This window comes from Geotrypetes seraphini, chromosome 16 (genome assembly GCF_902459505.1).
Source record: "Geotrypetes seraphini chromosome 16, aGeoSer1.1, whole genome shotgun sequence".
NCBI lineage: Eukaryota > Metazoa > Chordata > Amphibia > Gymnophiona > Dermophiidae > Geotrypetes > Geotrypetes seraphini.
The window spans coordinates 1,831,861-1,903,374 of record NC_047099.1 but is presented as its reverse complement, the minus strand read 5'-3'; the positions used below and the strand labels follow the sequence as shown (position 1 = coordinate 1,903,374).

The 71,514-nt window shown below is 44.0% G+C and overlaps 2 protein-coding genes and 1 long non-coding RNA gene across 3 annotated transcripts; all 3 read left to right on the top strand.

The window, feature by feature from the left end:
• The first annotated feature begins 17,896 nt into the window (after window positions 1–17,896).
• LOC117349846 lies at window positions 17,897–27,230 on the top strand. The gene is made up of 3 exons (XR_004537194.1): window positions 17,897–17,959; window positions 26,025–26,142; window positions 26,542–27,230. It is a non-coding gene; the product is annotated as an uncharacterized LOC117349846 (long non-coding RNA).
• Window positions 27,231–36,983: 9,753 nt separating this feature from the next.
• On the top strand, window positions 36,984–44,200 carry LOC117349845 (pregnancy zone protein-like). The gene is made up of 9 exons (XM_033923452.1): window positions 36,984–37,102; window positions 38,157–38,253; window positions 41,394–41,454; window positions 41,740–41,867; window positions 42,127–42,217; window positions 42,499–42,567; window positions 43,324–43,426; window positions 43,730–43,771; window positions 43,902–44,200. Exons 4-9 carry the CDS (start codon window positions 41,806–41,808, stop codon window positions 43,925–43,927), a joined length of 393 nt encoding a protein of 130 aa, XP_033779343.1. The 5' UTR covers window positions 36,984–37,102; window positions 38,157–38,253; window positions 41,394–41,454; window positions 41,740–41,805; the 3' UTR covers window positions 43,928–44,200.
• Window positions 44,201–57,149: 12,949 nt separating this feature from the next.
• Window positions 57,150–65,805, top strand: LOC117350313 (homeobox protein NANOG-like). Its single transcript, XM_033924564.1, has 4 exons — window positions 57,150–57,270; window positions 62,644–62,903; window positions 64,212–64,301; window positions 65,446–65,805. Exons 1-4 carry the CDS (start codon window positions 57,150–57,152, stop codon window positions 65,803–65,805), a joined length of 831 nt encoding a protein of 276 aa, XP_033780455.1.
• The last annotated feature ends 5,709 nt before the right edge of the window (window positions 65,806–71,514 follow it).

Genomic DNA, 71,514 nt, shown 5'->3' with positions numbered 1-71,514 from the left:
TCACTACACTTGTCTCGGTTAGTATGTTTCATTCAACTCTTAGTTGAGCAAGTTCTCTTTGTTCGAAGTTTGATTTGAGATCGCCCCATCACTTGACAAGTGGGCGGTGACAAGAACGTGAGCTGCACGCTTTTAAATGTAGATAGCCCCCAGACAAGGGATATAAATGGCCAGGAGTTGACCCTGACGGTTTACATCACTTTGGCAGGAGGGCAGTGACGACAAGAACAAGAGCTTTATTCTTTAAAATGCACTGGATAGCCCCAGAAGAGGGATCTAAATGGCCAGGTGTCACCCCTGACTGTTTACATCACTTTGGCAGGAGGGCGGTGACAACAAGAACAAGAGCTTCATTCTTTAAAATGCACTGGATAGCCCCAGAAGAGGGATCTAAATAGCCAGGAATCGCCCCTGACTGTTTACATCCCTTTGGGAAGAGTTTGGTTGACAGTGACGACAAGGTCAAGAGCTTCGTGCTTTAAAATATGCTGGATAGCACCAGAAGAAGGATCTAAACGGCCAGGAGTCACCCTTGACTGCTTACATCCCTTTGGGAAGAGTTCGGTTGACGTTGACGACAAGAACAAGAGCTTCGTGCTTTAAAATGTGCTGGATAGCCCAAGTAGAAAGATCTAAATGGCCAGAAGTCGCCCCTGACTGTTTACATTCCTTTGGGAATAGGATGGTGACAGTGAAAAGAACAAGAGCTGTAGCCACAGATGAGGGATCTAAATGGCCAGGAGTCACCCTTCACTGTTTACATTACTTTGGCAAGAGGGCGATGAAGACGAGATCAAGTGCTGCACGCTGTTAGTCATTTTCAAGGGTTTAAAGTAACTTGTAACTAATGTTATATTATATGTAACTGGTGCAGGCTTTAAAACCATTCATTTGATGTCCATTAGGTATAGTCAAATATTGCCGCTCAAATAGATAAACCAGGCTGGAAAAGTCTTTGAACCCATGAGGAAGCTACAATTGGTGAAACTGCTGAGTTCCCGTTGGATTAAGTTAAGTACTTTTGCTACATTATAGTCTAGGTTGATGTAATTGTCGACATTATTTGTAAATATTAATAGCCTGTTTCAAAGTTCCATAGACTTTGGTGTTTCAATGGGATATGAATATCACCATGTCAATGCTGGGTGTTTGAAGTCTATGGTTCCCTTAATTAATGATATTAGTTTAACTGGATTTTCACCATACTTGACTCAGTTTGTATGTTTGATTCAACTCTGCTTGAGCAAGTTTTCTTTGTTCCAAGTTTGATTTGAGATCGCCCCTGTTTACATCACTTTGGCAGGAGGGCAGTTACGACAAGAACAAGAGCTTCATGCTTTAAAATATGCTGGATAGCCCAAGAAGAGGGATCTAATGGCCAGGAGTCGCCCCTGACTATTTACATCACTTTGGGAAGAGGTCGATTGACAGTGACGACAAGAACAAGAGCTGCATGCTTTTAAGCACGATGGATAGCCCTAGAAGAGGGATCTAAATGGCCAGGAGTCACCCCTGACTGTTTACATCCCATTAGGAAGAGGTCAGTTGACGGTGATGACTAGAACAAGAGCTTCATGCTTTAAAATGTGCTGGATAGCCCCAGAACAGGGATCTAAACAGCCAGGTGTTTACGTCACTTTGGCAGGAGGGTGTTGATAGTGACGACAAGAATAAGAGCTTCATGGTTTAAAATGTGTTGGATGGCCCCAGAAGAGGGATCTAAACAGCCAGGAGTCGCCCTTGACTTTTTATATCACTTTGGGAAGAGGTCGGTTGACAGTGACGACAAGAACAAGAGCTTCATGCTTTAAAATGTGCTGGATAGCCCCAGAACAGGGATCTAAACAGCCAGGTGTCGCCCCTGACAGTTTACATCACTTTGGCAAGAGGGCAGTGACCATGATGACAAGAACAAGAGCTGTAACCTCAGAGGAGGGATCTAAATGGCTAGTAGGGTGACCCTGAGTGTTTACATCACTTTGGCAAGAGGGCGTTGATTAGAACAAGAGCTGCATGCTTCTAAGTGTGCTGGATAGCAATAGAAAATCTAAATGGCCAGCAGGTTGCCCCTGACTGTTTACATCACTTTGGCAGGAGGGTGTTGACAGTGACGACAAGAACAAGAGCCTCATCCCTTAAAATGCGCTGGATAGCCCCAGAAAAGGGATCTAAACGGCCAGGAGTCTCCCCTGACTGTTTTACATCACTTTGGAAATAGGTCGGTTGAGGGTGACAACAAGAACAAGAGCTTCATGCTTTAAAATGTGCTGGGTAGCCCCAGAAGAGGGATTAAATGGCCAGGAGTCGCCCCTGACTGTTTACATCACTTTGGGAAGAGGTCGGTTGACAGTGACAAGAACAAGAGCATCATTCTTTAAAATGCGCTGGATAGCCCCAGAAAAGGGATCTAAATAGCCAGGAGTCACCCCTGACTGTTTACACCACTTTGGGAAGAAGTCGGTTGACAGTGACAAAAACAAGAGCTTCATTCTTTAAAATGCGATGGTAGACCCAGAAGAACGATCTAAATGGCCAGGAGTCACCCCTGACTGTTTAAATCCCTTTGGCAAGAGGCCAGTGACGGTGATGACAATAAGAAGCGCTGTAGCCCCAAACGAGGGATCTAAATGGCCAGGAGTCACCCCTGACTGTTTAAATCCCTTTGGCAAGAGGTCAGTTGACGGTGATGACTAGAATAAGAGCTTCATGCTTTAAAATCTGCTGGATAGCCCCAGAAGAGGGATCTAAATGGCCAGGAGTCGAACCTGAATGTTTACATCACTTTGACAAAGAGTTCGGTTGACAGTGACAAGAACAAGAGCTGCACGCTTTTAAGTGCGCTGGATAGCAATAGAAGATCTAAATGGCCAGGAGTCTCCCCTGACTGTTTACATCACTTTGGGAAGAAGTCGGTTGACGGTGACGACAAGAACAAGAGCTTCATGCTTTATAATGTGCTGGATAACCCCAGAAGAGGAATCTAAATGGCCAGGAGTAGCCCCTGACAGTTTACATCACTTTGGCAAGAGGGCAGTGACCATGATGACAAGAACAAGAGCTGTAACCCCAGAGGAGGGATCTAAATGGCTAGTAGGACGACCCTGAGTGTTTACATCACTTTGGCAAGAGAGCGTTGATTAGAACAAGAGCTGCATGCTTCTAAGTGTGCTGGATAGCAATAGAAGATCTAAATGGCCAGCAGGTTGCCCCTGACTGTTTACATCACTTTGGCAGGAGGGTGTTGACAGTGATGACAAGAACAAGAGCCTCATTCCATAAAATGCGCTTGGTAGCCCCAGAAAAGGGATCTAAACGGCCAGGAGTCTCCCCTGACTGTTTTACATCACTTTGAGAAGAGGTCGGTAGAAGGTGACGACAAGAACAAGAGCTTCATGCTTTAAAATGTGCTGGATAACCCCAGAAGAGGAATCTAAATGGAGAGGAGTAGCCCCTGAATTTTTACGTCACTTTTGCAAGAGGGTGTTGACAAGAACAAGAGCTGCACACTTAAGTGTGCTGGATAGCAATAGAAGATCTAAATGGCCAGCAGGTTGCCCCTGACTGTTTAAATCCCTTTGGCAAGAGGGCAGTGACCGTGACGACAAGAACAAGAGCTGTAACCCTAAAGGAGGGATCTAAATGGCTAGCAGGACGACCCTGAGTGTTTACATCACTTTGGCAAGAGGGCGTTGACAAGAACAAGAGCTGCACGCTTTTAAGTGTGCTGGATAGCAATAGAAGATCTAAATGGCCAGAAGTCTCCCCTGACTGTTTACATCACTTTGGAGAGTGTTGACAGTGACGACAAGAACAAGAGCTTCATTCTTTAAAATGCGCTGGCTAGCCCCAGAAAAGGGATCTAAACGGCCAGGAGTTGCCCCTGACTGTTTACATCACTTTGGGAAGAGGTCGGTTGACAGTGACGACAAGAACAAGAGCTGTAACCCTAGAGGAGGGATCTAAATGGCTAGCAGGACGACCCTGAGTGTTTACATTACATTGGCAAGAGGGCGTTGATTAGTACAAGAGCTGCACGCTTCTAAGTGCGCTGGATAGCAATAGGAGACCTTAATGGCCAGCAGGTTGCTCCTGACTGTTTACATCACTTTGGCAGGAGGGTGTTGACAGTGACGACAAGAACAAGAGCCTCATTCCTTAAAATGCGCAGGATAGCCCCAGAAAAGGGATCTAAATGGCCAGGAGTCACCCCTGACTGTTTACGTCACTTTGGGAAGAGGTCGGTTGACAGTGACGACAAGAACAAGAGCTTCATGCTTTAAAATGTGCTGGATAGTCCCAGAATAGGGATCTAAACAGCCAGGTGTCGCCCCTGACAGTTTACATCACTTTGGCAAGAGGTCAGTAACCATGATGACAAGAACAAGAGCTGTAACCCCAGAGGAGGGATCTAAATGGCTAGTAGGACGATACTGACTGTTTACATCACTTTGGCAAGAGGGTGTTGACAAGAACAAGAGCTGCACGCTTTTAAGTGCGCTGGATAGCAATAGAAGATCTAAATGGCCAGGAGTCTCCCCTGACTGTTTACATCGCTTTGGGAAGAGGTCGGTTGACGGTGACGACAAGAACAAAAGCTTCATGCTTTAATATGTGCTGGATAGCCCCAGAAGAGGGATCTAAATAGCCAGGAGTCGCCCCTGATAGGTTACATCACTTTTGCAAGAGGGCAGCAACCATGATGACAAAAACAAGAGCTGTAACCCTAGAGGAGGGATCTAAATGGCTTGCAGGATGCCCCTTAGTGTTTACATCACTTTGGCAAGAGGGCAGTGACCGTGACGACAAGAACAAGAGCTGTAACCCCAGAGGAGGGATGTAAATGGCTAGTAGGACGACCCCGAGTGTTTACATCACTTTGGCAGGAGGGTGTTGACAGTGACGACAAGAACAAGAGCCTCATTCCTTAAAATAAGCAGGATAGCTCCAGAAAAGGGATCTAAACGGCCAGGAGTCTCCCCTGACTGTTTTACATCACTTTGGGAAGAGGTCGGTTGACGGTGACGACAAGAACAAGAGCTTCATTCTTTAAAATGCGATGGTAGACCCAGAAAATGGATCTAAATGGCCAGGTGTCGCCCCTGACTGTTTACATCACTTTGGCAAGAGGGCGGTGACGGTGATGACAAGAACAAGAGTTGTAGCACTGTTTACATCACTTTGGCAAGAGGGTGTCAGTGACAACAAGAACAAGAGCTTCATGTTTTTTAAATGTGCTGGATAGCCCCAGAAAAGGGATCTAAACAGCCAGGAGTCACCCCTGACTGTTTAAATCACTTTGGGAAGAAGTCGGTTGACGGTGACGACAAGAACAAGAGCTTCATGCTTTATAATATGCTGGATAACCCCAGAAGAGGGATCTAAATGGCCAGGAGTAGCCCCTGAATGTTTACATAACTTTGGCAAGAGTGTGTTGACAAGAACAAGAGCTGCATGCTTTTAAGTGCGCTGGATAGCAATAGAAGATCTAAATGGCCAGGAGTCGCCCCTAACTGTTTACATCACTTTGGCAAGAGGGCATTGACAAGAACCAGAGCTGCACGCTTTTAAGTGCGCTGGATAGCAATAGAAGATCAAAACGGCCAGGAGTCTCCCTTGACTGTTTACATCACTTTGGGAAGAGGTCGGTTGACGGTGACGACAAGAACAAGAGCTTCATGCTTTAAAATGTGCTGGATAGCCCAAGAAGAGAGATCTAAATGGCCAGGAGTCTCCCCTGACTGTTTACATTGCTTTGGGAAGAGGTCGGTTGACGGTGACGACAAGAACAAGAGCTTCATGCTTTAAAATGTGCTGGATAGCCCCAGAAGAGGGATCTAAATGGCCAGGAGTCGCCCCTGACCGTTTACATCATTTTGGGAAGAGGTCAGTTGACAGTGACAAGAACATGAGCTTCATTCTTTAAAATGTGCTGGATTGCCCCAGAAGAGGGATTAAATGGCCAGGAGTCGCCCCTGACTGTTTACATCACTTTGGCAAGAGGCATTGACAAGAACAAGAGCTGCATGCTTTTAAGTGCGCTGGATAGCAATAGAAGATCAAAACGGCCAGGAGTCTCCCCTGACTGTTTACATCACTTTGGGAAGAGGTCGGTTGATGGTGACGACAAGAACAAGAGCTTCATGCTTTAAAATGTGCTGGATAGCCCAAGAAGAGGGATCTAAATGGCCAGGAGTCTCCCCTGACTGTTTACATCGCTTTGGGAAGAGGTCGGTTGACGGTGACGACAAGAACAAGAGCGTCATGCTTTAAAATGTGCTGGATAGCCCCAGAATAGGGATCTAAACAGCCAGGTGTCGCCCCAGACAGTTTACATCACTTTGGCAAGAGGGCAGTGACCATGATGACAAGAACAAGAGCTGTAACCCCAGAGGAGGGATCTAAATGGCTAGTAGGACGATCCTGAGTGTTTACATCACTTTGGGAAGAGGTCGGTTGACAGTGACAAGTACAAGAGCTTCATTCTTTAAAATGCGCTGGATAGCCCCAGAAAAGGGATCTAAATAGCCAGGAGTCGCAACTGAATGTTTACATCCCTTTGGCAAGAGGGCAGTGACGGTGATGACAATAAGAAGCGCTGTAGCCCCAAACGAGGGATCTAAATGGCCAGGAGTCTCCCCTGACTGTTTACATCGCTTTGGGAAGAGGTCGGTTGACGGTGACGACAAGAACAAGAGCTTCATGCTTTAAAATGTGCTGGATAGCCCCAGAAGAGGGATCTAAATGGGCAGGAGTCGCACCTGACTGTTGACATACCTTTGGCAAGAGGGTGGTGACGGTGATGACAAGAACAAGAGTTGTAGCACCAGACGAGGGATCTAAATGGCCAGGAGTCGCCCCTGACTGTTTACATCACTTTGGCAAGAGGGCGTTGACAAGAACAAGAGCGGCACGCTTTTAAGTGCGCTGGATAGCAATAGAAGATCTAAATGGCCAGGAGTCTCCCCTGACTGTTTACATCACTTTGGCAAGAGGGCGTTGACAAGAACAAGAGCTGCACGCTTTTAAGTGCGCTGGATAGCAATAGAAGATCTAAATGGCCAGGAGTCTCCCCTGACTGTTTACATCACTTTGGCAAGAGGGCGTTGACAAGAACAAGAGCTGCACGCTTTTAAGTGCGCTGGATAGCAATAGAAGATCTAAATGGCCAAGAGTCTCCCCTGACTGTTTACATCACTTTGGCAAGAGGGCGTTGACAAGAACAAGAGCTGCACGCTTTTTAAGTGCGCTGGATAGCAATAGAAGATTTAAATGGCCAGGAGTCGCCCCTGACTGTTTACATCACTTTGGCAAGAGGGCGTTGACAAGAACAAGAGCGGCACGCTTTTAAGTGCGCTGGATAGCAATAGAAGATCTAAATGGCCAGGAGTCGCCCCTGACTGTTTACATCACTTTGGCAAGAGGGCGTTGACAAGAACAAGAGTGGCACGCTTTTAAGTGCGCTGGATAGCAATAGAAGATCTAAATGGCCAGGAGTCGCCCCTGACTGTTTACATCACTTTGGCAGGAGGGTGTTCACAGTGACGACAAGAGCTTCATTCTTTAAAATGTGCTGGATAGCCCCAGAAGAGGGATTTTAATGGCCAGGAGTCGCCCCTGACTGTTTACATCACTTTGGCAAGAGGGCGTTGACAAGAACAAGAGCTGCACGCTTTTAAGTGCGCTGGATAGCAATAGAAGATCTAAATGGCCAGGAGTCGCCCCTGACTGTTTACATCACTTTGGCAAGAGGGCGTTGACAAGAACAAGAGCTGCACGCTTTTAAGTGCGCTGGATAGCAATAGAAGATCAAAACGGCCAGGAGTCTCCCCTGACTGTTTACATCACTTTGGGAAGAGGTCGGTTGATGGTGACGACAAGAACAAGAGCTTCATGCGTAAAAATGTGCTGGATAGCCCAAGAAGAGGGATCTAAATGGCCAGGAGTCTCCCCTGACTGTTTACATCGCTTTGGGAAGAGGTCGGTTGACGGTGACGACAAGAACAAGAGCTTCATGCGTAAAAATGTGCTGGATAGCCCCAGAATAGGGATCTAAACAGCCAGGTGTCGCCCCAGACAGTTTACATCACTTTGGCAAGAGGGCAGTGACCATGATGACAAGAACAAGAGCTGTAACCCCAGAGGTGGGATCTAAATGGCTAGTAGGACGATCCTGAGTGTTTACATCACTTTGGGAAGAGGTCGGTTGACAGTGACAAGTACAAGAGCTTCATTCTTTAAAATGCGCTGGATAGCCCCAGAAAAGGGATCTAAATAGCCAGGAGTTGCAACTGAATGTTTACATCCCTTTGGCAAGAGGGCAGTGACGGTGATGACAATAAGAAGCGCTGTAGCCCCAAACGAGGGATCTAAATGGCCAGGAGTCTCCCCTGACTGTTTACATCGCTTTGGGAAGAGGTCGGTTGACGGTGACGACAAGAACAAGAGCTTCATGCTTTAAAATGTGCTGGATAGCCCCAGAAGAGGGATCTAAATGGGCAGGAGTCGCACCTGACTGTTGACATACCTTTGGCAAGAGGGTGGTGACGGTGATGACAAGAACAAGAGTTGTAGCACCAGACGAGGGATCTAAATGGCCAGGAGTCGCCCCTGACTGTTTACATCACTTTGGCAGTAGGGTGTTGACAGTGACTACAAGAATAAAAGCTTCATGGTTTAAAATGTGCTGGATGGCCCCAGAAGAGGGATCTAAATGGGCAGGAGTCGCACCTGACTGTTGACATACCTTTGGCAAGAGGGTGGTGACGGTGATGACAAGAACAAGAGTTGTAGCACCAGACGAGGGATCTAAATGGCCAGGAGTCGCCCCTGACTGTTTACGTCACTTTGGCAGTAGGGTGTTGACAGTGACTACAAGAATAAAAGCTTCATGGTTTAAAATGTGCTGGATGGCCCCAGAAGAGGGATCTAAACAGCCAGGAGTCGCCCTTGACCTTTTATATCACTTTGGGAAGAGGTCAGTTGACAGTGACGAGAAGAACAGGAGCTTCATGTTTTAAAATGTGCTGGATAGCCGCAAAAGAGGGATCTGAATGGCCAGGAGTCGCCCCTGACTGTTTACTTCACTTTGGCAAGAGGGCGTTGACAAGAGCAAGAGCTGCACGCTTTTAAGTGCGCTGGATAGCAATAGAAGATCTAAATGGCCAGGAGTCGCCCCTGACTGTTTACATCACTTTGGCAAGAGGGCGTTGACAAGAACAAGAGCGGCACGCTTTTAAGTGCGCTGGATAGCAATAGAAGATCTAAATGGCCAGGAGTCTCCCCTGACTGTTTACATCACTTTGGCAAGAGGGCGTTGACAAGAACAAGAGCTGCACGCTTTTAAGTGCGCTGGATAGCAATAGAAGATCTAAATGGCCAGGAGTCTCCCCTGACTGTTTACATCACTTTGGCAAGAGGGCGTTGACAAGAACAAGAGCTGCACGCTTTTAAGTGTGCTGGATAGCAATAGAAGATCTAAATGGCCAGGAGTCGCCCCTGACTGTTTACATCACTTTGGCAAGAGGGCGTTGACAAGAACAAGAGCGGCACGCTTTTAAGTGCGCTGGATAGCAATAGAAGATCTAAACGGCCAGGAGTCGCCCCTGACTGTTTACATCACTTTGGCAAGAGGGCGTTGACAAGAACAAGAGCTGCACGCTTTTAAGTGCGCTGGATAGCAATAGAAGATCTAAATGGCCAGGAGTCGCCCCTGACTGTTTACATCACTTTGGCAAGAGGGCGTTGACAAGAACAAGAGCGGCACGCTTTTAAGTGCGCTGGATAGCAATAGAAGATCTAAACGGCCAGGAGTCGCACCTGACTGTTTACATCACTTTGGCAAGAGGGCGTTGACAAGAACAAGAGCGGCACCCTTTTAAGTGCGCTGGATAGCAATAGAAGATCTAAACGGCCAGGAGTCGCCCCTGACTGTTTACATCACTTTGGCAAGAGGGCGTTGACAAGAACAAGAGCGGCACCCTTTTAAGTGCGCTGGATAGCAATAGAAGATCTAAATGGCCAGGAGTCGCCCCTGACTGTTTACATCACTTTGGCAAGAGGGCGTTGACAAGAACAAGAGCTGCACGCTTTTAAGTGCGCTGGATAGCAATAGAAGATCTAAATGGCCAGGAGTCGCCCCTCACTGTTTACATCACTTTGGCAAGAGGGCGTTGACAAGAACAATAGCTGCACGCTTTTAAGTGCGCTGGATAGCAATAGAAGATCTAAATGGCCAGAAGTCGCCCCTGACTGTTTACATCACTTTGGCAAGAGGGCGTTGACAAGAACAAGAGTAGCACGCTTTTAAGTGCGCTGGATAGCAATAGAAGATCTAAATGGCCAGGAGTCGCCCCTGACTGTTTACATCACTTTGGCAAGAGTGCGTTGACAAGAACAAGAGCGGCACGCTTTTAAGTGCGCTGGATAGCAATAGAAGATCTAAATGGCCAGGAGTCCCCCCTGACTGTTTACATCACTTTGGCAGGAGAGTGTTCACAGTGACGACAAGAGCTTCATTCTTTAAAATGTGCTGGATAGCCCCAGAAGAGGGATTTTAATGGCCAGGAGTCGCCCCTGACTGTTTACATCACTTTGGCAAGAGGGCGTTGACAAGAACAAGAGCGGCACGCTTTTAAGTGCGCTGGATAGCAATAGAAGATCTAAATGGCCAGGAGTCGCCCCTGACTGTTTACATCACTTTGGCAAGAGGGCGTTGACAAGAACAAGAGCTGCACGCTTTTAAGTGCGCTGGATAGCAATAGAAGATCTAAATGGCCAGGAGTCGCCCCTGACTGTTTACATCACTTTGGCAAGAGGGCGTTGACAAGAACAAGAGCTGCACGCTTTTAAGTGCGCTGGATAGCAATAGAAGATCTAAATGGCCAGGAGTCGCCCCTGACTGTTTACATCACTTTGGCAAGAGGGCGTTGACAAGAACAAGAGCTGCACGCTTTTAAGTGCGCTGGATAGCAATAGAAGATCTAAATGGCCAGGAGTCGCCCCTGACTGTTTACATCACTTTGGCAAGAGGGCGTTGACAAGAACAAGAGCTGCACGCTTTTAAGTGCGCTGGATAGCAATAGAAGATCTAAATGGCCAGGAGTCGCCCCTGACTGTTTACATCACTTTGGCAAGAGGGCGTTGACAAGAGCAAGAGCTGCACGCTTTTAAGTGCGCTGGATAGCAATAGAAGATCTAAATGGCCAGGAGTCGCCCCTGACTGTTTACATCACTTTGGCAAGAGGGCGTTGACAAGAACAAGAGCTGCACGCTTTTAAGTGCGCTGGATAGCAATAGAAGATCTAAATGGCCAGGAGTCGCCCCTGACTGTTTACATCACTTTGGCAAGAGGGCGTTGACAAGAACAAGAGCTGCACGCTTTTAAGTGCGCTGGATAGCAATAGAAGATCTAAATGGCCAGGAGTCGCCCCTGACTGTTTACATCACTTTGGCAAGAGGGCGTTGACAAGAACAAGAGCTGCACGCTTTTAAGTGCGCTGGATAGCAATAGAAGATCTAAATGGCCAGGAGTCGCCCCTGACTGTTTACATCACTTTGGGAAGAGGTCGGTTGATGGTGACAAGAACAAGAGCTTCATGCTTTAAAATATATCACTTTGGCAAGAGGGCGTTGACAAGAACAAGAGCTGCACGCTTTTAAGTGCACTGGATAGCAATAGAAGATCTAAATGGCCAGGAATCTCCCCTGACTGTTTACATCACTTTGGCGGGTGACAGTGACGACAAGAACAAGAGCTTCATTCTTTAAAATGTGCTGGATAGCCCCAGAAGAGGGATCTTATTGGCCAGGAGTCGCCCCAGATTGTTTACATCATTTTGTTAGGAGGGCAATAATTGTGACAACAAGAACAAGAGCTTCATGCTTTAAAATGTGCTGGATAGCCCCAGAAAAGGGATCTAAATGGCCAGGAGTCGCCCCTGACTGATTACATCACTTTGGCAAGAGGGCATCGACAAGAACAAGAGCTACACGCTTTTAAGTGCGCTGGATAGCAATAGACGATCTAAATGGCCAGGAGTCGCCCCTGACTGTTTACATCACTTTGGGAAGAGGTCGGTTGACAGTGATGACAAGAACAAGAGCTTCATGCTTTATAATGTGCTGGATAACCCCAGAAGAGGGGTCTAAATGGCCAGGAGTCGCCCCTGACTGTTTACATCACTTTGGCAAGAGGGCGTTGACAAGAACAAGAGCTGCACGCTTTTATTAAGTGTGCTGCATAGCAATAGAACATCTAAATGGTCAGGAGTCGCCCCTGACTCTTTACGTCACTTTGGGAAGATGTCGGTTGACTGTGACGAAAAGAATAAGAGCTTCATGGTTTAAAATGTGCTGGATAGCCCCAGAAAAGGGATCTAAATTACCAGGAGTCGCCCCTGACTGATTACATCGCTTTGGGAAGAGGTCGGTTTGACGGTGACGAGAAGAACAAGAGCTTCATGGTTTAAAATGTGCTGGATAGCCCCAGAAAAGGGATCTAAATTACCAGGAGTCGCCCCTGACTGATTACATCGCTTTGGGAAGAGGTCGGTTTGACGGTGACGAGAAGAACAAGAGCTTCATGGTTTAAAATGTGCTGGATAGCCCCAGAAAAGGGATCTAAATGGCCAGGAGTTGCCCCTGACTGTTTACTTCACTTTGGCAAGAGGGCGTTGACAAGAACAAGAGCTGCACGCTTTAAGTGCGCTGGATAGCAATAGAAGATCTAAATGGCCAGGAGTCGCCCCTGACTGTTTACATCACTTTGGCGGGAGGGTGTTGACAGTGACGATAAGAACAAGAGCTTAATGCTTTAAAATGCGCTGGATAGCCCCAGAAGAGGGATCTAAATGGCCAGGAGTCGCCCCTGACTGTTTACATCACTTTGACAAGAGTGCGTTGACAAGAACAAGTGCTGCACAATTTTAAGTGCGCTGGATAGCAATAGAAGATCTAAATGATCAGGAGTCGCCCCTGACTGTTTACATCACTTTGGGAAGAGGTCGGTTGACAGTGACGACAAGAACAAGAGCTTCATGTTTTAAAATGTGCTGGATAACCCCAGAAGAGGGATCTAAATGGCCAGGAGTCGCCCCTGACTGTTTACGTCACTTTGGCAGTAGGGTGTTGACAGTGACTACAAGAATAAAAGCTTCATGGTTTAAAATGTGCTGGATGGCCCCAGAAGAGGGATCTAAACAGCCAGGAGTCGCCCTTGACCTTTTATATCACTTTGGGAAGAGGTCGGTTGACAGTGACGAGAAGAACAGGAGCTTCATGTTTTAAAATGTGCTGGATAGCCGCAAAAGAGGGATCTGAATGGCCAGGAGTCGCCCCTGACTGTTTACTTCACTTTGGCAAGAGGGCGTTGACAAGAGCAAGAGCTGCACGCTTTTAAGTGCGCTGGATAGCAATAGAAGATCTAAATGGCCAGGAGTCGCCCCTGACTGTTTACATCACTTTGGCAAGAGGGCGTTGACAAGAACAAGAGCGGCACGCTTTTAAGTGCGCTGGATAGCAATAGAAGATCTAAATGGCCAGGAGTCTCCCCTGACTGTTTACATCACTTTGGCAAGAGGGCGTTGACAAGAACAAGAGCTGCACGCTTTTAAGTGCGCTGGATAGCAATAGAAGATCTAAATGGCCAGGAGTCTCCCCTGACTGTTTACATCACTTTGGCAAGAGGGCGTTGACAAGAACAAGAGCTGCACGCTTTTAAGTGTGCTGGATAGCAATAGAAGATCTAAATGGCCAGGAGTCGCCCCTGACTGTTTACATCACTTTGGCAAGAGGGCGTTGACAAGAACAAGAGCGGCACGCTTTTAAGTGCGCTGGATAGCAATAGAAGATCTAAACGGCCAGGAGTCGCCCCTGACTGTTTACATCACTTTGGCAAGAGGGCGTTGACAAGAACAAGAGCTGCACGCTTTTAAGTGCGCTGGATAGCAATAGAAGATCTAAATGGCCAGGAGTCGCCCCTGACTGTTTACATCACTTTGGCAAGAGGGCGTTGACAAGAACAAGAGCGGCACGCTTTTAAGTGCGCTGGATAGCAATAGAAGATCTAAACGGCCAGGAGTCGCACCTGACTGTTTACATCACTTTGGCAAGAGGGCGTTGACAAGAACAAGAGCGGCACCCTTTTAAGTGCGCTGGATAGCAATAGAAGATCTAAACGGCCAGGAGTCGCCCCTGACTGTTTACATCACTTTGGCAAGAGGGCGTTGACAAGAACAAGAGCGGCACCCTTTTAAGTGCGCTGGATAGCAATAGAAGATCTAAATGGCCAGGAGTCGCCCCTGACTGTTTACATCACTTTGGCAAGAGGGCGTTGACAAGAACAAGAGCTGCACGCTTTTAAGTGCGCTGGATAGCAATAGAAGATCTAAATGGCCAGGAGTCGCCCCTCACTGTTTACATCACTTTGGCAAGAGGGCGTTGACAAGAACAATAGCTGCACGCTTTTAAGTGCGCTGGATAGCAATAGAAGATCTAAATGGCCAGAAGTCGCCCCTGACTGTTTACATCACTTTGGCAAGAGGGCGTTGACAAGAACAAGAGTAGCACGCTTTTAAGTGCGCTGGATAGCAATAGAAGATCTAAATGGCCAGGAGTCGCCCCTGACTGTTTACATCACTTTGGCAAGAGTGCGTTGACAAGAACAAGAGCGGCACGCTTTTAAGTGCGCTGGATAGCAATAGAAGATCTAAATGGCCAGGAGTCCCCCCTGACTGTTTACATCACTTTGGCAGGAGAGTGTTCACAGTGACGACAAGAGCTTCATTCTTTAAAATGTGCTGGATAGCCCCAGAAGAGGGATTTTAATGGCCAGGAGTCGCCCCTGACTGTTTACATCACTTTGGCAAGAGGGCGTTGACAAGAACAAGAGCGGCACGCTTTTAAGTGCGCTGGATAGCAATAGAAGATCTAAATGGCCAGGAGTCGCCCCTGACTGTTTACATCACTTTGGCAAGAGGGCGTTGACAAGAACAAGAGCTGCACGCTTTTAAGTGCGCTGGATAGCAATAGAAGATCTAAATGGCCAGGAGTCGCCCCTGACTGTTTACATCACTTTGGCAAGAGGGCGTTGACAAGAACAAGAGCTGCACGCTTTTAAGTGCGCTGGATAGCAATAGAAGATCTAAATGGCCAGGAGTCGCCCCTGACTGTTTACATCACTTTGGCAAGAGGGCGTTGACAAGAACAAGAGCTGCACGCTTTTAAGTGCGCTGGATAGCAATAGAAGATCTAAATGGCCAGGAGTCGCCCCTGACTGTTTACATCACTTTGGCAAGAGGGCGTTGACAAGAACAAGAGCTGCACGCTTTTAAGTGCGCTGGATAGCAATAGAAGATCTAAATGGCCAGGAGTCGCCCCTGACTGTTTACATCACTTTGGCAAGAGGGCGTTGACAAGAGCAAGAGCTGCACGCTTTTAAGTGCGCTGGATAGCAATAGAAGATCTAAATGGCCAGGAGTCGCCCCTGACTGTTTACATCACTTTGGCAAGAGGGCGTTGACAAGAACAAGAGCTGCACGCTTTTAAGTGCGCTGGATAGCAATAGAAGATCTAAATGGCCAGGAGTCGCCCCTGACTGTTTACATCACTTTGGCAAGAGGGCGTTGACAAGAACAAGAGCTGCACGCTTTTAAGTGCGCTGGATAGCAATAGAAGATCTAAATGGCCAGGAGTCGCCCCTGACTGTTTACATCACTTTGGCAAGAGGGCGTTGACAAGAACAAGAGCTGCACGCTTTTAAGTGCGCTGGATAGCAATAGAAGATCTAAATGGCCAGGAGTCGCCCCTGACTGTTTACATCACTTTGGGAAGAGGTCGGTTGATGGTGACAAGAACAAGAGCTTCATGCTTTAAAATATATCACTTTGGCAAGAGGGCGTTGACAAGAACAAGAGCTGCACGCTTTTAAGTGCACTGGATAGCAATAGAAGATCTAAATGGCCAGGAATCTCCCCTGACTGTTTACATCACTTTGGCGGGTGACAGTGACGACAAGAACAAGAGCTTCATTCTTTAAAATGTGCTGGATAGCCCCAGAAGAGGGATCTTATTGGCCAGGAGTCGCCCCAGATTGTTTACATCATTTTGTTAGGAGGGCAATAATTGTGACAACAAGAACAAGAGCTTCATGCTTTAAAATGTGCTGGATAGCCCCAGAAAAGGGATCTAAATGGCCAGGAGTCGCCCCTGACTGATTACATCACTTTGGCAAGAGGGCATCGACAAGAACAAGAGCTACACGCTTTTAAGTGCGCTGGATAGCAATAGACGATCTAAATGGCCAGGAGTCGCCCCTGACTGTTTACATCACTTTGGGAAGAGGTCGGTTGACAGTGATGACAAGAACAAGAGCTTCATGCTTTATAATGTGCTGGATAACCCCAGAAGAGGGGTCTAAATGGCCAGGAGTCGCCCCTGACTGTTTACATCACTTTGGCAAGAGGGCGTTGACAAGAACAAGAGCTGCACGCTTTTATTAAGTGTGCTGCATAGCAATAGAACATCTAAATGGTCAGGAGTCGCCCCTGACTCTTTACGTCACTTTGGGAAGATGTCGGTTGACTGTGACGAAAAGAATAAGAGCTTCATGGTTTAAAATGTGCTGGATAGCCCCAGAAAAGGGATCTAAATTACCAGGAGTCGCCCCTGACTGATTACATCGCTTTGGGAAGAGGTCGGTTTGACGGTGACGAGAAGAACAAGAGCTTCATGGTTTAAAATGTGCTGGATAGCCCCAGAAAAGGGATCTAAATTACCAGGAGTCGCCCCTGACTGATTACATCGCTTTGGGAAGAGGTCGGTTTGACGGTGACGAGAAGAACAAGAGCTTCATGGTTTAAAATGTGCTGGATAGCCCCAGAAAAGGGATCTAAATGGCCAGGAGTTGCCCCTGACTGTTTACTTCACTTTGGCAAGAGGGCGTTGACAAGAACAAGAGCTGCACGCTTTAAGTGCGCTGGATAGCAATAGAAGATCTAAATGGCCAGGAGTCGCCCCTGACTGTTTACATCACTTTGGCGGGAGGGTGTTGACAGTGACGATAAGAACAAGAGCTTAATGCTTTAAAATGCGCTGGATAGCCCCAGAAGAGGGATCTAAATGGCCAGGAGTCGCCCCTGACTGTTTACATCACTTTGACAAGAGTGCGTTGACAAGAACAAGTGCTGCACAATTTTAAGTGCGCTGGATAGCAATAGAAGATCTAAATGATCAGGAGTCGCCCCTGACTGTTTACATCACTTTGGGAAGAGGTCGGTTGACAGTGACGACAAGAACAAGAGCTTCATGTTTTAAAATGTGCTGGATAACCCCAGAAGAGGGATCTAAATGGCCAGGAGTCGCTCCTGACTGTTTAAATCCCTTTGGCAAGAGGGCAGTGACTGTGACGACAAGAACAAGAGCTGTAACCCCAGAAGAGGGATCTAAATGGCCAGGAGTCGCCCCTGACTGTTTACATCACTTTGGCAAGAGGGCTGATTAGAACAAGAGCTGCACGCTTCTAAGTGCGCTGGATAGCAATAGAAGATCTAAATGGCCAGCAGGTTGCCCCTGAATGTTTATATCACTTTGGCAAGTGGGCAGTGATGATGAGAACGAGAGCTGCATGCTTAGTTGCACTGGTTAGCCCCAGATGAGTGATCTGAGTGGCCTGGAGCAACTGTTGGCCCATTACATGATTTATAATATCGACTTGTATGTATCTCCCTTTGTCCAGAGTTCTTAATCCCCTGTTGTATTAGTAATTTAGCTTAGGTTCTATTGTCTGCTTGAGCTTCATATCATGTTGATTCAGTGGCTGAAATGGAGCTTTGAGAAAAACTTCCAAAATCAAAGACTAACACCAGATTTCTGGTCACCAGTTTTGGATATGTTCCTTCCCACAGGTAGAAAGACAAGGTTCTGCAGGAGATTGCAAAGCTAGATTGAGATCGAACTTATGCTGGTGAGTCCACATCTGCTTTTTCTGAGCCATTGCTTGAGGTTTTGTTCCACAAGAGCATGGCGAGAATAACTGTGTTGTCTGTCATCTCTTTGGCTCAGCTGTAGTTACTAAGGAGTACGACAACAGCTGCTAGAGGTAATCCTGGTATCTTTCATCTGAATGCGCTAGGGACATCTGATAATAATTTGCAGCTGCCATCCTGGAACCCTCTGTGATAAGTACCGATGGGGGACTGGTGCCTGATTTAGGGTCCCTGGAGGACCATGAATATTCATGAGATCTGCATGCAGTGGTTCGCTAATATACAGTATGCATATTCATTGTATAATCCTAAAACACCTGGCCAGCCAAGTGTGCCTCCAGGAGAAGGGCAGTGCTGTGTCCATAGGATTAGTATGGTTCAGAGGACCTGTTGACCCTAAACATAACACTAGCCTTACTGGGTCAGACCAATGCCAATCGAGACCATTAGCCCGGTCTCAGGTGGCCAATCCAGGTTACTGGTACCTGGCAAAAACCCAAAGAGTAGCAACATTCCAGAGTCTCAGAGTGAGATTCTGGAACCCCAAAGAGTGTCAAGATTCCATGCTACCAATCCAGGGCAAGCAGTGGCTTCCCCCATGTCTTTCTCAATAATAAGAGTAGTGTTAAGGGTTTGGACAATTTACTGGAGGAAAAGTCCATAGTCTCTCTGGTCCAGTGAACTTTTTGCTGACTAAGTTCAACTTTTATGGAGTTTTGAAAATTCTGCTTTTGATCCAAATCTGTTCTCTAATCTAATCTTCCATTTGTCAGTTGCACATACCTATACAGGCTCTGACCCCCCACTACCATAAATCAAAGTTCCAAAGAACATAAGAAGTGTCTGCTGGGTCAGACCAGAGGTTCATCGTGCCCAGCAGTCAGCTCTCGCAGTGGCCCAACAGGTCCAGAACCTGTGTAGTAGTGGTACTATTTGTACCCCTTATCCCTTCAGAAAATTGTCAGATCCCTTCTTGAACCTTAACACCGTACTCTGTCCTATCACGCCCTCTGGAAGCACATTCCAGTTGTCCACCACCCGTTGGATGAAGAAGAACTTCCTAGCATTGGTTCTGAATCTTTCTTCTTTCAACTTTTCTGAATGCCCTCTCGTTCTTGTAATTTTCGAAAGTTTGAAGAATCTGTTCCTCTCCATGATCTTGTAAGTCTTATCATATCCCCTCTAATTCTCCTCTTCTCCAGGGAAAAGAGCCCCAGTTACTCCAGTCTCGTAGAAATGGAGGGTGGTGAGTAACCTTAGTGTAATATATACAGGAAACTAATAAGTGAATGAAAAAAGAGAATGGAAACTAGAACCACTATGCAGGACAAACATACATACCCCGAGGGTCCTATGGGGGGAATACGTGGAAAAACGAATTCAAAAAAATGTATGTATTAAAAGCACAATTTCCATAAATTAATTAAAATTTCAAAGATATCTGTAGCTTAGCATTGCTATCAAATGTTACATCAAGCATATTCGCAGGGAAAGGGAAACAATAAAAAGAAGCAGATGGAAGAAAGTAAAAATCAAAAAACCAGTCAATCCAGACCATATGCCAATAAAATACCAATAAAATAACCACGTACTGCTGATAAATTAGAATAGAAAGAACTTCCGGTAATTGATTTTATATGTGCTTAATTCTTTTTTAGTCAAGGTTCAAAGTAAACTATCATCTTGTGATGCTTGGAAAACATCTGCCCCGGTCTAAAAAAAAGGGGGGAAGAAGAGGCGGAAACCCGGAACAAAAGACAAAATATATAACAATAACGGTAACAATTAAAAAGACCGCACAGGAAAGCCGCAATAAAGAATGGCTGTGCAGATAAAAACTAAAGCGAAAACCTAAGTGGGGGCAGGTGTGGGAGACACAAAGTAACTTACCTAATATGCGGAGAGTCTCAAGCGAAACGCTGCTAACAAACCAACTAGGGATGCGCGTAGAAGGAAGAGCATTTAAATGTGTATGGCAAAGGATTAGACAGAACCTAATTGGTGGAGAATTCCACGTGACTAAAAAAGGGGAGGAGCAGGAAACGGGCAAGCATGCAAAAGAAACTAAGGTGAATGGAGAATCTAAAGTTAGGGGAAAAAAGCGTTAAGCACATATGAAAGCGTATAGAGGATATGGAGAATGGAGTGATACAGCTGCGTGGTACACAAAGTTTTGGCGATTACTAAACCCAACTGCAAAGGAACACAGAATAACGTTAAAAAAATCATCAAGTTTAAACATAATAAACAAAGATATTCTATCAAATGAGAGACATGAATAATAGTAAAAGATATAGAGATATATAATTACAATAAAGATGCCTACAGAAAAAATTAATATCTAAAATTTCTAATAAAAGCCACACAAATAATAAACAAGCAGAAAACCTATATGTAAGTACATCAGTGCAATGTAATTCATATAAAAAAGTATAATTTATGATGCAAAGTTAAAATATAAAAGTCTATTTGTCAAGAAAGAAACATAAAATGATTATATGAAAATAAGTGAAGCAACTAAACATCTTTAAAAATAGGTTTTGTCATATTTAAAATCAATAGTTAAATGTAATGAATTTTGAAGGACAACAATTTATGGGTGGCCATTACTAATTCTCAATGGCCATGGATGAAATAAGGAGCATTTGGAACATATAAAATGCATGAGAAATATAAAAGCACATGATGAAATCCACTATCTTCTGAATATGTAATTAAGAGACCATAACAAACATAAAAATCAAATGCATCATAATTTATATATAGATAAAATAAGGCACATTAGAACATATAAAATACATAATGTGTATAAAACCACAATGAAATTCAAATAAATATGGAACATCAATAAATATCATTGAAGAAGTATACAATATATTTCAAAAATCTTAAATAATTAAGACCATAATCGTTAAAAATCTAAACACAAAAAGATACTACTAGATGCATCATGATAAGTGTGTGTTAAGTAAGATATCCAATTTAGAATATATTAACATAATCTGCTTTTATCAGTTAAAGGTCAATTTGATGTAAACAAAAAATTCAAAGTAAATATATTAGAGTTCTCAAAGAAAAGATGTAATCTACATCGTGATTAAGACCAGCAGGATTTGTGGTGGTCATTTCTCGTCTCTCTCTCGCATGTAAAGATCGATTGGTTCCCTCAGCATTACCTATGATTGAGCAGGATGCATATAGTTGTCCATGATGCATCTCTTGTTGTCTGTCTGTAAACATACTTCGAATATTCAATTTTTTAAACCTCCCAGAACAAAAAAAAGAATACAGACTTAACTGTAATACAGACAGTGTTCTTTACATTATTATGTGCCCGTGCAATCTTCTATACATGGGAAAAACCAAAAGAACATCGTAGTTGTGTTCTGAGATGAGTAGTATCTGCCCCATTGGTTAATCATTGGATCGAAATGGATCACATTGTTGATCTTTCTTTCTATTTAAGACATTTACACCAAGGCAGAAGGGAGGTGACATTAACCAGTTACTTCTACAATCGGAACACTACAAACCCTGCAGGTCTTAATCACAATGTAGATTACATCTCTTTTTCTTTGAGAAATCTAATATTTACTTTGAATTTTTGGTTTACATCAAATTGACCTTTAACTGATAAGCAGATTATGTGCATATATTATCAATTGGATATCCTAACACATGCTCATCATGATGCATCTAGTCATATCTTTTTGAGTTAAGATTTTAACGCTTATTATGGTCTTAATTATTTATGTGGTTTGAAATATATTATATACACCTCTTCAATGATATTTATTGATGTTCCATGTTTATTTGAATTTCATTATGTGGTTTTATACACATATTTTATATGTTTTTATGTGCCTTATATTTTATCTATATATATATTATGATGCATTAGATTTTTATGTTCATTATAGTCTCTTAATTACACATTCTGAAGATATTGTAGATTTCATCGTGCTTTTATATTTGTCATGCATTTTGTTACAAATGTGCTTTATTTCATTCATGGCAATTGAATTAGTAATGGCCCTATAAATTGTTACCCTTCAAAATTAATTATGTTTAACTATTGATTTTTAAATATGACAAATCTATTTTTAAAGATATTTAGTTGCATCACTTATTTTCATATATAATCGTTTTTGTTTCTTGCTTAACTAAATAGACTTTCTTTATATTTTAACTTGGTATCATAAATTATACTTTGTCATATGCATTACATTACACTGATGTACTTATACATATAGGTTTTCTACTCGTTTATTATCTGTGTGGCTTATTAGAATTTTTAGATTTAATTTTTTCTATAGGCATCTTTGTTGTAATTATGTATCTCTTTCTTTTACTGTTATTCATGTCTCTCATTTGATAGAATGTCTTTGTTTATTATGTTTCAACTTGATGATTTTTTAAATGTTGTTCTGTGTTCCTTTGCAGTTGGGTTTAGTAATTGCCAAAATTTTCTGTGTACCACACAGCTGTATCACTCCACTCTCCATATCCTCTATACGCTTTCATATGTGCTTAACGCTTTTTTCCCCTAACTTTAGATTCTCCGTTCACCTTAGTTCTTCTTTTGCATGCTTGCCCGTTTCCTGCTCCTCCCCTTTTTTTAGTCACGTGGAATTCTCCACCAATTAGGTTCTGTCTAATCCTTTGCCATACATATTTAAATGCTCTTCCTTCTACGCGCATCCCTATTTGGTTTGTTAGCAGCGTTTCGCATGAGACTCTCCGCTTATTAGGTAAGTTACTTCGTCTCCCACACCTGCCCCTCACTTGGGTTTTCGCTTTCGTTTTTATCTGCACAGCCCTTCCTTATCGTGGCTTTCCTGTGCGGTCCTTTATTGTTACCGTTTATTTTGGCTTGTTCCGGGTTTTCGCCTCTTCTTCCCTCTTAGACATGTGCAGATGTTTTCCAAGCATGACAAGATATGATGATGATGATAACAGTTTATATACTGCAGGACTGAAGTTCTATGCGATTTACAATGATTAACTCTACTCAATCTGTAGCATCTTTTTAAAGTTAAGGGTTAGTGATAACAGTTCTTGAGGTCAGTTGTCATGGACTAAGATTGTATAGGTCAGTTACTAAATACTTCAAGAACAGATATGTTTTTAGGTGTTTCCTAAATTCCCCATAAGTAGTATGCCTAAGAAAGTTGTTCCAGATCTTTACCCCATAATGCTGCTTGATGTGAGAAAAGATGTTGATGATGACTTCAGAATTTACATCCTCTAACCAGTGGAGAAACAAAATTCAGATGTGAGCTTCTCTTCCATCTGTTGGTTGTGATAGTTTACTTTTATATCTTTAATTCCTTTTTAGTCACGGTTAAATTACCGGAAGTTATTTCTATTCTAATTTATCAGCAGTACACGGTATTTTATTGGCATATGGTTGGATTGACCGTGTTTTTGGGTTTTTACTTTCATCTGCTTCTTGTAGCCCCGAGGGCACCAGAAGTTAGATTTTTCATCTGTATCGGCAATATGCCGTTTTTTCCCTGCATTTTTATATGGCACTGTTAATTTGCTTGATGTAACATGTGGTTCTAGCTTCCATTCTCTTTTTTCATTTTGGTAGGCTCACTTATTAGTTTCCTGTATATATTACACTAACCACCCTCCATATTCTACTTTTAAAGTGTTTTTTTTTTCTATATATTTAAGGTTTAATACCACTATTTTTTGGCTGATATCTATTATGGTCTTTCACTAATTTATCACATTTTGTAATTTATTCAGATGAAACCTTTTCATACCTGCTTGTTTCTTATTCTTTCTTACTGTTTATCAGTCTCTCACCAATTTATCATTACTAGCTTCATCTCCACATCACTGTTATATCCCACAATTTTTGCATGCATGAAATCACTTAATTTTAAGTGTTTTAAACATTACATTATTAATTTTAATGTACCCCTCATGTTATAGGACCACTTGAAGAAGACTTTGTCGAAATGCAGACCATGTTGAGTCCTGTACTCTTAGTGGACTAGGTCCTTTTTATGTGGATTTTAATAAAGTCCGTTTAAGGAACATGGTTACTCCACAGGGCTTTTTTGTTTCTCTTGGATTTTCTTCACTGGATATTTTGGGGTCATTCTTTTGGTTTTGGCTGGTCTCCCGCGTACCAGTAATGGGTCAGGTGTTTTCAGATGCCTAGAAGTAGGCAAATTAACCTGACTCCCAAACCACATACTCGTATGTAAGGATAACTGTGGCCATGCATCTTGGAAATCCAACCTATCGCTGGCTCTTGAGAGAGAAGCTGGGCATCAGCTGGGTTGTCTTGTGGTGCAATTGACTTAAGATTTCTGCTTGTTGCCCCATTGCATGCTGGGTGCTGTAGTTTTTGATTACACACTGGGGTTTGTGGTCTTATTTTTTCTCTGCACATTGACCTCACCTGAGTTGATTTTTAAGGGCTGAAATGAGGACCGGGGTCCCCTCTTTTCTCCTCTGCAGCCAGCCAGCCAGCAGGGAGTTGATATGGGAGCCATGGTAGTAATCGCTGTTTCTGCCTTCATAATTGGGGGTTTCCTGATCAGCAGCCTAGAGTTTATCTATTCCCAAACGGGTACATAGTCTAGCTACACCCTTCTATCCAAAGCATGGCCACTGCTGCCTTTGAGTGCTTGCATGTGTGGGGGGAGCAGGTCTGATTTTTGGGTGCACACAATGTGTTCCATTTTTCTAACAGGGTAGCAGCTGACTCTCCTGTTATTGTATGAGAGGGTGAATGTAGAGGCTGAGCCACTGCAAACTATTTATACTAAAATGGTAGTCAATGAAAAGCTGTACAGCCAAAAATGTGTGGAAACCAATTTGAGTTTGCACAATAAAATTGACCCCATTGTCTACTGACCATTGTGATCTGCAAATTCCATCTGTGCGGGATCTGAGGTTAACATCATCTAGCGATAGTATCTTTCATTGTATTGGTCCCAGGGAATGGAACAACCTCCCCTGAGTACGATCGCCAACAGCAGAATATGCCAAACTAAGAAATTACTCAAAAGGCACTTGTTTTGTCAGATGAAATATAAGGTCTGAGATTGTTTAACAAACAGGAGTGGAGATTGGATTGTAGGGTGCTGGTCACTGATGTATTCTATGGTTTGATCTGTTTAATTATTGTTTAATCGTTGATGCAACTTGTTTGTTAGATGTAATTTTGTATGCAAGTGTGTAACTCACCCAGGCAGGGATAAACATAAAACCCTTCACAGGCCATGTTTTGCCCTCATTAAGGGCTGCATCAGGGGTTAATAAAACTAGGTGGTATATAAAAACTGAATCACCAACAGGTGAACGCCACAAAGTAAAAGGTAACGCCCCCTCAAAAGTGTCTGGAGACGCAGCATTAGATAACACTCAAATGCAGCTCTTAATGTGGGTGAAACGCAGCCTGTGTCGGGTTTTATGCGATCAATTTTATTGTGCAGACATTTAGATAAAATTCAGAGTTATCTAATGCTGCTGTCTCCACAGAGACATACTTTTTGAGGGGCGTTACCTTTTACGTTGTGGCATTTCACCTGTTGGTGATTCAGTTTGTATACACCACCTAGTTTTATTAATCCCTGATGCAGCCCTTAATGTGGTCGAAACATGGCCTGTCGGGTTATGTGTTATCTGGGTTTTTTTATCTTAACATCTGCACAAAAAAATTTGAACTTGGTTTCCACACCTTTTTGGCTGTGCTGTTTTTTGCTGACTTCCATTTTGGATCTTACAGACCACCTACCCTGTTTACTAAGAAACGGTAAACTTTGTAGTCAAAGCTGACACACTGGGATTCCCCCAGCACAGGTTCAGACATCACCGCTTTAAATTTTCTGCACATTTACTTGTCTCTCCTCCTCCCTCGCCCCTTAAATCTAATTGTGGACAGACAAAGAAGATGTATGCAACTATTGAAAACCAATTTCATGCCGATCTCATGCCTAGTCATTTTGGATACCCTGAAAACCCAAGACAGGTTTGGGAATCCCTGACCTAAGCAGTAACTTTCTCTCTCTTCCCTAGACCCAAGAAGGACCTTTCTCCTGGGACCCCTGCTGCCTCTGACTGTTGAGAAACCGCAGAAAGATTCCTCGGATACGGAGTCTCCTCAGACTGAGATTCTGAGAGGAACCCTCAATAGGTAAGGCACCATTAATGTGGCCTTCAGCTGCCCTCCTGTCTTCCCCTCCTCCTGTTTAAGGAAACTTGGTTGGGCTTTTTGTCTCTTGCCTGTTTCACTGGCAGGATGTCTTGGACTTCCTCCGTCTGCAAATTCCTGGGTTCCAATCTCTGCCCTGTTTGGCTCAGCCTGTCCAGTTCCAACACTCATGCCTGAGAAGTCATATCTTCTGTTGTGCTGAATAAAGAATCAGAAAAGTAATTTTATTTATGCTTAAAAGTTCAAGACCAAACTCTTGTGTTTCAATTCTTTCCTGAGTCCATACCTCTCCCTTATTTGGACGAGACCCTCTTATCCCCCCCCCTCCCATTGCTATAAACTTGCAGTTTTTAATCGTGTGCCTTTCTGATCTCTCTGCAGCCTTTAGGAGGTGAATCGTTGGATATCCTGGAAACAGTGGCCAGAGAAGCTCTTTGAAGAGCTGTGAAGACCTTCTCCAACTAAGAGGTCCAGCTGCAAACAAGCCAACAGTTCAGTGCAAAGCTTTACAAATGGTCCAAAATGCGGCTGCAAGGCTAATTTGTGGAGTTAGAAAATTTGACCATATAACACCTTGACAGATTTCTTTAATACATTGAAAACACAAGAACATTTGTATCGTGGGGGTAACGCTGTGGAACAAATTAACTGGAGCTTTAAGAGCGTTATCGGATATTCTGAAATTTAATGCTGTTTTTAAGATGAACTGTACTGTGAAGATCTTTTCAAGATGTGATTATTCATCTGTAAACCAAGACGTTTGTAAAATTCTTCTTTGTTATATTCTGTGCATGTTATTGCAATGCCACCTCGATATAGGCAGTTGATAAATTTTTTTAAATACTCTCCCAACGACCACTAGTTGGTGACCCTCTGGTCTAATCTACTGTATTGTATTGCCAAACGTACTGTCCAATGTAACCTACTGTGAATGTTGGCTTATAACCCGTTCTGAGCTCCCGGGAGGACAAGATAGAAATCGAATTAAATGAATAAATGGAGGGAACTGAACATGTTCTGGAAATGTTGTAGCAAATAGATCCTATATAATAAAGTTTGTTTTTCATGTACTTTGCTCTTGGGTGCCTCCCTTATTCCTCTGGAAGGTGAGAAATTGCAGCATTTACTGTGCTTATAAATTGTTGGTCTGTATCCATGGAACGAGCTTTGGAAGTCAGGCGGCAGAGGATCCCGCTTCCGTCTCATAGACATGGAGAAGAATGCTCGTACAGCCAGCAGATAGCAAGATCAGGCACAGCACCTGTAAGCGGTAATCAGCCCAAAGCTTCCCTCTGTCGTGAACTGCCCAGGCAGAAACAGGAAGCTGCGTCAGAGGGAAGCTTTGGGCTGAGCCCCACTTGCAGGTGCTGTGGCTGATCTTGCTGTCGATGCTATGGTGGGGCCCGATCTTGCTGTCATGGGGGGGGGGGGGCAATCTTGCTGTCATCAGAAGGGGGAGAGGCCCGATCTTGCTGTCATGGCCGTTTCAAAAAAAATGGAAAGGTGACGAGTGGGCCCTAGGCACGTGCCTCCTGGGCCTATCCATTAATCCGGGCCCTATTCCCTGTGCATATTTTACCAGTCACTCTTCTCTCTAATCATTACTTAATTAATTTCTTTCTTGTCAAATTCCCACTCCAAACTGTGCTTAATAGTGATTTTCTTACATATATTTAATTTGTTTTGTTAATCCTTGTAGAAATGTTATTGAATTTATACTTTTTGCTGTTATTCTTTGTTTCAAACGGATTGTCCATCAATGTGTTTAGGTTTATACTTTAGACCAGTGTTCTTCAACCTTTTGACACCTATGGACCAGCCGGCCCACTGTGCGATCAACGCAGCGTCTTTGGGCCAGCTCCCTGAGTGCTGCATTGCACAAAACTGTGGGCAGCAGCTCCTCGCGCCTCATAACATAAGAACATAAGCAATGCCTCCGCTGGGTCAGACCTGGGGTCCATCATGTCCAGCAGCCTGCTCATGCGGTGGCCCAACAGGTCCAGGACCTGTGCAGTAATCCTCTATCTATACCCTTCTATCCCCTTTTTCAGCAGGAAATTGTCCAATCCTTTCTTAAACCCTGGTACCGTACTCTGCCCTATTACATCCTCTGGAAGCGCATTCCAGGTGTCTGCCACACGTTGGGTAAAGAAGAACTTCCTAGCATTCGTTTTGAATCTGTCCCCTTTCAATTTTTCTGAATGCCCTCTTGTTCTTTTTTTTTTTTTCCATGAAAATTTATTGAAAGTTTTACAAAATACAAATGCAAAAGGGAAAGTGGTACACAAGAAAAGTACAATAGTCAATAATGTACAGACAAAGTGTTGGTGTAATATGAAAAGTACATCAATGTAAGTGAGGAAGGGGTATAAAATATAATACTCAATAATCCCAAATCATTTTGAAAGTTTGAAGAATCTGTCCCTCTCTACTCTCTCTATGCCCTTGATGATCTTGTAAGTCTCTATCATATCCCCTCTAAGTCTCCTCTTCTCCAGGGAAAAGAGACCCAGTTTCTCCAATCTCTCAGCGTATGAAAGGTTTTCCATCCCCTTTATCAGACGCGTCGCTCTCCTCTGAACCCTCTCGAGTAACGCCATGTCTTTCTTAAGATACGGCGACCAGTATTGGACGCCCTGACTTCCTCTTCGATGTGTCTCACTCATGAAGTCTTCAGCTGTCCTGATTGGGTCCTCCATGGTGTAAAGTCCTTCTAGCTCCTGTATCTTGTCCTCTAGTCGCTTGACTTCCTTCTTTAAGTTTTCTAGCTCCTGACACCGACCGCATACATATGACTGTCTCCCCGAGGGGAGGTAGTCATACTAATGACAGTCTGTGCAGAACACTGGAAAGCTCATCTTCTGGTTTCCCTCTGCTTCCATTGTCTTTCCTACTTCAAGATAACATCTGGAAGCCTTCCCTCTGACGTTGCGACATTGGAGAGAAGGTTTCCAGTTCAAATGCAGGCCTTGTATAGAAGCCTTTTTCCACGGCTTTGTGCACTGCAGCACTCGGAGAGCTGGCCCGAAGACACTGCGTTGATCACACCATAGACAGGTGGCTGAAGAATGTTGTCTTGGGCCTGATGGACATGCTGGCCCAGTGGACCAGCACCAGTCCATGGACTGGCAGTTGAACACTGCTTTAGACTATTTAACTTGTATCCCGTCTGTACGGCTAATTCTATTCAAAATGTACGAACACAATATATTTCTCAGGTTTCATGAATATTCCCCAAACTGTTCCACTTTCTGTATATTACCTCCCTCACAGAATCCTGTACTGCGGGTTACCCTTTCCTACTCTGTTCCATTAACTATAAATAATTTATGAAGCTTCTTGTTCTACTTAATATGAATCGTTGTCACAGTCCCTTTTCTATGTGATTCATTCCCTTTCTCTTATATAAACACTTATTACACACCTCATTAACTCCTGTTGATTCTATTCTGTCTGGCTCTGAATAATTCGTAATGAATTGATCTGTTATGAACTTTCGTTTGATCCGATCATAAATGTTTTATTATAATGGTTACTTTTTTTTAATACAGCAGTTTAATAATATGCTTTCCTATATTCAGTTTGTCTCGGCATAGTTTGATATGAATTGTTTGCCCACCAATACTTGCAATATTATGAATTTAAATTTGATTTGCCATAAGAACATAAGAATTGCCGCTGCTGGGTCAGACCAATGGTCCATCCGCTCATGTGGCGGCCCCAAGGTCAAGACCAGTGCTCCAAATGAGTCCAGTCTCACCAGTTTAGCAGGAACTTGTCCAACTTTGTCTTGAAACCCTGGAGGGTGTTTTCCCCTACAACAGACTCCAGAAGAGCGTTCCAGTTTTCCACCACTCTCTGGGTGAAGAAGCATTTCCTTACATTTGTACGGAATCTATCCCCTTTCAACTTGAGATTGCCCTCTCGCTCTCCCTTCCTCCGAGAGGGTGAACAGTCTGTCTTTCTCTACTAAGTCTATTCCCTTCAGTATTTTGAATGTTTCAATCATGTCTCCTCTCAGTCTCCTCTTTTCAAGAGAGTTTCTCCAATCTTTTACTGTACGGCAACTCCTCCAGCCTCTTAACTATTTTAGTCGCCCTTCTCTGGACCCTTTCGAGTAGTACTGTGTCCTTCATGTATAGCGACCAGTGCTGGATGCAGTACTCCAGGTGAGGGCGCACCATGGCCCGGTACAGCGACATGATAACCTCGGATCTGTTCGTGATCCCCTTCTTGATCATTCCTAGCATTCTGTTCACCCTTTTTGCCGCCGTAGCACATTATGCAGATGGTTTCATGGACTTGTCAATCAGAACTCCCAATTCCCTTTCCTGGGAGGTCTCTCCAAGTAGCGCCCCGGACATCCTGTATTCGTGCATGAGAGTTTTTTGTTCCCGACATGCATCACTTTGCACTTATCCACATTGAGCCTCATTTGCCATGTCGATGCCCATTTCTTGAGCTTGATTATGTCACGTTGCAGATCTTCACAATCCCCCTGTGTTTTATTATATTGATTACTATTTTTATTACTAATTTTACTCTTGGGTTTTATGAAAGGTAAATTTATCAGGATAACGCCCGTAACTTTCATGATTTAATTGATATAGTGGCTCTAAATAAAACTCTCTCCATAACCCTTTCACTAGATGCAGAAAAGGCTTTCGACATGGTCACATTTATTTAAAATCCTTTCCTGGTTTGGTTTTTTTAGACTCTTTCATAGCCTGGCTCAGAATTCTATATATCTCCCGTCTCTCTCACGAGAGGAACTAGACAGGGTTGCCCCCTATCCTCTCTACTCTTCAGCGCTAGAACCACTTCTTATTGCCGTACGCCATGACGCCTCCATTACGGGCATTAAAATCAAGCACACCTCCTACAAAATCCCAGCTTGTGCTGAAGACCTCCTTTTATTCCCCTCAATCCCTAATTCTTCTCTGCATGCCCTGCTGAATCTCATTTCTCTAAAACCTCTGGTTACCGTATCAATTGGGAAAAGTCGGAAGCCATGCCCTCTCAATAACAACAAAACCTTCCAATCCGATCTAGGTCCTACTAGGTTAAGATGGTCACCCTCGCACTTAAGTTTCTGGGTGTTTTGTTTTACAAAGAAAGAAACCTTATGTCCGAAAATTTACAACTATTACTAACCAAAATCTGTAAACTAACACACACCTGGTCTCCATTTAACCTTATGTGGTGGGGTCGCATAGAAAGAACAAAAATGATTTATCATCTCTATCATTAACTACGAGAGCATGCTTCCATTACTGGCCCCTAGTAAATTCTACAAAGATTCCACCCCATATTGCCTTAACCTCATTGAAAGCCCCAAAACAAGGTGGGATGGGTTTCCCTGATTTTTACTCCTGCTATCTTATGCTATGGTACCATGTAGATGTCTTCAGCACTTTCTACAATCTGAATCGCATCTGATACATCCCTTGAAATGTGGTCCATATATGTCTATGGCTCATATTTCCCAGCAACTTGGCATGATACATGCTACTCGATTTGCAATTATTAAATTGGAAACTATTTTCCACTCACCCCATTTGCAAAATCTTCAAGCTTAATGATAATATTATGATAGGAAAAAAACGCGTTTTCTGGCCCCAATGGATAAACAAATTCTACTATAATCCCCTTTGCAGACCTACAACTCACATTCCAAATTCCCTCCTCTGAATTATATAAATGGATCCAATTAAACCACTGTATAACTAAAACTAAATGGCCTCTAGAACTATCCTCCCCAACATCATCCAAAACTAGCCCCTTGTATCAACTGGGTCAATCTCAGGGTCACACTATCTCACTATATATTAAGGTTTTCAGAGATTTTCATTTCTCCCTGTTACCGAAATCCAAAAAGATCTGGTTGGATGTTTCCTCCTGGAATGGTCTTTTTTATGACAGTATATAGACCCACACTATCTACCTACCTACCTAATGCAATCTCTCTATTTCTTTTTTCACAAAGCCTTTTGGACCCCAAACAAATTACACAGAGCCGGATTACTAGATTCTAAAATCTGCTGACCTTGGGGATTTCAAACATGTTTTTCTCTTGCCCCATCATACAAAACTTCTGGAAGGAGATATGGGAAATCATCTGTAAATACCTCCCATCTTGTCAAACCTATCTTTTGAGATACTCATTTTCAGATCTCTCCTTCTTCCTGACCCATTGACAGTTAACCAGAAAAAAATGTTTACTCAATACAATATTCTGGTGTGCTAATGTACTGATAACCCTTAAATATGAGATCCTGGCCTCCTCTAATTCGTTTCTCAAGTCTACATAAGAACATAAGCAGTGCCTCCGCTGGGTCAGACCATAGGTCCATCCTGCCCAGCAGTCCGCTCCCGCGGCGGCCCAAACAGGTCACGACCTGTCTGAATCACCAGAAGGGGCCCCCTTGCCACCTTGGTTTCCCATTGAGTCCTATCTTCCCATCGAAGTCCTAACCCTCCGGTCTTGCACATGCACGGCCTGGTTGGGTTTCGATACTTATTACCTGGTTAGCTTTCTATACCTGTGTTACATCCCAGCACCTCTCTCAGTATCCCACGATCCCTTTATCCCTCAGGAATCCGTCCAATCCCTGTACCGTACTCTGCCTGATCACTTCCTCCGGTAGCGCATTCCAGGTGTCCACGACCCTTTGTGTGAAAAAAAACTTCCTTGCATTTGTTCTGAACCTATCTCCCTTCAGTTTCTCCGAATGCCCCCTCGTACCTGTTGTCCCCTTCAGCCTGAAGAATCTGTCCCTATCCACCCTCTCTATGCCCCTCATGATCCTGAAGGTCTCTATCATATCTCCCCTGAGCCTCCTTTTTTCCAGAGAGAAGAGCCCCAGCCTATCCAACCTCTCGGCGTATGGGCAGTGTTCCAGCCCTCTTACCAGTTTCGTTGCTCTCCTTTGGACTCTCTCAAGTACCGCCATGTCCTTCTTGAGGTACGGCGACCAATATTGAACTCAGTATTCCAGATGCGGACACACCATCGCTCGATACAATGGCATGATGACTTCCCGCGTCCTGGTTGTTATGCCCCTCTTTATGATGCCCAGCATCCTGTTGGCTTTTTTCGAGGCTTTTTTCTACGATTGAACAGATCTGGCTACCCCTAGCAGAAGGCTTTGACTGATTAATTAATCAATTGATTGTATTACCTACCCATTTTACTAGCTATATCATAGGGTGCTTTTGCTAAGTCTACATTGCTCCTGTATAATTGTAATTTTTCTTTGCTGCAGAGAAGCGCTCTTAAATTACAAGACTTTACCTCCCCCTAGTGTTCTATTCCCTGTTTTTCTGCAGGTGCTAGAAGGCATGAATTTTGTCTCGACTCATGCCTTGGTCATAACTATTAATTACATATACATATGTACCTGTATCATGACCTGTTATTATTCTTCTGTTTGTATGGTTTATTGATAAAACTTTTTTGAACTTTAAAAAAAATATATATATATTTATTTATTTTCAAGCATAAAATTTAATAAAAAGGTTTAAAAAAAAAAAAAAAAAAAGAAACTTTGCTCAGGTAGGGGGATAAATGGTTCAGCCTTTATGCTAGACATTACCACAGGAGGGAAGCACCGAGCACCTCTCCAGTACTGATTCCTGAAGCAATGGCGTCCTCCCTTGGCCAGTGACTGGAATAGCGTTTGCAAACTACCAGAGCGAAACGGCAGATTTTGAACTTATTCCCTTTTTATTTGCCCTTTTAAATTGTTCTCCATCGGTTGGTTATTGAGATAAACTGCTTTGCGTTCCATAGTTGGGGAAGAGGGCTTTCTCTAAATATAAAGTTATAGAGTACCTTAAGAGACTGGGAATCCAAACCGCAGATGAAGTTTAATGTGAGCAAGTGCAAAGTGATGCATGTGGGAAGGAGGAACCAGAACTATAACTCCTTCCCCTGACCTTCACCTCTATCCCACGTCAGCTCATTTCCCTTCTGCTGTCTGCCCCCCACTCTCTTCTCTTCCTCTTGCACAAATCGTGGCAAAGAGAGAGAAGCCGATGAACTCATCTATCTACAGTTTGGTTCTGCCCTTAATACAATTTCAGTAAAGCAATGCTGAACTTTCCCGGACTTGCTTTCAACATATGGCCTCCTTCACACTGTTTGCACTGAATGATAAATATTACATTAGAGTGGAGCACAAGGACCCCTTATGTTGCATGTTGTGCCCAAAGAGTGGCCTAGAGGTTTGAGCTAACGTCTCGGCACCCTGAGGTTATGGGTTTGATCCCATTGCTGCTCCTTGTGGCCCCGAGCAAGTCACTTAACCACAGATTGTGAGCTCACCAGGACAGAGAGGGAAAATGCTTAGAGTACCTGACATAAACCACCTTGGGTAAATCTCTTTACGTTATGGTATGTGCAATGTTATAGCCCACCAAATCCTCATAAATCTACATTTTAAAACGTGGGGTCCTGGCTTCACAACTACTTTCAGTCAGATTCAGAAAGGACTGTGCCACAGAGCTAGGGTTAAAAAGAAAAAGAAAAATCCAACACAGTCTGCAGTGAAAACAGAACAACACATGGAAAACCAGACAAAACGTACAAGATGGTCAGCGATTACCCTTGATTTACACAGGCTCGTGTTTATTTTTATTTCTGGTTTAATTTGCAACCTTGGCCCCCTGAAGAAGGTGTGTTAACTGAAATAAGGACCGTGTCGGGTCCCTTGGTTTGTTAAAAGGTGGTAACATTAACCGCATTTAATAATAGATATAATAAACATAGCCTGCACCTTGTACATTTTGTCTGCAGTTTTTCTTTGTTTTCCACAGACATCCGGATTCCCCAGCCATGTTCTCCTTTTGAGGACATCTCCGGGGGTCCAGACCGCTTTTCAAAACCAGGCAGTTTCAAAACCTTCTATCAAATCGCCGTTGGGCAGTGGGGGACGGGTCTAGGAGTCTAGATTTTCCAAACGGAAAATCTGGTAATCTTACACAGAACTAACTGTTTGGATAACAGAAACTCAGAACGAAAAGAATGGCAGCCCTTAGACAAAACTCAACACACACAGCAGAGCAAGGCGACACCTTGGAAAGGGAGCGGATTCCAAGGTCAGGATACTCAAAGGGAACTTATTGAACTACCCTGTGTCCTAATTTAGATTGTAAGCTCTTCCGAGCAGGCACCGTCTCTTGCGTGTTTAATGTACAGCGCTGCATACATCTGATAGCGCTAGAGAAATAATAAATAGCGGTGGTTTAAAACCACCCAGAAACATAAAACTTCAGAATTTAAGAAGACCAGATGCTTTGAAAGTGAGAAGTAAGGACAGAACAAAGATACGGGCTTTGTAACCCACTCTGGGACCCTTTTACTAAACCTTCGCACATGCTATGAGCTAAACAGCCCAGAGGGATAAAAGGATTTTTAGCTTTAGCTAAAGGACCCTTATAAAAATCTACTGCTGGTCACCCTCTCCCCCTGAGCCATGATTCACTTATATTCTTTGGAAATCTCGTGGTTTGCTCATTCTGTTCAGAACGGAAGAAGGGGGTGTTAAAGATATCAAGAAATGCATTACATTAGGCGGATCCCTGTCTGTGGAATTTGTTCCCTAGAGATAAAGTGGGGCGATAGAGTTTGAATGGATGCCTGCCCCTTGCTTCCCCTCCCCTTCTCCCCTTACGTCTTTGCACCTGTCTCTCTAAGAATGCCTGTAAATTTTGTCCTGTAATTTTATTGTGAATGTCAATTGTAACCCGTTCTGAGCTCCTGGGAGAAAGGGATAGAAATCTAAATAAATAAATAGTTTATGTTTGATTTAGAAATCCTAAGAACATAAGAACATAAGCAATGCCTCTGCTGGGTCAGACCTGAGGTCCATCATGCCCAGCAATCCGCTCACGCGGCGGCCCAACAGGTCCAGGACCTGTGCAGTAATCCTCTATCTATACCCCTCTATCCCCTTTTCCAGCAGGAAACTGTCCAATCCTTTCTTGAACCCCTGTACTGTACTCTGCCCTATTACGCCCTCTGGAAGCGCATTCCAGGGTCCACCACTCGTTGGGTAAAGAAGAACTTCCTAGCATTCGTTTTAAATCTGTCCCCTTTCAACTTTTCCAAGTGTCCTCTTGTTCTTTTATTTTTCGAAAGTTTGAAGAATCTGTCCCTCTCTACTCTCTCTATGCCCTTCATGATCTTATAAGTCTCTATCATATCCCCTCTAAGTCTCCTCTTCTCCAGGGAAAAGAGTCCCAGTTTCTCCAATCTCTCAGCGTATGAGAGGTTTTCCATCCCTTTTATCAAACATGTCGCTCTCCTCTGAACCCTCTCGAAATGCCATATCCTTCTTAAGGTACGGCGACCAGTATTCCAGATGCGGGCGCACCATCACCCGATACAATGGCAGGATAACTTCTTTCGTTCTGGTTGTAATACCCTTCTTGATTATATTTGCTCTCTTAGCGGCCGCTGCGCACTGCGCCGTCGGCTTCATTGTCATGTCCACCATTACTCCCAAGTCCCTTTCTTGGCTACTCTCATTCAATAATATCCCTCCCATCGTATAGTTGTACCTCGGGTTTCCACTTCCCACATGCAATACTTTACATTTCTCAACGTTGAACTTCATCTGCCATCTCGCCGCCCATTCCCCCAGTTTGTTCAAGTCCCTTTGCAATTCTTCGCATTCCTCTTTCTTTCTACTCCCACAGTTCCTCTCTCTATAAACCTTGAAATCACCCAATCAGGACACAAGTAAATATTTGGCAGAGTGGGTGGACCTGGGGCTGATTCAGAGGCCATGCTCCCTGACAAATGGAGGCCGCTGTATAAAGCGTCATTTTCAGCAGCTGAGTGGTCCAGACTCTCGCTAGCCACTAGGATGTGGGTCTCCATTTTGGCTCCCTGTGCCCTTCTTCTCCAGCTTGCTGCTGCCGGATCAGCACCGGACCCGTAAGAAACATGAATTTGTTTGGAAGATTCTCTTCTTAGTGTGCTTCTGTCGGCAGGGTGGAAGTTCAGCAATGAAACGCAAGCTTTCCTTTCATCTTAGACACTAATCTGTTTGCTGGTGGTAGCAAATGGATATGTTTGGTTTTTTTTTGTTTAGGACTGTTTAGCTTCTTAAATGCCCCTAACTTATGCATCAAATCTGCAGACTAGAAGGGTGGGGAGGAAACAATACCAGCAGTTACAAATAATATTTAGTTGCTGTTTCAGGAATTTGCCCAAATTAGGTCTGTTTGACTGCAAGTTTAAATTCAAACCCAGAGGTACATTCAGTGCTGCCAGTGAAAGAGACAATGTCACTGTGTAAACAGAGAAGAGCCTGGTGCTGTACCTTGATCCCAGCCAGACCTTTGAATAATGAGGTTGAGGGGTGGTAGATTCAGGGGCAATGTTAGGAAATTCTACTTTACGGAGAGGGTGGTGGATGCCTGGAATGCGCTCCCGAGAGAGGTGGTGGAGAGGAAAACGGTGACTGAGTTCAAAGATGTGTGGGATGAACACAGAGGATCTAGAATCAGAAAATAATATTAAATATTGAACTAAGGCCAGTACTGGGCAGACTTGCACGGTCTGTGTCTGTGTATGGCCGTTTGGTGGAGGATGGGCTGGGGAGGGCTTCAGTGGCTGGGAGGGTGTAGATGGGCTGGAGTAGGTTTTAACAGAGATTTCAGCAGTAGGAACCCAAGCACAGTACCGGGTAGAGCTTTGGATTCTTGCCCAGAAATAGCAAAGAAGAAAAATTTTAAAAAAATAAATTTAAATTGAATCAGGTTGGGCAGACACCACACACAGACACACCCACCCCAGCATGGAAATTCACATCTTACATTTATTGTGTTTGCAGCACATACACATGCACTTGTGGCAGATAACTGCAGTGAAACACCGAGAGCGGGCATCCAAGCCCCTCCATTCTGGAGTCTGTACATATGCCATTGCCGCGGGCACAGTCCTAGGAAGGTCCACCTCCTAAACTCTGTTCTCACTTCTCTCCTAGGAATGCCAATTTCTGGCCTAGCTGAGCCAGTCGCCAAAGAACAGCAGGTGCGCAAAAACTTCCCCGAGACTTGGATTTGGAATCTATACTCCGTGAGGTACGAGCTGGATCCGACAGGGCTGTGAACGTGAGAATAAATTGAATCCCTTCCACATAATGTCAGCCTGCAGGTTTCTGAGTACAACTGCTTCTCTTTTTTTTCTATAGTGCATTTTCTGGTTGGTTTTAAATATTTTATGATGAATGCATTTTTTTTTCTTAATTACTTCCACCCACCCAGTTTTAAAACTTTCTTCTCCCGGGCATGGTTTTCAGCTATTAGTGCTGTTTTCCTGCTTTGTTTAATTTGTTTTGACACCTATGAGAGGTTCCACCAATCGTGATCAGCACACATTTTCAATTAAGGCAACTAGACAGGGCAATCTTTATCAACACTAGAATATCTCCCCATTGTATGAAATGGACTTGAGAGTTATAAGGAGGAGGAAGAAAATCAAACAGCAGCTGACAGAGATGAAAATGTCCTTAGTACACAGGAGACAGACAGTTTTGGCCAGGTACTAGGGACCCGGATTGGCCACCTTGAGAATGAGCTACTGGGCTTGATGGACCTTTGGTCTGACCCAGTAAGGCTGCAGGGAAATGTTAGAGTGAAACAATGTGTCCATTTCTGCGTTCTTACCAAATCCGTCCTGTCCTTTCTTTCTTTCTTCTGCCTCTTTATAATTGTTACATTTTATTTCTGGAGTTATCAGTATACTGTAGAGAAAGGTGTCATTTGACTCCTTTAGGGTTGCCATATGGCTCCAGAAAAAAGAGGACAGGTTGAGGCATCCGGGTTTTGCTTCCGTTGCTCTCACTGGAGGTAAAACCCAGATGTGTCTCTCTGTCCTCCAAAACAAAGAAGTCTTAATCCACATGTTCCTTCGAGCACTTTGAATTCCCCTTCCCACCCCCCAACCCCAAGATAATCAAAGCTGGAATTTTACTTGGGGGAGAGATAACTTTTTAGCATCAGGTTTGAAGACAGAGGAGTCCCTGCAGTGGTTCCAGTTAAAACGGGCAGGTGATGGTGGATAAAGACAAACAGGCCATAAGAGCTGCCTTACTGAGACAGAACAAAGGTCCATCAAGCCCAGTATCCTGGTTCCAACAATGGCCAACCCAAGTACCTAGTTAGATCCCAAGTAGTAAAACAGATTTTATGCTGCTTATCCTAGGAATAAGCAGTGGATTTCCGCAAACCATCTCAGTAATGGCTCACGCGGCGGCCCTCTGGTCAAAGACTAGCCCTACCTACGTACGTTCCGGTTCAGCAGGAACTTGTCTACCTTTGTCTTGAATCCCTGGAGGGTGTTTTCCCCTGTGACAGACTCCGTAAGAGTGTTCCAGTTTTCTACCACTCTCTGGGTCCAACACTTTCTCCCTCCGGCATGTTTTCTCTGTCCTTGCCTCTTCCCTCGAGTGGCATCCCTCCTTCCCACCCCCCAACCCAACATGCTCTCTCCCCATGCACCATCTCACCCACCCCTCCAGTGTGTAGCACCTTTCCTTTCCCTCCCTTTCTGCCAGGTCCAGCAGCACCTCTTCTCCCATCCTTTTACCTCCCCTGTCCAGCAGTATCCCTTCTCCCTTCCCTGCTCCCCATGTCCAGCAATACTACTTCCACCTTCCCTGCTCCTCATGTTCAGCAGCACACCTTCTCCCTTCCCTGTCCAGCAATATCTTTCCTGTCACTGCTAGCGGCAGCTCACTGTGTGTTTTCAACTACGGCACACAGCCGCCACCAGCAGCAGTCCAGCCCGGTTCCATCAGGCAGCCTCAGGGCCCCTGCCAGGCCGTCCCGCTTTGATGATGCGATGCGGGCCGGCCTAGCAAAGGCCCCGAGGCTGCCAAATGAAACCGGGTCAAACCACTGCCAAAGCACACAGAGCTGCGGCTGCTGGTCTGGGGGCACGGAGATGAGGAAGGCAGGTACATGCAGGATGCTGAGGCTGTAGCTCTACTCACTATGCTACAATGCTACTCTTTGGGATGCCTGAAAGGTGCTTGTGACCTGGATTGGCTACTATTAGAAACAGGACACTGGGCTAGTTGAACATGAGAACTTAAGAGTTGCAATACTGGGACAGACTGAAGGTTCATCAAGCCGTTTCCTATTTCCAACAGAGGCCAATCCAACCCTGGCAAGATCCCAAAGAATAAGACAGATTTTATGCTGCTTATCCTAGAAATAAGCAGATTTTCCTAAAATTCCATCTTAATAATGGCTTATAGACTTTTAGGACATTAGCCAAACCTTTTTTAAACCCTGCTAAGTTAACTGCTTTCACCAAATTCTCCATTGTGTGAAGAAATATTTTCTCAGGTTTATTTTAAATCTACTACTTAGTAGTTTCATTGCATGCCCCTAGTCCAAGTATTTTTGGAAAGAGTAAACAAGCTAATGTTCTACAACAAAACTTGGGTGCCCAGTTTCTTGTTATAAATACAGAGCTGCACAGGAATGGGGCTCACAGGAATCCCATTGTGGGATTCCTAGGGGGATGAAAGTCATTGCCAGGGGATTCCCACAGGGATGGAAAAAGATGCTGCAGGATTAGGGGGCATGCATCATTGTTTCTGTGGTGTTGCATTGTTTGCAGAGTCCGGCTTCTTGGAGGTTCAGTTTAACTTCTGTCTACATATTTCTAGGTTTAGTTTGTGTTTACATTTTCTATACTAGGTGAGGGTGTTTCTGTGTTCTGTGTGTATGAAAGACAAGGTTTTCTGTTAGCACTGATTGTCCAGGATCGATTGTACTAATCGGGCTTGTTTAGTTTTCCATTGGGTGTATTGATGTTCTAGTGCTTAGTGCAGTGTATAAGATGCTGCCTTTTCCTAGGTACAATCTTGTTGTGCGACTTGTGGATTATTACTAAAAATCATGTTTTTCATATAGAGGAGGGGGTGTTAGAAAATGATCAGCCCCAGGTATCACATATGCTAGGTGCACCACTGATTGGAGTGTAAGGATTTCACTGTGCTAGGGACTGGGAGGGTGAATTTTGGCACTGGTGCACTAGGGTATTATGATGTCACCATTCTTGGGGCTCTGAACAATACAATAATAATGATAATAATTTTATTCTTATATACCGCCAAAGCCATGGAAGTTCGAGGCGTTTACAACAAGAAGCGTTAGACAATCAGTGAAGAGGTCACAATGAGTTACTTTGTCTGTCTCTTGTTTTCCAGGACTCAGTAGTCGGCTTGCAGAGCCTGGCAAAATACGCTTCTGTCACGTACAGCAAGAAAGGTAATATTACAGTACATGTGAAATCCGAGAACGGTTTTCACAGGGAGTTGCATGTGGATAACTCAAACCGGTTACTGCTGCAGGAGACGTCTCTTCCCGAAATCCCAGGGAAGTACGTGGTAGAGGCCATTGGGGATGGATGTGTATACATACGGATAAGTGATGGAGCCAGTCCTGCTGTGCCAGCAGCTGTCTCTCTCTCTCTCATCCTACAGCAGAAATATTCTTCCCACCACTGGGCTTCTTTGAAATTAATCTAGGTTTCTTTTGTTTTTCCTGCTTTAGACGACCCTCAGGTATAACATCCCACCTCCAAAGAGCCATACGGCCTTTGAGCTCCTTGTGGAGACAATGCCTGATACCTGCAGTGGTAGAAAGGCAGAAACATATTTTAACATCTATATCACCGCCCGGTAAGTGAGGGGTTGGGGGTGGAGAGGGGGTTATATGGACCAGTAGACGGAGCCTTAGAAAGAGATGGCTTATCAGGTGTCCTGTCATAATGATGGTACTGGACTGAGGATTAGGTTTGTAGTGATGGCTGGATGAAAAGACTGAGTCCGAGTATTTTTCATGTGGTGAGGGGGGGGGGGTGTATGGGGTGGGGGGTGGAGAGTTGGTGATTAAGGATTATGCTGAGAAATCCTTCCCCCCCCCCCCTGTTTTTTGCAGATACATCGGTGACCGCACAGTCTCAAACATGGCCATTATTGAGGCAAAGATGGTGTCTGGCTTCATCCCTCTAAAGAAGACTGTAAAGGAGGTGTGAATGGGGGAAGGGGCTAGAAGGGGAGGGGGAGAGAGCGCAGATCACAGAATCAGGAAGGAGTGGTGTATGCCCACAAGAGGGCATAGGAGCCAGCTTTGTGGGTGCTGTGCAGGCCCAAGCTGTATTGTGTGTGCACCCCAGTCATTCTAAAATGAGGAGGAGGAGATGACCAGTTCAATGAATTGGGAGAGGGAGGGTTTGGATGAGTGTTTAGTGTTGGGGAACTTCTGCCCCCCCTTCCCTTCCAATTTAATCCCTTTCTTGTTACCTCACAGCTGGAGAAGATGGGAGAAGTGAAGAAAGCAGAGATCACCCCAGAGAAGGTTGTCCTGTACCTGGAGGAGGTGAGAGTGGGGGAGGCTTCAATCAGAGAAGGGACCAGTAAGGGATGTGGGAGATGAGAGAGTGTAATAACTAGAGCTGGGATTGGGGAGGGGTCAGGGTAATGGATTGAGGGGCTGAGGGTGTTACAATGGGGGCCACAGTTATTGGTTGGCCTGAGGGCTTGGTCCCATGTCTTTACAGTCAGGCCCACTGGCTTGGCCCAGTGATAGAAGAACTGGTGGTGGTGCCAAGGGCGTTATCAGATGCCCACCTGTGTAATAAAATCAGGTCCAGGCAAAATCTCAGTCCTGGCAATGCCACTGGGTTACAGAGGTCTGATGAGGAAAATGACTTCAATGTGAGTGATGGAATTCCCTAATTACAGACAACTGGATCTGTGAAAATGGGCCTAGACCAGTGGTCTCAAACTCGCAGCCCTCCAGGTACTATTTTGAGGCCCTCGGTATGTTCATCATAATCACAAAAGTAAAATAAAACAGTTTCTTGATCATATGTCTCTTTAGCTATAAATTACAATATTATTATTAAGACTTAGCCAAAAGGAAAGATTTATAAATTATAAAGTTTTACCTCATACAAAGTTGTCATTTCTTTAATAAGACATTAACTCTTTTTTCTGAGGCCCTCCAAGTACCGACAAATCCAAAATGTGGCCCTGCAAAGGATTTGAGTTTGAGACCACTGGCCCAGATGGACCCCCAGAATGATGAGATTCATCACATTAACCCTTTCCTGTTTCTTCCTTTCATCCCTAGCTCACCAACCAGCCCCAAACCATCAGTTTCTCAGTGGAGCAGGACATCCCAGTGAAGGGCCTGAAGCCAGCCACAGTGCAAGTCTATGATTATTACAAGATAGGTGAGTGCAGGGTCCAGCAAATCTCTCTCTGAGCTCCAAAATCAACAGCTTTGAATGGGGGCTCCAGCTCCCCCCCCCCCCAGAAATACAACACCATCCAATGTAGCACTTGGGGAGGGGTTAAAATTCTCTACAGAGTTCTGTACTTGTGGTGCTGACATATATAGAGGAAATAAATTAATCTAATTGGGGGGGGGGGAGGGTGGATTCTCTGGGAACATTAGAATACCCATCCCTCAGCTGCATGTGAAATAAGCCTTAGAAGCAACATTTTCGTAATAGAAATTCTGTTTTCGGTTACAGAGGACAATGCCATCGTGGAGTACACTGCCCCCTGCAGCACAGGTATGGAGAAATCTTAGCAGGCAGCTGCTGAAGTAGCTCCGACTCCTCTCTGGGCAGATTTTAAATCTGCTCTCTAGGGGTTAAAGTGTCTGGTGCTAACCATGGTTTTATCGTACTTTTTTGTCTACAGTAGGAGAAAGTGACAAGACATCCTAGAATCAACTGCGTCTTCCACCCAAACCTTTCCATGCAGAAGATCATCATTCCTGCTAGTCCAGCAAGCAGAAAAGTGATCGGGATTGATAACATGTTGATAATGAAAACTACCTTCCCCACCACCACGCACCCAGTTTCAAGTTTCAAAATGTTTTATTCCAAGGACAAGTGCAATTTTAGCCCTTGTAGGGGTGAGCTGGGGAGGGTATGGAATACATGCGACCAAGACCATACAACAAGGAGAGGGCATTTATGTGTTCTGTACTACACAATAAAATTTAAACAACAAAGCCAGCATGGTCTCGGTTTCATTGTCCTAAGTTCTCTCCTTTTCTCATGTCCCTTGTTCACAGTTCAAACAGTGCAAAATGGTTTAATGAAATGACTTTCTACCCTGCTTATAAATCAGGGAGTCTTTGATTAGCTTTCGAAGGTAACCCTTCTTTCAGGCCAGAAATAAGCAAATGTTGGCAAATATCAGTACAGATGAAACATGAAAGTACTGTACACACAGTCTCCCAGGAAGGGGTGGGGTGAGCAAGGACAGGGTGGGTGGGATTCCCCTGCCACGCTCAGATGAGCACATAACACATGCAGAGCACCTGCGCCCATTAAAATAAAACAGGAAAGAGCCGAGAGCACAAACATAACATAAAATCTATTTCTAGACTGCATTACCTTTGAGTTCATTTTGTAAACGTTAAAGAATAAAAAAAAACTAGGATCCCAAGAATTTGACAAATAAGTAGGTTTTCAACTGTCTCCTAAAAGAAAATCGCAAAGATTTGAAATCCTTATCCCAAATTGCAGCCTGGAATGAAAGCATGCGATCGTGATATTGGGCTTTCGAGCTTCGAGAATAGTTTTGAATGAAGAAGCAAAATAAATCATGTAAGAAGGAGCTTGAAAACGACCCGCACCAGTGTAGCTCTCGGCAGAGATGAGAAACGGGATCAAACTTTTTCAAACCATAAATGAGTCTGGCAGCAATATTTTGAATGATTCTGTCTGGAAAGATTTTTCTTAGTAATCCAAATGACTTTGTGCCAAAGATTGTACCAGCAACTTAAATGCCGAAAAATCAAATTTGGAAGCCTTTACAGACTACAATAGCAACTTGATTACGCATGGTTAAGTTTGGGTCAAGAGTAATACCCAAAATCTTAATCGGATATTGTGATAGAAGTCTCTGAATTATTCTGACCAGGTTTAGCACAAAAGAATTTTTTGTTTTTCCAGAATTAAGCTTTAATCTAAATTCTGTTAACCATCCCTCAATTAAATCAAAGACTTCCTCAATAATATGTTAGCAACCGAAAAAGGACAATGAATTACGATGGTAATATCGTCAGTATAGCTGAACAATTTTAAACCCAAAGGTAAACATTGAACAACAAAAGGGAAAGCGGTGAACCCTGAGGGACACTGCAAGGAGAAGTACGAGAAGTTAAAAAGCCCTGACATTATTTCATATCCCAAGTGAGTCTAAATATTCTAATAGTTTGGTATGATCTACTGAGTAAAATGCACTACTTAAATTGAGCTGCATAATGAGGGCATTAGTGCCCTTACGAACCAGGTTGTGAAGACAATCTAGAATGGCAGGGAGAACGAAAACCGGACTGGGAATTAAGAACCGCTCCAGGTAACCTGAAAGCTGCAATTGGAACCAAACCCTCCATTATCTAGATAAATAGCGGGATAGAGGCAAAGGGTCTGTAATTAGAGACCAGAGAAAGAGGTTCTTTACAATTTTTAATTACTGGTGTAATGATAATGTGCCCTCCTGAAAGTGGGAATGAGCCTATATCCAGAGGATAAGATAACCAGTTAAAGAGGTCCATCTTAAAATTCAGTGAGGCCATTTTCATTAACGATGGGACACAATGATCCAAAACACAATAAGAATTAGAATATTTATTGTAGAGTCTCAAAATCTGATTCCAGTCTGATTTGTCAAACGATGACCAGATTAAATCGGCAGGAATTCATTTTTTTTTGTACTACTTTCCGTTTTGCCTTAATTAAAAGTTTATCCTTGTGATCTTCTTTCCGCCAAATATCCCGATTTTCTTTAGTTCTAGATTTCAACCACTTTCTCTCCAATCGTCTTGCTAGACGTTTCAGATCATTTCTTAAATTTCCCAGGATGTCTCTTAACGGGATGTTTGGGAGCTATATCGTCAAGGATTGTATTGCAGACCTTATCCCGCTATGAAGAAAACTCTGCAGCATCTCTGACCGGGGGGGATAATTCAAGGAAACTTACCCCTGCTTATACTAAGGGCTCCTCTTACTAAGCTGCGCACGCTAGACGCTAATGCCTCCATAGAGCTGGCGCTAGTATTTTCCACGTAGCGTGGGGGTTAGCATGCGTTAGTGTTTAGCGTGCCGGCTAATCGGTTGGCGCACCTTAGTAGAAGAGGGCCTAAATCTAATTGATGCCCCTTTTCGTGAGATTGAGAGGACATCAGAAGAGTAAAATCCAATGAACTAAACTAAACCGGGTCATCAACCAAACGGAGCTCGACTCGGTTAACAGTAAATGGTAACATAATACTTTACAAGAACAAAAGCAGAAAATCTAGTTTTCAAAGTGTTTAGCAAACAAGAAAGTCTTCAAAGTTTTCCGGAAGTGGAAGAAGGATCCTAAACTTCTTGGTACAAGCGGTAAGAGTCGCTGAATCTCCGGTTAGATCTATTATTACCCCTAAGGGAAGGAAATAAAAGTTGTAATTTTTGAGAACTTCTTGCAAGATGAGATCTATGCACATTCCAGTCTAAAAGAACCAAAGTAGTGAAAATGCCAAATAGGATCTTGAAAGCAATGCAGAGGCATTTAAAATGGATTCTAAGATGTCCAGGAAGCCAATGTATCTCCTTAGCAGCACTATTTTGTATCATCTGAAGTCTCGGCAGACTGACCTTTGAAAGACCCAAATATATTGAATTGCAATAATCCACCCTTGACAAGATGATAAGAAGGTTTGAAGTTCACTCACTTCAGTAGCGGCATCATCCTCAAGATGCAGATTAATGCACCCCAATAACAAACAGTGAGGTGTGGACATTGAATTATATAAAACGGACTCATAAAAATCATCCTTCACATTAGACCAACAGCCTGGAGAAATATAAAATAGGATATTTGTTATTCTAGATTCTTATCCAGGGCGAGTTACATATCAACATACAAAATAAAAGATTTACATTTATCGTGCAAAACACTTCAGAAACACACTATAACAAATTACTTACTTACATATCATATCAGCAACAAAATAGGGCAATCTAAACCCCAGCAGTGTTTCACCTTCCAGGTGAGAGAAAAAGCCCTGCTCTCACTAGATCCTCATTCAGGTGAGAGAGGAAGCCCCACCCTGTGCATTAAATCACCTTCCGGATGCGAGGAGAAGCCCCTCTTCTGTAAGTTATGTGCACATCTGTTTCTTGGAAGCTTCTATGCCATGACTAATGACTGTACATGAGTCTGTTCTGGGAAGGTTATCAATACTGACATTATTAAACCATAATCAATGGAAGGGCTTCTGTAATGATGTTACAATACAGAGTTAGCGTTTCATGAGATGGTTCTCAATACAGACACAGTTAAATCATAGTAACATAGTAACATAGTAGATGACGGCAGATAAAGACCCGAATGGTCCATCCAGTCTGCCCAACCTGATTCAATTTAATTTTTTTTTTTTTTTTCTTCTTAGCTATTTCTGGGCAAGAATCCAAAACTTTACCCGGTGCTGTGTTTGGGTTCCAACTGCCGAAATCTCTGTTAAGACTTACTCCAGCCCATCTACACCCTCCCAGCCATTGAAGCCCTCCCCTGCCCATCCTCCACCAAACGGCCATACACAGACACAGACCGTACAAGTCTGCCCAGTACTGGCCTAGTTCAATATTTAATATTATTTTCTGATTCTAAATCTTCTGTGTTCATCCCACGCTTCTTTGAACTCAGTCACAGTTTTACTCTCCACCACCTCTCTCGGGAGCGCATTCCAGGCATCCACTACCCTCTCCGTAAAGTAGAATTTCCTAACATTGCCCCTGAATCTACCACCCCTCAACCTCAAATTATGTCCTCTGGTTTTACCATTTTCCTTTCTCTGGAAAAGATTATATTCTACGTTAATACCCTTTAAGTATTTGAACGTCTGAATCATATCTCCCCTGTCTCTCCTTTCCTCTAGGGTATACATATTCAGGGCTTCCAGTCTCTCCTCATACGTCTTCTGGCGCAAGCCTCCTATCATTTTCATCGCCCTCCTCTGGACCGCCTCAAGTCTTCTTCTTACGTCTTTCGCCAGATACGGTCTCCAAAACTGAACACAATACTCCAAATGGGGCCTCACCAATGACCTGTACAGGGGTGTCAACACCTTCTTCCTTCTACTGACTACGCCTCTCTTTATACAGCTCAGCATCCTTCTGGCAGCAGCCACTGCCTTGTCACACTGTTTTTTCGCCTTTAGATCTTCGGACACTATAACCCCATAGGTCAGATGCATGCGAATTGCCCTTGAAGTGTAAAGATGGGTAGAAATGTGGAGCAGATAGATGGGTCCAGAGCTAGAGAGGTGATAAGTGCGTAGGTTGGGGAGAAAGGGAGCAGGAATGTTGAGGTGAAAGATATAGTCTGAATTTTCTGTCACAGTACCTGACATTGCTGTAAAAGGGTTCAGAGGTTTGCTGACAATGGACATTTCTTTCTCCAGAAAGCCTTTCACTTGCGACTCTTTGGCTGCTTTGCTCAGCTCCTCTTGCTCCGTCTTCAGCACGCTCCTCTGCTTTTCATATGCCTGCACAGCCAGAAATGGCAAAAATGTTATGTTATTTATTTCTTATATACCGCTAAATCCGTTAAGTTCTAAGCGGTTTACAGAGAAATATACATTAAATATACAATAAAGGATACAATAAAATAAGATAAATAAATAAATAAATAAATAAAGAATGGGTACTTTGAAAAAAAGTAACCCAGGACATCTTCCCCTTCAAGCACCCAAGCTCATCCGTCTCCTCACAGAGATGCCAGTGTTGTTATAAAGTCCTCAGACCTATATAAACCTTTCACGTGATGACTCTCGCCTCACAATTTGCTTGCATGGAGAGAGTGTTTCAGGTCACAAATACCCCCAATGTACTTTATTCTTCATATAAATGTTTTTTTCAAATATTAAAGTACATCGGGGTATTTGTGACCTGAAACACTCTCTCCATGCAAGCAAATTGTGAGGCGAGAGTCTTCACATGAAACGCGCCACTGCCAAGGTCTTGAGGCTTATTACTATTTCTATAGCGCTGAAAGGCGTATGCAGCACTATACATTTAACATTCAATAGACAGCCCCTGCTCAGAAGAGCTTACAATCTAATTTGGACAGACAGACAGGACATCACAACTTGTAAGAGGACTTTACAATAGCGCTAGGATTTCTGAAATTTTGACTCTGAGTCCTCGCTTATGATCCTCCCAGAGATGTGGCAGGTTTCAAGCAGGTTATTAGAATTCCCCCACTAAAAGCTCATTCATGTGTTCATTCCTGCCTTATGTGGGTAAAAGCTAAACCCTCCCCTACCCCAGCCAACTGCATCGGTGCTTTTCAATAGCAATCCCTCACACAGCCAAACTTTCTCTTTCTAGTTCTCAGGATTCACATCGGCAAGGGTCCTCACAGTTTGTCTAATTACAGCTTAGCGAAGGTGGTTCTCCGCTAACTTTGCCCTCTAGGAAAATCAACCATGGCCAACGTACCTTCAGCTGCCGGGCAATCTCCTTCTTCTGGTGCAAAATATATTCCAGGATTGCTTCCTTCTCATAGATGTAACCATCAGGGCTAAGGAAAGGAAGATAAGCCTCCATTATTTTCCAAGGCATGCTGACGATCACCCTCATCTGTGCCACCGTTTCATCCTTTAATTTCACTCTGCACTGGCTTTCTCATAGTCCAAGAAGTCATGCAATAAATCAGAGCCAAACATATACAGAGTACAGACAGCATCTTTTGTATTTCAAGAACAGATATTAAATTATAAGTAAACAAAACATCCCTTCTATTAGTCCAGAATGTTTGAGAGTATGGTTTCATAGCTACATCTTTAAATGATGAAGCCTTTACCAACATCCTGCACTTTGAAGAGTTTGAGTCATCCCTCTGGTACTTCTATGCCAACATTAGACTCTATTCTGATATCTTTTTGTGACAAATACTAGGATTTGAACCTAGAAATGGATAAATATAAGTTCCGAAGAGATATTACTGTGAAAACCTGGCTGGCTCAAGGGTTGTGTGCTGGGTTAGTAACAAAAGACTGAGGGTTCAATCCTCAGTTGAGGAGTAGGACTGCTACTGTTCTAAGAGAAGAGGCTGAAGGTTCAAGTCTTTTTGTGCCAGCTACTAGGATTTGAGCTTAGAAATGGATAAATATAAGTTCCGAAAAGCTCTTGATGTGAAATCCTGGCTGGCTCAAGGGTTGAGTGCTGGGTTAGTAACAGGAGGCTGAGGGCTCAAACCTCAGCTAAGGAGTAAAACTGATACTCCTTCAAGAGAAGAGTGTAGTAACAGGAGCTTGAGGGTTCAAGTCTATTTTGCATCAACTATGAGAATTTGAACCCAGAAATGGATAAATATAAGTTCCGAAAAGCTCTTGATGTGAAATCCTGGTTGGCTCAAGGGTTGAGTGCTGGGTTAGTAACAGGAAGCTGAGGGTTCAAGCCTCAGCTAAGGAGTAAGGCTGATACTCTCTCAAGAGAAGAGGGTAGTAAGTAACAGGAGGTTGAGGATTCAAATCTGCTTTTTTATTTTTTGTGTGTCAACTACTAGGATAAATATAAGATTGGAAAAACTCTTTACGTGAAAGCCTGGCTGTTTCAAGGGTTGTGTTCTGGGTTAGTAACAGGAAGCTGAGGGTTCAAGTTTCAGCTAAGGAGTAGAGCCTGATACTGCTCCAAGTCAGGAGAAGAGGGTAGTTTTACTCAAATTTAGTCCATTGGTAGTTAAAAAAAATAAATAAAGGGTATTAGTTTTCACACAGTATGTGTGGAACACAGGGATGCTCAACCTCTCATCTATCTGTCCCCCACCTCCCTGGTCTATCTAACCTCCTGCTTTGTTGCAACCTACCTTCTGACTAACCCCCTTCAACCTATCAACTTACCAGCCCTGGTCTTGTCTAGGTTCTGACTAAGCTGGACTCAAACCCACAATCATCTCTATTGAGTCAAAGCACTTTAGCCATTGAGCCACCAGTGAGACAGGTACTAGGGGGTTTCGGTTTCTTCCCTTTATACCTTTCATGCTTTGATTTGGATTTAAAATTCAAACATCCAGGAATGGGAGTCAAACCCAAGACTCTTTGGTACAAGGTACCAAAGCTTTCCTCTAGTCCACAACTGAACTGATGAAAGTTGTGTCACCTTTTCTCCCATTTATACTTCTGCTTCCTTGATTTGGTTTTAAAATTCAAACAGCCAGTCAAGGGAATTGAACCCAATACTATTTGGTACAAAGTAGCAAAGTTTTCTTCTAATCCACCACTGGATTAATGGAGGTTTGATCACGTTTTCTCCCTTTTATACTTTTCCTTCCTTGATTTGGTTTTAAAATTCAAACAACCAGTCAAGGGAATTGAACCTAAAACTCTGTGGTACAAGGTAACAGAGATTTCCTTTAGTCCACCACCAGACTGATGAACATTGGGGCATCTTTTCTCCCCTTTATACTTCTTCCTTGATTTGGTTTTAAAATTCAAACAGCCAGTCAGGGGGGTTGAACCCAATACACTTTGGTAAAAGGAAACAAAGCTTTCCTCTAGTCCACCACTGGATTGATGAAGGTTGATCACAATTTTTCCCATTTATACTTTGTCTTCCTCGATTTGGATTTAAAATTCATACATCCTGTCACATTTAGAACATTTAACATGTATCTGTTTAGTATTTGTCTTTATTACATTCAGATACAAAAAGAGAGGCAAAAATGTCAATAAGGACTCTATGAGTGGGTCTATCAGCCAATCACTTCTAGCAAACCAAACCACACTAATAATAAATGTCAATTTAGAGATAGGGACGCTCTCAGTGTGAGGTTATTAGCGACGGGAGAACAAACTCCAGCGCTTCCACTTACAAAGGCGAAGGTGAATCACCCCGCCTGCACACCATCATCAGGCGTCCCTAGTGTGCAAAATCAATAATGCAGAATTAATATAATAAATAAGTCACAAACTGTGAACAAGTGAGAGAGTGAACAAACTGAAAACCCACTCATAGAGTCCTCCCCAGCCTGATCCCCAAAATGTAAAATGAAACCACAGCCAACTTAGCTTTTAAAACGAGCCAAATGAAGTCAATGAAAATTGCAGGAGACCAGAATAGTCATTGGATCAACCGGTTTCGGGTGGAACCCTTCATCAGGATCATATGGCTGGAGTGTGTGGCACAGTGGTTGGATCTACAGCCTCAGCACCCTGAGGTTGTGGGTTCAAACCCCGTGCTGCTCCTTGTGACCCTGGGCAAGTCACTCAGTCCTCCATAGCCCCAGGTACGTTAGATAGATTGTGAGCCCACTGGGACAGATAGGGAAAATGCTTGAGTACCTGATTGTAAAAACCGCTTAGATAACCTTGATAGGCGGTATATAAAAATCCTAATAATAATAATAGAATATTTATGACATTCAGAACATTGAAAAGGTATCTGTTCAGTATGTGTCTTTATGCTTACCACATTCAGAACATTTTAATAGTTTCTCTTCAGTGTCTTTATACTTACCACATTTATAACTTTTAAAGTGTTTCTCTTTAGTGTCTTTAAACTTATCACATTTAGAACATTTAAAATGTATCTGTTCGGTATATTATTTTTATACATATGACATTTAGAACATTAAAACTGTTTCTCTTATACTGCAGAGATGTTCAGTGCTGCCCTCCTGTGGCAAATGTCTAGCATAAAGGCTGAACCATTTATCCCCTAACCTGAGCAGTTTGAACATCACTCCCGATTGATTAGGTTCATACTCTATCACATTATATTTGGAGAACGCCCTCTTACCCAACTATGGAACGCAAAGCAGTTTATCTCAATAACCAACCGATGTAGAACAATTTAAAAGGGCAAATAAAAAGGGATTCATTCATTCGCTTCTGTTCAAAATCTGCAGTTTCCTTCTACTGGTAGTTTGCAGACGATATTCCAGTCATTTGCACTGGAGTGGGCCATTGCTTTGGGAATCGGTGAATCGATTCAAATTGTGAATCGGGCAGCACTAGTTATTACCACTCCTCAAGGATGCTAATGTTCAGAGAATCTCCACCAATGCAATTACCAGCTTAAAAAACAGACAGGACAGTTGAAACATGATTACATATTAAATCATATTCTTGTGCTGCTCATAATTTTCTGGAATACCCTTCCAGTGGTCTTAGGCTTGAGGATGTTCTGCTATTTGATAAAACAAAGGACATTTCTTACAAGCAAACTTTTAAGTAATGAAGGCAACTTCTTATGTTCTTAAGATGCAGCTAGACATTTTGAAGGTGTATTGACATTTGGACTTCTCGGGTTTATTTTCTGCTGGATTTTGTGATTGCATCTTGATTTTGATTTATAGTTTCAACAAGGCAGATTACAACCAAACACACAATGAAAATAACAAAACAAACATGTCAAAAACATTGAAATTGCCAGATCATATAAAAAAAAACCATCAGCTATCATATTTCATCTTACAAAACAGATGATGTTTTAAATTTACACAAATCTTTCTGTTGCTTGATATATTCTGGAAGCTTATTCCACACACACTAGATCTGATAGTCTGGTGTATAGATGTTAGAAATAAAATTCAACATAATCTGATGATCTGAGGCGATGTGACCTTCACCTTCCTGGCACTGATTTCATGGCTGGAGAATAGCCATGTCAGCTTTCTGATGTAGAGGCCACATCAGAAAGAATCCCCCATGTCCCACCTCATGTGCCTGGGGAGAAGAGGGGTATCTTATATCCCAAAAGCAGAACTGAAGCTTCGGACACAGAGCACTTGGTAAGCCAGGAATAGGGGAGGGGAGGGACGGAGAACTCCGTCCTCAAAGGGAATGACATGACTCCATTCTCATTCTGATTTTGGCACTAGTTCTCCGTTTTTTCTTTATGTTTCATGGTTTTCTTCTCTTAGTGATCCTGCACCTGCTTCAGGGGAGGCTCCATCAGGTCTGCCCATCCCTGGCAAACAGAAACTCAGAAGGGCAAAGGAGAGCCCTAGGGGGAGAACGGTGAGAAGAGGTGCTAAGTGTCCCAGAAAAGATGAGATCTGGAAACAATGGGATGAGAAGGGTGGAGCCAGGCATCAGACGGAGAGGCACAAGTCCTCAAATTCACCCTCCACATCCATTACAGTAAAATTGTTCAGTCTGGGTATCCCAGGAGTCAATATTTTGTGGTTTCTGGAAGAGAAAATTGCCATTAAAAAATGGAATCAAAAGCAAATAATTGAGCTGAAAGGAAGGACCACAGGAACTGTTTGCCACTGAAGGGGAATTTTTCCCTTGCAGAGCTGCAGCTGGTTAAGAAGGGTCATAGAAACTGGTCCTGTACATGCTTTCTACAGCTTTCCCTATTTTGTGAGATCTTTGAATATGTTTATTTCTTATCATTCTTCCTTTCTTGGAGGAAAAGAAACCTTTCCTCCTAACCTCCCCACATAACCTGTTTAGCATTTAAAGACATTGATAGCTTCTCTTGCTGAATCATCAAATATTCCTTCCTTGTCTATCTCATGCAGTTAAAGAATGAATACAGCACAGACAGCTGAAGTGCAGATCTTCAGAGGAATACAGCACAGAGACTGATGCAGAAAACTACTGGGAGCGGAAGTGAGTGGGTGTTGTTAATGGGTGCTCTGTGCAGGAGTTGGTTTATGAGTGCACAGTATATTAAAATACAGGGTTAGCAATGCTGGTCGCTAAATCTCAAAAAAGTTATAGCGGAATTAGAAAAGGTACAGAGAAGGGTGATGAAAATGATAAAAGGGATGGGACCACTTCTCTATGAGGAAAGGCTAAAGCAGCTAGGACTCTTCAGCTTGAAGAAGAGATAGCTCAGGGGTGATATGATCGAGGTCTATAAAATACTGAGTGGAGTAGAAAGGGTAGATGTGAATCACTTGTTCCAAAAATACTAGGACTAGGGGGCATGTAATGAAGCTACTAAGTAGATTTAAAACAGACCAGAGAAAATATTTCTTCACACAATGTATAATTAAGCTCTGGCATGAATTGCTGGAGAATGTGGTGAAATCAGTTAGCTTAGCAGGGTTTAAAAAAGGCTTGGATAACTTCCTAAAAGAGAAGTCCATAAACCATGATTAAGATGGATGTGGGGAAATCCACTGCTTATTTTACTCTTTTGGAAACAGGATACTCGGCTTGATGGACCAGTGTTCTGACCCAATAAGGCTATTCTTATGTTCTTATTGGTGGAATAAGGCATTATGACATCACAATCTAAACTCTGGAATGTTTCTGCCAGGTTCTGGGTGGGACCTGGGTTGGCCACTGTTGGAAACAGGACATTGGCAGCTCTTATGGTAATATGGCTGTTATTCCACCATAATGTGAAGACGTAAACAGGGGTTTTTAGCACACGTACAACGTGAGAAATCCACTGCCAGAGTCTGAGGCAGAGAATTTGCTACTAGGTTTGTTTTTTTCTTTTTGCTGACTATAGGAAGTACCAAAAAGAGAGATCAGAAGGTCTGAAGAAAACAAGGTACCAGCAAACATACGCACAAGAAATTTGTGGTGGCTGGATGTGCCCATGTGCTGGTGCCTTGCTTTGTTCAGACACACACGGGGTAAGTGAACACGTGTCCCTCATTAGCACACTTCTCATTTGCATATGAATTTCTTTACTGCGTGGCTATGAAATATTTTCTGGTTAATCTCACCGTAGAAGCGACACACTCGACGGCTGGTGCAAGGCATCGACGTCAGCCCAGATAGGGAAGTGTGTCAGCACTGATACAGCACAGACAGCTGAAGAGTGGGGGTTTTAAAATCACAGCCCCATCAAAGGATCAGAAGATAAAACCGTTCTAGATATAAAATTCAGTTGGATGAAAAAGAAAGAAAAGCTGGGAATAAACTTCAAATGAGAGAGGAGGACATGGTAAATGTCTTTGCATTAAGTGAGATGGACCCCAGCAGCCTTGTTTTGGGTTGTTCTCCTGGAGTTCCCTTCTCAGCAGGTTCTTTCACCTCCCCCCACCTCCCCTTGGTGAGAGAGGGTCTAGTGGAGTCAGAAGTCCTAGCACCTTTCCTGCCCCCCCCCCCCTGGTTCCCAGAGGAGGAGGGAAGAGCATGTTTAAAGCTCAGCAGACCCCCCCCCCCCCTTCCCACAGCTTCCTTACCTGGACCCTGACAGGGAAAAGTGATTCACACCTGGCCACTTACTGCCAGTGCCCAGCCTCAGGTGGACATTCCCTTATCCCAAACCATTCGATTAAATCATAATAAAGTTTAAAAACATAAAAAAAATAAAATCTAGAATAAGAATCATCAAGAAATCCTGAAATGCAACCATCTTCTATATTACCAGAACTGGAAGTGCCATACTGAAACAATATATTCATCAGAGCCCAAGCAGAGGTCATAGCATGGATAACAGCAGATCTTTATCAAGACCTTAGGCAGGTAACTCAGGAATACAGCACAGATAACTCTCTATGAAAGCGTTACACTGACACATAAAGTAGGAAAACAGCACAAACGGCTGAATAGCGACTGTGAGACAGCATTTAGAAAGTGAAATTCCTTCTCTGCACTGCCCTGATGCGTTTTCTAAGAGCTGTCATGAGCTTCATGTTTAATATTTCTCTGTAATGGAGGTGGAGAATTAAAACCCACTTTTATATTTTTCTGTTATTATCCCCTCCCCCCACTATTCCACACAGTTCCACAACCCCTCTCTTTCCTCTCTCCTGCCTTTCCTCCTCCTCCTCTTCTCTCTGCCCCATATCCCTCCTGCATTGTGCCTTCCCTTCCCCTCCCCCTCCCATTTCTTAATGGTTTAGCTCAGGTGGTCCCAACTGTTAATGGGCCAGCCCCAGTCTGGAGCCAGCCCAGCTAGTCTATAAAGCCACCTCCTGCTGCATTCTCTGGCCTTGGACTACTGTCCCAGCTGAGCTCCAGTGGCCCCGGTCATGCCAGTGTATCAGACCTGTCCTGGAGACCCAACTGTTGACTATTACTGGAGTCCCCAAGACCAGGGCAGCGCTGGGCAGGCTGGATCTGCTTCAGGACATCAGGGAGGACAGAGGTCAGGTAAGGGAGGAAGCAGCCACCCCCCCACCCCCTCCCAAACCACTCTACTTTTCAGCTAGGAGTCTTTAATGTTATTATAGGGAGGGGGAAATCTTCTTGTTATGTTGTCTCTCTAGGATTGGATTCTAATGAGGCGTTATAGTGAGACAATCCCTCTGGGTTATGAAGGAGTCTTTCTGCTATCCTGAAGGAGGGTCTGAGTTATGTGAAGAGCATCGGGGTATGAGAGTTTCTTTGTTATTTTATATTTGTTTATATGCCGCATATCCTACAATTCTATGTGGATTACAAATTATTCAGGTACTCAAGCATTTTTTCCTGATCGGTCCTGGTGGGTTCACACTCTGTCTAATGTACCTGGGGCACTGGTGGATTAAGTGACTTGCCCAGGGTCACAAGGAGCGGTGCAGGATTCAAACCCACAACCTCAGGGTGCTGAGGCTGTTGCTCTAACAAGGGGACACTCAATGAAATTACAGGGAAATACTTTAAAAACCAATAGGACATTTTTTTTCACTCAGAGAATAGTTAAGCTCTGGAACGCGTTGCCAGAGGATGTGATAAGAGCAGATAGCGTAGCTGATTTTAAGAAAGGTTTGGACAAGTTCCTGAAGGAAAAGTCCATAGTCTGTTATTGAGAAAGAACATAAGAAGTTGCCTTCGCTGGGTCAGACCAGGGGTCCATCGCGCCCATCAGTCCGCTCCCGCGGCGACCCATCAGGTCCATGACCTGTAAGGTGATCCTTGTCTAAAACCCTTTATTCCCCTTTATCCTTCTATCTGTACCCTTTCATAATCCTATCTCTACCTCTATCTATATCCCTCAATCCCCGCATCCTTCAGGAATTTATCCAATCCTTCTTTAAACCCCCGTAGTGTTCTCTGTCCTATCACAACCTCCGGAAGTGCATTCCAGGTGTCCACCACCCTCTGAGTGAAAAAGAATTTCCTAGCATTGGTTCTAAACCTGTCCCCTTTCATTTTCTCCGAGTGCCCCCTTGTTCTTGTGGTTCCCAATAGGCTGAAGAATCTGTCCCTTTCTACCTTCCCTATGCCTTTCATGATCTTGAAAGTCTCTATCGAGTCTCCGCTTCTCCAGGGTGAAGAGCTCCAGCCTTTCTAGCCTCTCTGCATATGAAAGGTTTTCCATACCTTTTATCATTTTCGTCGCTCTTCTCTGAACCCTCTCTAGTATCGCCATGTCCTTCTTAAGGTACGGCGACCAATATTGGACACAGTACTCCAGATGCGGGCGCACCATCGCACGATACAGCGGCATGATGACTTCCTTCGTTCTTGTTGTAATACCCAACATTCTGTTTGCTTTCTTTGCGGCTGCTGCGCATTGTGCCGTTGACTTCATTGTTGTATCCACCAGCACACCCAAGTCTTTTTCAAGGTTACTTTCCCCTAGTACTAATCCCCCCATTTGGTAGCTGAACATCGGGTTCTTTCTCCCTATATGCATGACCTTGCATTTCTCTACATTGAAGTTCATCTGCCATTTATTCGCCCACTCCTCCAGTTTGTTCAGGTCCCTTTGTAGGTCTTCACATTCCTCTGCGGTTCTAACCCTGCTACAGAGTTTTGTGTCATCCGCAAATTTTATAACTTCACACTTTGTCCCTGTTTCTAGGTCATTTATAAATACATTGAACAGCAGCGGTCCGAGCACCAACCCCTGCAGAACGCCGCTCGTGACCTTCCTCCAGTCCGAGTAGTGGCCCTTCACTCCAACCCTTTGCTTTCTGCCTGCCAACCAGTGTTTAATCCATCTGTATACGTCCCCTTCCACCCCGTGGTTCCACAGTTTCCTAAGTAGCTTGTCAAAGGCTTTTTGGAAGTCAAGATAAATGATGTCTATGGGTTCCCCTTTGTCCATCTGGCTGTTTATCCCTTCAAAGAAGTGCAGTAAGTTTGTTTGGCACGATCTTCCCTTGCAGAAGCCATGCTGGCTCGCTTTCATTTGTCCATTTTTTTCTATGTGCTCACAGATGCTGTCTTTTATCAGCGCTTCTACCATCTTGCCCGGAACTGAAGTCAAGCTTACCGGCCTGTAGTTCCCCTGGTCACCCCTTGATCCCTTTTTAAAGATAGGTGTAACATTTGCTATTTTCCAGTCCTCCAGGATCTCCCCAGTTTTCAAGGATAGGTTGAGTGTTTCTGCTATTTCGTTTCTTAATTCTTTTAATACTCTTGGGTGGATTCCGTCCAGGCCCGGTGATTTGTCGCTTTTCAATCTATCTATCTGTTGGAGGACATCCTCATGGCTTACCTCTATTTGCGACAGTTTTTCTTCTTGGTCTCCACTTATGATCTCTTCGGGTTCTGGTACATTGGATGTGTCCTCACTTATGAAGACTGACGAGAAGAACTTGTTTAACCTATCAGCTACCTCTTCTTCCTCCTTTACCACTCCCTTTCTGTCTCCATCATCCAACGGTCCTACTTCTTCCCTCACCGGTTGCTTCCCTTTAACGTATTTGAAGAACGTTTTGAAATTTCTTGCTTTCCCAGCCAGCCTCTCTTCGTATTCTCTCTTTGCTTTCCTAACCACTCGGTGACTTTCTTTTTGGTGTTTCTTGTGTTCCTTCCAGTTTTCCTCGGTTTGGTCCTTTTTCCATTTTCGGAACAATTTTTTCTTGTCTCCTATCGCTTTCTTCACTTCATTTGTTATCCATACCGGGTCTTTTGTTTGATTTTTTTTGCACCCTTTCCTAAACCTGGGGATATACAGAATTTGTGCTTCTTGCACCGTGTCCTTGAATAGGGGCCAGGCTTTTTCTACGGTCTCCATCTTTCTTGAGCTGTTTCTGAGTTTCTTTCTCACCATTGCTCTCATAGCATCATAGTTCCCTTTCTTGAAGTTGAGCATAGTCGCTGTGATTCTCTTCACTTTTGATGTTCCTACTTCTAATTTGTACTGGATCATGTTGTGATCGCTGTTTCCTAGTGGTCCTATTACTACCACTTCCTTTGCAGGTCCCCCTAGCCCGTTGAGGATTAGATCGAGAGTGGCATCCCCTCACGTTGGTTCGCTGACGAACTGTTCCATGAAGCAGTCCCTCACAGCCTCTAGGAATTCTGTTTCCCTCGCGCGGTTCATAGACAACGGCGCGAAAGACAAAAGCGCGCGCTGCCAATGAGCGCAGTGTGGAGGCGTGCGCTGCACAAAATTATAGTTTTTAGGGGCTCCAACGGGGGGTTTTGTTGGGGAACCCCCCCAGTTTACTTAATAGACATGGCGCCGGCGTTATGGGGGGTTTGGGGGGTTGTAACACTCCACATTTTACTGTAAACTGAACTTTTTCCCTAAAAACAGGGAAAAAGTTGTTTTCAGTAAAATGTGGGGGGTTACAACCTCCCACAATGCCCCCACAATGCGGCGCGATGTCTATTAAGTAAAGTGGGGGGTTCCCCCCCACGCCCACCCCGTCGGAGCCCTAAAAACAGTAATTTAGAGCGACGCGCGCCTCCGCGATGCGCTCAATTGTCTGGGCGCGCCTTTGTCCCGGCGCACTTTTGACCTGACACCCCCTCGCGCAGTTGGAGTTTCCAATACTCCAGTCTATCCTGGGGTAGTTAAAATCCCCCATTACCATCACACTTCCATGTTTGCATTCCCGCCTCAATTCTGCTTTCACTTCTTTATCATTTGCTTCTGTTTGTCCAAGTGGAAGATAGTACAGTCCCAATTTTATGTCAAGTTCATTTCTTCCTCGTAATTTAACCCATAATGATTCCAATCCTTCCGCCTTTGCTGCCGTATCCACTCTGGTTGAGTGAATGGTGTCCTTTATATATAGTGCTATTCCTCCCCCCTTCTTGTGAGTCCTGTCTCTTCTATAGAGTTTGTACCCTGGCAGTACTACGTCCCATTTGTTTTCCTCATTCCACCATGAGGGAAGCCACTACTTGCCCTGGATCAGTAGCATGGAATGTGGCAACTCTTTGGGTTTTGGCCAGATACTAGTGATCTGGATTGGTCACCGCGAGAACAGGCTACTGGGCTTGATGGACCATTGGTCTGACCCAGTAAGGCTAGTCTTATGCACCACTCACTATACTGAGGGAGTCTCTGAATTATGGTGGAGTGTCTGTGTTATAATGAGGAGTTTTGTGGGAATTGCGCATCTCTTTTCTCTCTGGATTTTGCATTGTACACGAGGAAATGCATTTCTGCTTCTAACTTGGGGACAGGATTCCCCAGATTTTGCTGTTCCAGATGTTGTTTTTCCTCTTTCCCCAGAATTAAACACAGGTTTTCCTGCTCATTCTTTTGGGGGAAGTCTTTGATTTTCTCTCTCTGCTCTTTGGGAATTGCGCATCTCTTTTCTCTCTGGATTTTGCATTGTACACGAGGAAATGCATTTCTGCTTCTAACCTGGGGACAGGATTCCCCAGATTTTGCTGTTCCAGATGTTGTTTTTCCTCTTTCCCCAGAATTAAACACAGGTTTTCCTGCTCATTCTTTTGGGGGAAGTCTTTGATTTTCTCTCTCTGCTCTTTGGGAATTGCGCATCTCTTTTCTCTCTGGATTTTGCATTGTACACGAGGAAATGCATTTCTGCTTCTAACCTGGGGACAGGATTCCCCAGATTTTGCTGTTCCAGATGTTGTTTTTCCTCTTTCCCCAGAATTAAACACAGGTTTTCCTGCTCATTCTTTTGGGGGAAGTCTTTGATTTTCTCTCTCTGCTCTTTGGGAATTGCGCATCTCTTTTCTCTCTGGATTTTGCATTGTACACGAGGAAATGCATTTCTGCTTCTAACCTGGGGACAGGATTCCCCAGATTTTGCTGTTCCAGATGTTGTTTTTCCTCTTTCCCCAGAATTAAACACAGGTTTTCCTGCTCATTCTTTTGGGGGAAGTCTTTGATTTTCTCTCTCTGCTCTTTGGGAATTGCGCATCTCTTTTCTCTCTGGATTTTGCATTGTACACGAGGAAATGCATTTCTGCTTCTAACTTGGGGACAGGATTCCCCAGATTTTGCTGTTCCAGATGTTGTTTTTCCTCTTTCCCCAGAATTAAACACAGGTTTTCCTGCTCATTCTTTTGGGGGAAGTCTTTGATTTTCTCTCTCTGCTCTTTGGGAATTGCGCATCTTTTCTCTCTTTGGATTTGGCACAGCAGAGGAGGAAATGGTTGGAGATTTACTATATCACGCTTTCCGACAAGCAGGTCAGAGCAGTTTATAGACTAATGTCCAGGATAAGACAGGAACACTGCTCATTTGATAGAACAGATAGTCAAACATTCAGGAAGAATAAAGAGTAACAGGTGAAGAAGAAGGTCTGTTTCTAGTCCTTCACCGTGTGTCTCTCCTCTTTGTTCTCTGTATCCACCTGTGCTACTCTCTGCCTTGCCTTGCAGGCTGGCCCTCAAGCTCCTTGGTATTGCAAGAGGTGTCCTCTCCCTCTCAGGGCCCCGATTCCTCCACAGCCCCCCATGCTGGCTCCCCTCTGGGGCAGGTAAAGGTGCAGGGAGAGAGGAAAGGAAAGCCAGGGAAAACCCGAACTGTCTTCAGCCAAGAACAGCTACTCTGTCTGCATCAACGCTTCCAGCGGCAGCGCTATCTCACGCCGGCCCAGATCCAGGAACTCTCCCAGGAACAAGCGTTATCCTACAAACAGGTATGACAGCTTGGCTTTCAATAGCGAGTGCTCCTGAGGGGCTCCAGGGTCTTATGCATAAATCCAGTCCTATAGCATTCTTCTGGGACTGTATCTATGCAGTACTACTCTTCAGTCACTAGGTGTCACTGCAGGAAGCTGAGACAGCAAAAATGTTGCACTGAAAGAAAAGGGGCTGGGCCCATAGCCTTGCCTTGTTATGCCTGTCATACCCTGTTCTACCCCAGCCACGCCCCCTCAACCTGTTCTCTTCCTCGGGACTGCAATGGGAAGGCATCTGTGCATGCCTAAATGTCCTCCCGACGCAGGTCCGAGGTGGAAGCTTTTCTAAACCCAGACAAAGTGCCTGGTTTTAAAAAGCCGTCTGGATAGACGGACATGAGGAAGTTCTGGTGAGATGTTTATCTGGCACCTGGAAAGTGCCCCACTGCTCTGTTGCCATGTCTGGGTGGCAAGTCCATTACAAGATTGGCCCCTCTCACAATCCAAATGGTCTTGTTCTAGGCGTTTGGACTTGGACAAATATTTGGCCGAGAATGTGGTATAAACCATTTAAAGGAACCATTGAGGAAATTTGTGGGGAAGACTTATTTGTTTACTGCATTTTATAATGTTTGTGCTTGAAATTGTGGATGTAAATGTTTTGTACATCGCTTAGATTTAAGCAATTCATACATTTTAAAAATAAATAAATAAAGATAGACGTAGTGACGGTCTGGATGATCAAACGCCTGGATGTACAGATAGACAATTATCAGGAAAAAAAAATATTTTAGATGTACTTTTTGAGAATGGACATTTTCCTGCTGCTGACTTTGGGCAACTAGCACCCTATGGACCAAATTGTTTTGATTATGCCCCTTCACCCTGGTGGGCAATTGGGGGATTAAGTGACTTGCCCAGGGTCACAAGGAGCAATGTGGGTTTGAACCTAAAACCTAAGGGTGTTGAGGCTGTAGCTTTACCACTGCACCACTCTAGAAATCAAAATGGAGCAAAAGTGAGCCAAGTATAGGACAATGAAGCCAATGTGACATCACTGATGAGGTTGGCTCTTATTGGTGGAATGAGGCATTATGATGTCACAATACCAGCTCTGGTTAGCAGAGGCTGAAACTTTTTACACTATTTATTCTTTCAATTTTCTATACTGTTCTCCCAGGGGAGCTCAGATTGGTTTACCTGAATTTATTCTGGTACTGAAGCATCTTTCCCTGTCTGGGGGGATTAAGTGACTTGCCCAGGGTCACAAGATCTTGCCCAGGGTCTTTGCTGCAGGAGTACTAGTGTCTTTTTTGTATTTGGCAGGTAAAAACCTGGTTTCAGAATCAGAGGATGAAGCAGAAGAGATGTCAGAAGGGCAACATCTGGCTGGGGAAAAGCTACTGGCTGGCTCAGGTAAGCAAAGAGGGTGGGAGCATCAGGATGCCCTGGAATCTTGTCCCCAACCTGCTCTGTCCCAGCCTGAAGATGCAGGAAGGGTGTATTCAAATCTAGAACCAGCCAGGCTTAGGACCTCTCTATCATTAAGCAGGTCCATCAAAAAGCCTGAGAGGAGGCTGTCCGCAGCTCCTGCACAAGAGAAACAACTCTGAATTAACAGACACAGAACTTTAGGTAGGTGGAAGTGAGACTTTGGAAGATTATCACAGGTTTCAAGGTCAAATCCTCAAATGTGAGTCTTCCCATTCTGAGACTCTATGTAGCTTGTATACTCTTAGATTCTTCAAAGCATATGCGTTATCAAAACCCGTCTCAATTTTCTGTAACGCGTGTCCTTGCAACATGGGTGTTATTGATCCTGAATCTTCTGTGTACATATCCTTGCAACCCATTCTTGGCTCCTGGGGCGGATGGGCTATAACATTGAATAAATAAATAGATACTATATATGAACTATTGCTCCCCCTTTTCAGATATCAGGCCCTGAGACAAGCAAATATCTTTATCTTTATTGGAAGCTTCTATACCGCTACTAATGACGGGGGAGTCAATCCAGACCGGTTTTCAAAGACACCTATAATGGATTTTAAATACAGATAATCCCACCACTATGACGTTTCACATTGGGTCACAGCAAGAGTCTCTTAGCCCCTGATCCTATCTCCGACCTTGATGACTCCCCTATCACTCATGTTATAATAACTGAGAGACACCTGTCTGTCTGGCTAAGAAATGAGACCAAATCCATCTATCAAAAATGTATCAAAATTAATCATTTATATCACTAGTTCCATAATTTAATTATATCTTATCGCACTGTTCTCTCATCTGAGCACAGTTTGAAAGAAAAACAACTGTTCCCTGTGTGGCTGTTCCAGTCGCCCCGCTATTGTACAGACCCTGTTCTCTCTTCCAATTAAGAGAGTCCCAAACCTGTTCCTCTTCCTAAGATAGCCATTCCATCTATTTTTTCTAGTTTCCCTTTTAAAGTTTTAACCAAACTCAATTTATTCCACTAGAACAGAAAAATCTCTCTCATACCTGGTGTCAGGATCCCTGTTTGTAATGTGTCACCCTGCCTTCTGTTTTAATCTTTTAGGCTGTGGAACATGGAGACACATTCTCAACTTTGTCTACAGGATACTCAGTCCCTGCTACAGCCAGTGGAAATCCCCAGGCCCTGATGGTATCCCAGAGCCCAAACTACAACCAACAGAGCCCCTATCCTCCACAGACAAGTTACCAGCAGTATTTCGCTACGTCCATCCAACATACAGCCGACACCTTTCAGCCACACAACTATAACAACCCAGGGATGGAATATCCCCACAGCAGACAAGGTGAAACCTACAGCTTTTCTCCTACACCCTTCTCCACTCCCCTTTCAGGCTCCAGCCTCCTGTACCCACAGCAGCTGGGTACAGGCCACTACAGGGCAAGAGGCCCAGAAGAAATGTGACCTTCATTTCTTTAGAGACTGCTGACGTCTGTGTGTGTGTATGCAATGTTATAATACAAGGCTTTTCGGCTGCTTACTTTCAGAGTATATGGGACACCGAGGAAAATGGCATTAAAAACAAGGTTTTCCCTTTCATTTATATTGTGGCGAGATGTGTGCAAAATGCAATACAAGGGCTGGATGGGAAAGGTTACCTGATTTTGTGTTTGGTGAGTAACTGCTAGAGCAGGAAAGTCCTGAGGGTTGGGGGGGATGAAATCGCTGCATATTAAAACACACATGTAACAAAAGTTATTATCTTTGAGGTTCAGTTCAAGCTTTGAAAGGGGCATAAGAACAGAAGAATAGCCTTACTAGGTCAGACCAATGGTCCATCAAGCCCAGTAGCCCGTTCTCACGGTGGCCAATCCAGGCCCCTAGTACCTGGCCAAAACCCAAGGAGTAGCAACATTCCATGCTACTGATCCAGGGCAAGCAGTGGCTTCCCCCATGTCTTTCTCAATAACAGACTATGGACCTCCATGAATTTGTCCAAACCTTTCTTAAAACCAGCTACGTTATCTGCTCTTACCACAACCTCTGGCAACATGTTCCAGAACTTAACTATTCTCCGAGTGAAAAAAAATGTTTCCTCCTATTGGTTTTAAAAGTATTTCCCTGTAACTTCGAGTGTCCCCTAGTCTTTGTCATTTTTGATGGAGTGAAAAATTGATCCATTTGTACCCGTTCTACTCCACTCAGGATTTTTTAGACTTCAATCATATCTCCCCTCAGGTTAAGTCATACAGTGAATCTACAATAGTTGTGTTTTCACAAAGCTATACTGCATGAGACGAGACTGAGTACTAGACCAGGAAAATGTTACTCAGAGCACAAGGGGGGGGGGGGCTGGTTCTCTAAAGGGCACCTAACTTACCCCCTCCTGTACTTGCATAGTGCGGGTTTTAGCACCGACATCAAATTCCTATGAGCGTCAGAGCGGTTACAGCCACTGCCGGCGCTAAAACCCGCACTACACATTAGTAAAGGAAGGGGTTAATTGACAAAATACCCTTCTAAAATGTTTTCATTGTGTGATAGGCACCCATCGCAATATGCTTAATGGTGCACAAAGCCCAAGTGGGAATTTCTATGGGCGAAGCGTGAGTTGGGCGCTGCTAAAAACTCAGGCGCCTGAAGTCTAGGCCTTTAAAACCCTCGCCTATATTTCAGCTGCAATCCTGTAAATGGTGTTTGGTGGCACCTTTTTTTGAGGGGCCGGATGATTGAAGGCACCGTTTATAGAATCAGCCCCAAGATGTCTCTTTTTCTCAGCAGCTGCTGGTCTAAAATTTCCGAAGGCATCCTACACTTCAGAGGGGGGACATGGGGAAAAGTAATGGTTAAGAAATAAAGCAAGAGACACTTGCAATTCAAAACATTTTAAGTTGCAGACCAGAATATGGCAGAGATAAGCATTATTTGCTTATTCTCAAATGCCCCCCAACCCAAAAGAGTTGTACTACATGAGAATAGATTTATAACATGGTGGCTCAGTGCTGACCAATTTGAACAGGACAAAACCAATGGTGTCAGTTTCCAAAGGGTTTAGCTCCTAAATTAACATCTTTGGAAGTGCCTTAATTAATGTCCAAAATTTCACTATAGTCCTAAATCTGGAGCCTAAAAAAGTGAATAGCAAAAGGGTCGGATTAGCACTCAACATCTAAATCAGTGGTTCCCAACCCTGTCCTGGAGGACCACCAGCCAGTCAGGTTTTCAGGATAGCCCTAATGAATATGCATGGAGCAGATTTGCATGCCTGTCACCTCCATTATATGCAAATCTCTCTCATGCATATTCATTAGGGTTATCCCAAAAACTTGACTGGCTGGTGGTTGGGAACCACTGATCTAAATTACAGAAAAATCCAAGTACATGAATGGAAGTGAGTTTTCAGCTGAAATTTTGGGAGCCTCTGAAAATAAAGGCATTAGATGCCCACGTTTGAAAGCTGAAGTTTTTGATTATTATATATGTATGTGCGCCACAGCACCTCCTACAGGTTGGTGCACCTTTCAGCTACCTGTAGAGATTTCTACTATTAGAAATCTCAGAAGAGGCCTGATTAAAAGATATCCCAAAAGGTAGCATCCAAACTCTACCTGAGCAATAGCCCCCCTCCCCCTCCAACATATTACACAGGAAACTGTGACGGGAGGTTGTACATTTAGGCCCTGAACAGAAAAGAGACTTCCTGCTGAGGGAAGTAGAGAGAGTGTCAAACTCTGCATTAGAGGGGGAAGAAGAGAACAGTCTGCCTTTTCAATGTATTTATCTTTTTACTCCCCCTCTCCTACAAGGATCCTTACCAATTTACAAAATGTAACGAAATTCATCTAGGATTTAAACATAGAAAGGATGTCAGTTTCAAGAACATTTCCTTCCTAGGAGTACATGGTAGAGCAACCCAGCACCTCGAGACTGTCTTTGGAGACATGTTATACACCCACTAGAGGGTATTAAGAATAGAGAGTTGAGTTAAGTTAACTTTGTGGACTATGGTGACAAAGATTGAGCAAAACAAAAACTCTAAACAGGTCAGATGGAGATCATACAAACCTATCCTCTTCCCAGACCAGACAAGTGGATTTACGTAAATTAAGACACTTTGCCTCTCTAGAAAGATCAACAAAAATCTCCTCCCCCCCCCCCCTTCTCCACTTCAACCATCACTGTCCTCTTCTCTCCCTTATCCCCTGCTACTGTTGGAAGCAGCCATCTTGTGGTGCAGAGAGACAGGAAGTGATGTCAGAGTTGGGCAGATTGTGGCCATGACATTACCACAAGATCATTGCTTGTTTTGTAGGGCCCTAAGACAGCGGCCATGCCAATTCAATCCCCTTTTTCCTAGAGAATATATGGCCTTCAGAGCAGTGTTAGGAAGGCCATTCTTTCTACTCAAACTCTCGGCTCCTCCTCCCCAGGTAAGGGGAACAGGCAGTGCCACAGTGGTAAGTTACAAAGGATGAGCTCCGGCTGTCCTGGTTCTTAGCCAGAGGGATACGAACTTTATCAAGTCCAACAGAAACAGCTTTCACAGGCTGTGGCAGGCAGTACTCTGACAAGGGGCATTAAGGAACAAACCCCAGCAAAAGAGGCCTCAGCACAGCAGTGAGTCACCTCCTATGAAACAGACAATACAAGGGAGCCCGCCACAGGGAAATTCCCCACTGAAATCTCCTTGAAGCAAATCAGTGCTACAGAAATTAACATTCTTTAAAGGTAGCCCTTATCCTTTCAACTATGGGTTCAAAACCACTACCATCCCCCAAATGGACAGCAAGACCAGGCAAAAGGTGGAAACTAGCTCTGATCTACCAAAAAGTTAAAAGTTTTAAAGCAACAGCAACTAATGTAAAGGGAGGGGGGGGTTAGACCACCTTTAACCTATGACAATGGTCAGATTGTAGATCAAGGCTACAGAATTTGGACATGAAGCCAAGTTTGAAAATGCAGACAGGTAAAAAGCCACAGACCCCCCATCAACTGTGTTTTCAGCCATGACCAAAGGCATGAGTTCTAGAAACTACTTTTAAGGCAGCCCCTAAAGACCTAGGGGGCAGCCCTCAACTACAATAATTTCAAACCCACCCACCCCCCCCCCCCCCCACCCCCAGGACCCTACACTCCTGAAGTAGAGCTGTGGAAGGTCTTAATGCTCCATGTCTATGATCTTGATCTCTCAACTGGCCAGAGCTGCTCCTGGAGCCCAGTGAAGACTTCTGCATTGTTTTAATAAACAGGAAGCAGAGGAAATATTAGAAAAATATTTATATCTACACACCAAGGAGCCAAGAAAAACATCAATATTTTATACAAGAGACCCTTAATTTAAAAAGGCATTATATAAAAACATGAAAACCCTACCTGGGCTTATAGGAACAGGGGCAAGGAAAACCAAATTCATCTTTCATGTGCCAGCCAGAAAACAGGAGAGTTCTTTATCAAGAATAGTTGGGCTGCAAGATCACCATTGCCATCACAGAAGGCAGGGAGGGTCTTAAGTCCTTGGTATCTTCCCCTCCTGCCCCCGCCTGTGGCATCCAGACCTTGTATTCCACAGGCAAAGGTGAAGGACATGCCCACAGCAAGAACATGCCCACAGCAAAGCGCAGCATGCAGCCAGAGGGTTGACCAGCCCCCTGCCACTAACTTGCCCCCAAAACCTGAGAGCTGTGATCTCCCATGACTAGTCTCCACCCAGGAAGGCCTGGTGACCTCACATGCCCACACTGCCCTGCAAGAGGACCAGAGATCACAAAGCCCTACCTAACCAGCTGCTGTAAAGTAAGACAGGCTGATTATAAGATGACAAGTGATTCCAGATTGGGGGGGGGGCTTTTATCAGCACATAGCATAGCACACATTAACAGTATTTTAAAGTCTTAGGATGTGGCCTAGTTCATAGAAGTAGAGGAAGGCCCAGATCACCTTCCTCCATGAGTGGATTCTGGGGGGGTACATAAGTGGGGATGCCAGAGTTAGAGCAGTTCAAGGGTAGTGAGGAGAGAAACCCTGAAGTCAGCTTTGTCTGGGGGTTAAACTCCAGCACCTGGTTGTAGGAGGCAGTGTTATGGTGGAGTTGGTGTTGTAGCTTGTCCCACTCTGGGCACAGCTGGCAGAGGAAGCAAATCCATGGAAGGGAGTGATCAACGGGTCTGCAGAGGTTGGCACCTAAAGAGGTGGGAGTGGGGGGACGACCAAAAAAAAAGTGAAGCAAGAATGGAGACTACATTTTCAGCCCGTCATCTGACCCCATTACATTACATGGATATTTATATATGGTAAATACCCTGCTAGCGTGGTTCAGTGCAGTTTACAGAAGAACAGGAACACCCAGAATTACAACATCAGCTATAAAAGATGGGGCTCTTTTCCCATTCATGTTTTCATTGCATATCACTCTGAGGGTTGGATTCTCAAAACTCGCCAGTAGAGTCAACGTACTGGTGGTAGTGGGAACAATTTTACTTACAGGTGCTTCTTAGCATAGTGGTATGCAAATTATATGTGCGCTATTTGCGAGGAGAACTGTGCCTAATGTTTGGTCAGAAGAGTTATGGCTAAGTACAGCTCCTCCCTCCTGTCAAAAATAGAAAAAAATCAATCCAATAACCTACCCATGAACTCATCTGACTGGGGCTCCCCCTGCCATAATCAGGTCAGCTGGCAGGGAGAGCCATAATGTCTACTCCCCCCTGTACCTTTAAATCGAAGGATTACCAGAGGGATGCCCACTCCCTCTGGCCAGGAGGCTGCCAAGTCCCCCACCAACCCCCTGCCCCTTGTACCTTGAAGTCGAAAAATGGCTGGAGAGATGACCACTCCCTCTGACTGGCAGGCTTGCCTCTTCAAAATGGTGGGCCTTCCCCTTCCTGGGATGCCTAAGTCCCTGATGGCTCAGACACTTAAGGCCTTTCCCAGGAGAGGGGCCTTAAGAATATGAGCCAATCAGTGCTCAGGCACTGACCGGAAAGCAAGACTGTGACAGCTCAGATCCTGCTGGAAAATTCTGCACACAAATGTTGTGCAATGAGGTTAGAGAATCACCCAGGAGTACTTGTTTTAATATTAATGACCTCGTTGTACTACATTTGCATGGCAGAGTCGGAAGCATGGAAAAGAGGATCGGCCGGTTTAGCATCCATCGTTAATTGCACAGTGAGT

Excerpts from the sequence above, each read along its gene's own strand:
- LOC117349845 (XM_033923452.1), top strand. The coding sequence starts at position 41,806 with ATGCCTGATACCTGCAGTGGTAGAAAGGCAGAAACATATTTTAACATC. Across the intron at positions 41,868-42,126 it reads AACATCTATATCACCGCCCG|ATACATCGGTGACCGCACAG; the intron begins GTAAGTGAGGGG and ends TGTTTTTTGCAG. Across the intron at positions 42,218-42,498 it reads TAAAGAAGACTGTAAAGGAG|CTGGAGAAGATGGGAGAAGT; the intron begins GTGTGAATGGGG and ends GTTACCTCACAG.
- LOC117350313 (XM_033924564.1), top strand. The coding sequence starts at position 57,150 with ATGCCAGTGTATCAGACCTGTCCTGGAGACCCAACTGTTGACTATTAC. Across the intron at positions 57,271-62,643 it reads TCAGGGAGGACAGAGGTCAG|GCTGGCCCTCAAGCTCCTTG; the intron begins GTAAGGGAGGAA and ends CTTGCCTTGCAG. Across the intron at positions 62,904-64,211 it reads AAGCGTTATCCTACAAACAG|GTAAAAACCTGGTTTCAGAA; the intron begins GTATGACAGCTT and ends TGTATTTGGCAG.